At 43.4% G+C, this 71,410-nt stretch overlaps 4 protein-coding genes across 4 annotated transcripts; all 4 read right to left on the bottom strand.

Annotated features, from left to right (window-relative positions):
* Positions 1 to 11,841: 11,841 nt before the first annotated feature.
* Positions 11,842 to 16,434, bottom strand: LOC106887983 (synaptojanin-2-binding protein-like). The gene is made up of 3 exons (XM_014941864.1): positions 15,867 to 16,434; positions 14,293 to 14,388; positions 11,842 to 13,311 (listed from the first exon to the last, which is right to left on the bottom strand). The coding sequence occupies exons 1-3, from the start codon at positions 16,155 to 16,157 to the stop codon at positions 13,171 to 13,173; spliced, it is 528 nt and encodes a 175-aa protein (XP_014797350.1). The 5' UTR covers positions 16,158 to 16,434; the 3' UTR covers positions 11,842 to 13,170.
* A 1,805-nt stretch (positions 16,435 to 18,239) lies between these two features.
* On the bottom strand, positions 18,240 to 25,713 carry LOC106887985 (synaptojanin-2-binding protein-like). Its single transcript, XM_014941867.1, has 4 exons — positions 25,424 to 25,713; positions 21,442 to 21,578; positions 19,864 to 19,959; positions 18,240 to 18,404 (listed from the first exon to the last, which is right to left on the bottom strand). The coding sequence occupies exons 1-4, from the start codon at positions 25,494 to 25,496 to the stop codon at positions 18,264 to 18,266; spliced, it is 447 nt and encodes a 148-aa protein (XP_014797353.1). The 5' UTR covers positions 25,497 to 25,713; the 3' UTR covers positions 18,240 to 18,263.
* Positions 25,714 to 29,927: 4,214 nt separating this feature from the next.
* Positions 29,928 to 32,285, bottom strand: LOC106887902 (disintegrin and metalloproteinase domain-containing protein 20-like). Its single transcript, XM_014941669.1, has one exon. The coding sequence runs from the start codon at positions 32,283 to 32,285 to the stop codon at positions 30,087 to 30,089; it is 2,199 nt and encodes a 732-aa protein (XP_014797155.1). The 3' UTR covers positions 29,928 to 30,086.
* Positions 32,286 to 38,906: 6,621 nt separating this feature from the next.
* MED6 (mediator complex subunit 6) lies at positions 38,907 to 50,710 on the bottom strand. Its single transcript, XM_014942034.1, has 8 exons — positions 50,600 to 50,710; positions 46,058 to 46,217; positions 44,942 to 45,033; positions 42,580 to 42,662; positions 41,761 to 41,869; positions 41,184 to 41,299; positions 40,399 to 40,426; positions 38,907 to 39,845 (listed from the first exon to the last, which is right to left on the bottom strand). The coding sequence occupies exons 1-8, from the start codon at positions 50,619 to 50,621 to the stop codon at positions 39,715 to 39,717; spliced, it is 741 nt and encodes a 246-aa protein (XP_014797520.1). The 5' UTR covers positions 50,622 to 50,710; the 3' UTR covers positions 38,907 to 39,714.
* Positions 50,711 to 71,410: the final 20,700 nt, after the last annotated feature.

Consider the following 71,410-nt stretch of genomic DNA (forward strand, 5'->3'; position numbering starts at 1 on the left):
GAAGACTGCCAGCTGCTTGTTTGCCTCCAGCCTTCCTGTTGCCCTAACTGTTGCTGTTTGAAAGAGGGAAAGATAAAGACAAGGAAAGGAGAGGGCATTTTGTGGATAAAAGAACCTCATCTGCCAATATTCTTAAGTGATCTCCAATTCTGAACAAGATACAAGAGTGGAACAATGTGGAAATGGAAAGGAGCTGTTAGAACACCACTAATTACTTGGTTCTCTACAGAAATAAGATAACTACCTCTAAGGGATGCATGTATTACTCCCCCAACACCACAGGGTTGCTACAGCTTTATTAAATTGTCCCAGAAGACAAAGCACTACCTGTTGAGAACTATTCCACTTACTTCACTGGAATATTATTAGATCGCCCCTTCCTGAATCTTTCTGGGTGCTGCCATCTGTAAAGGGTTGGCTTTGACTGCTATACAATTTCAGAGCTTGTGGGAGTCACAAAAACCCAGTTGGTGACTTTTCGATGAGCTGAGCACCGACAGCTGCCCAGAAGAGTCCCGTAAAAAGAAACACAGTGCTTTACAGAGGGAGCCTTTTGGCTTGGCTCTCTTCCGACCTGCAAAACACCAGCAAAACCAACAGTGAGTTAGTGCAGCTTTCCTTTGGCATCTCAACCAAAAATCATACTATCTCTTAAGCTCAGCATCTGTTCCAGAGGACAGGAGTGTAGAAAATACTTCCAAAAAGGCACAGGGAGGAATCTGGAGAACAGTGAGCAGAAAGCTTCTTACTTTTCTTCCTGGTAAATTGAGAGAAGAGGAAAAACTGAAGTTCATGGAGGAGTGAAGCAACTAAGAGTCTATACCCAGAGCTCACCTGCAGGAGGAGGGACTGGAGCTCTCTCTCTGGAACAACCTTTGCATTCAGTGACACATTGCCAGCCACATCAGCACCTCGAAGCGTATCTCCACATGGGGAAGTTTAGCTGATGAAGCTTGATAATAAAGGTAAGAACCTATCATAATCATTACTTACTTAATAATACTTACTGAAATACTTACTGAAACTAGTAGAAAAAGTATAATACTTATTGAAATACTTACTGAAACTAGTAGAAAAAGTGGAACTTATTAAGATGCTATCTAAAAGAGCTTAGTAGTCTCCACTTGAAACATGAGCAGAGGTGAACTGCCCCAAACAAAGGCACTTCTGGGTCTGCCCGGGGACTCTAGAAAAGGGCTAATGTGTACATTGCTTTTAGTGAAGGGCTGCAAGCACACAGTTGCACGAGGGTGAGAGAGGAGTCAGGAGAAACACCACAGGAACCAGCACAGAGTAGGAGAAGAAAGCAAATAAACATGACAGAACAAGCAGAACCTGGCTTGGAGAACCCTTCAGCAAGGGAGTTTTGGGGTGAGATCTGGGTATCTCCTTGAAAGAGATAAGGAGAGAGCACAGACACTACCTGCTGTAGCAGACGAGAAAAGGACCTTGAATATTTTTGTAAATTGGAAGTTAATATCAAAGATTCCTAAATTTACCATCAATTTCTTTAGTATAAATAATCCAAATGGACTTGGAATGTGAGCAGCAAAGGATGAGGCCTAGATGTTGCAAGTGACTAGACAGACAGTAAAAACATGCAGGTTTATTAAGAGCACCGTCTCTTCCAGAGAACTGGAAAACAAGTTTGTTTTAGCTGATTTTATAAGGCTCAGATAGTAATCTGGGCAAGTTAGACCTTGCTTGTCTTCTTAATAAATCACCTGAATAGCTCCTCGAAAGCAGAATCCTAAAGACACCCCTGCAGGATTATGGTGGAAAGAAAAAGCGTCCTCCATTGTAATTCTTCAATTGTATCAGTAAAACAGTTGGCAGGAGAGAACTACAGACCACCTTCTATTTTTGGAAGGCATCTAGCAATGCTCCTTATGGTGCAGTAATGAACAATTATTGTTTGAGCTACAAGAAGTACAATTTGACCTTACTGATCTATGATTGAGGGTAGAAAAATGGCAATAGGCAAACAATTTTCCTCAATGACAAAAGGTCAACAAGCAGGATCCATCAACTTTCAACACTTGGATGTATTCTGTTTAAAATACAGGCTAGTGAACTGGAAGAGAAGACAAGCATTACAACAACAGTATCCCAAGTGATACCATTACATAGAAAAGCAAATTTCTCATTGCACTTGAGAGTGCACAGATCTTCATTGCTGCAGGGCTGCTGTGCTTTTCCCTAAGCTCCTAGAAGCATCTAGGGCAATATTTGCAAGAGCTGACCAGAGGCAGTTATCTGCGTGAAGGTCCCATCCATTTAGAGACAGGACAGGACTTCAACAGAAGCTCTGCAAATCAAAAAACAACAGGGATTTGGAGAAATCCTAGAAGAATACAGCTGGTGTCTATGAACTATTGGTTAGAGAGCTGTGGTCAAAAAACAACAGGGATTTGGAGAAAGACCAGAATTCTAGAATACAGCCAGTGTCTATGAACTATTGGTTAGAGAGCTGTGGCACTGTCCACTCAGGTAAGTTTTTCAAAGTCTCCACCCTGAACAAGCACTTGATCCAGCTATGTCTATTTGAATTTGGACCCAGTTCCCTAGTTTGGAGTTGTCCCTCCTACGGAAAAATTCATTATTATCATCCTGAAAGAAGCACAGTCAATGCACCCGCTCCTAAAAGGGGGGAACTGCATTTTGGACAGTGAAAGAAGTGAAAGTCAAGAAGAACACCCCCTCTCTTCGACACTGGTAACTCCACTGATGCGCAGATTTTCCTCCTGATGTGTGTAATAGACAATTCTAATGTGCCGCTTATTCTGGTTTGCAAAGCTGAAGATGTGCTGGGTAAAATATTAAAGCTCTCCATCCTTCTGCCCTCTTCATGCTCTTTTATGGTTATTTCAATAATCAACATGCATCCCTTTAGCCAAGGAAAAACAATACAGCCAGTCACAGATTCTGGCATAGATCATCTTGCTGGAGACCTTCTCCACGCAGCCATGTGTGCAAGCAGCTGTGAACAAGTAGCTCTAAGCGTCAGCTCTTGAACAGGCTGTGTTGTTAAAGCCTGGGCATAAACACACAGGCCCCCAAATGATAAGCTTAAACCACACTAACAACTGTTTGAGAAAGAGTTCCTTCATCAATAACAGCTATTAGCACATCCGAGTCTGACTCAACTCTTTCACCATCTGCGACAACATGTGATTTGCATTAATCCCTCATTTTCCTTGCACCACATTCTTCTTAGCATTCATGCTTCCCAACTTGCAGGAACATTTGTCTGACCCTTCCCCACAAAACAACAACCGTCAATACATATATTTAGATGAGCCAGTGACCATAATGAAGAACACCGCACTAATTTGATATTGCCATCTTGCAAACCAACAAATTGAGAACTGCTAATGAATCACTAATGCTCAGTGTTTCTATCTTCAACAGGCAGTGTTTGTACAGACGGGTCATTTCTGTGTGTACACAGTATTCCTTCCTTTTTTTCATTCCTACTCTTCCACACGCTTAAAAGTATGTTCAGATAGAGAAAGTGTATCAGATGCCCTCATGAAAAGTATGGGGGCTAAATCACACAAACACTATGCATCAGAAAGAATTTACCAGGAAAACTGTTACGTGACAGAAATGCACCATTACCGGTGGTTTCACAAAACAAGCATCCTACTTTTAACACCTTAGATTTAATCTGTACAGGAGAAATACAGAATACCTTTAAAAGTCAAGTCAAGCAATATAAATTCATCTCTGAATCAGACTCTCAAGAGGACAGCTTTGGGGCACACTCAGATTTCCCTTCTGCTAACCCATCCCTGTCCCACGGGTGATAATTACCTCTCTGCCTTTCAGTAAGGGCAAATAGAGATCTCTTCCCCACAGGGAAAAAACACTTTTCTCTCTCAGTTTGTCTATCTGATTAACATAATAAAGTTAAATTCAGAGAAAATGCATCAGCCTGTATTTAGCCTTAAGATTGTGGTTTCCATTTCAGGCTTGAAAAAGTTCTTGTATCCCTCCAGAGAGTGGAGGAGCCGGTGACAGACAGAAAACTTTCAGAATCAGGTGAAGAAAGGTCAGGTATTTTTTGCTGACAGGCCAGCAAAAAAAGCAATATATTTCAGGCACTGAAAAAAATCACTAGAAGGCCATAGCAAAGCAAAGTTTTAGACAACAGTTTCCAGTTTGGTGCTCTTAAAATAGATGAGCATTTGACAAGCAAGAGAGACAAATCTCTGCCATCCTCCTCCTCCTCCCACCCCCACTGCCAGGAGAAGCGTGGTGGGAACAGCAGCCTAACGTTACTTTTCTCCACGCAAGATGTTTATCCTCTGTAACCCCTGTTGTTAAGCTCTGAATCAGAAGTGGTTGCCCCTATTAAAGGGCAGCCTACAATCTCACCTCTAAAATGTTAAATATCATGACTGTCAGAACCTATTTCAGTCAGTTGAAGCTGCTGAGAGCAAATCGCTTTAACTTTAACCACCTGAAAACCAAGGGCATGTTGGCTTTGTGCAAAAAGTAAGGCTGTGTGTTTGGAAAGAAGGACCTGCTTCTTGAAGAATCAGCACAAATGCTCACAGGACACCAGCTGAGCCACACTCAAACAGTGCCACAGGGTGGCCCAGACCTCATCCTTTAGCTACAACTGATGAGTCCTCGAGGTTACCCAAACCCTTTCTCCATCCACATCCAGCCCACATCTCCATACCCCAGTGTTCACCTCGAGCACCACTGTACACATTCTGATGCCAACATTTAAAACAGCACTTAGAGACAGCAGTAACAGAGTACAGGGGTTTCACTGAAGCAGCATTTCAACCATGCTTTTTCTTCTTAACCACAGCCACAGAAGTCCATGTGCTGGATTGTGTTTGGTTTTGTTTTCCAGCTCCATACCACAGCTTCAGAACCGTGTGTTCTCATTCAGCTGATGAGTGCTCTTACATCCTCCATTTAGGATTTTTGCATTCATACACTACAAACAGATTCAGTAGCCAAAATGGGACATACCAGCAGTTGAAGAAGAAATTAATTAAAGCTTGCCAAGCAGGGAGAACTTGAATATGAAACGGGAAGACTTTTTCCTCCTCATCCTGGCATGTCTGAATGTTCACACAAGAACATCTGAAGTCCTGTTTCACACTCTCAGCGAAATGCAGTGGAGCCCATAAGCCACTGTGCTGTATAATCCTTTTCCTCCTCATCCCAGCATGTCTGAATGTTCACACAAGAACATCTGGACTTTTTCCTCCTCATCCTGGCATGTCTGAATGTTCACACAAGAACATCTGAAGTCCTGTTTCACCCTCTCAGCGAAATGCAGTGGAGCCCATAAGCCACTGTGCTGTATAATTTTGGTACAGACTCAAACATTCTCTTTTAATTACCACTAGAAGAAAGGTAACAGTTTGGTCAGATTCCCTGACAATGTCTATGCAACACTCCCTCAGTGGTTTATAGTTAACTGGCAAAGCTGGTACCACCGCTAGGGAAAAATTCAAGCAAATTAAGGAAAAGGACTGGTAAGACTGAAATTTCTTTGCAGAACTATGATCTTCAAGTGCCCAGCTGGCAGACAAACTGGCTTTTTGCGGCTCTCTTGCTGCAACTCAGCCACGTGGCGTGTGACATGAGCCCACATGGCTCGGCTGGGACTCAGAAGCCCCTCACTGCTGCAGGGGCTCAGATGAAGGGATCAAGGAGGTTGGTTTCTGCAGAGAAGCTGCCCGTGCAGAGGAGGGCACGTGTCCCACTGAAACCCACCCTGCTCTGCACCTTTTCTGGCCTTACTTCCTACCTGGCTTCCGCTCCCTTCCCATGCGACCCCAACATGGCAAAGCCAAGAATATGTGAATACTTCCCTTACATAAAAAAAATCCACGCAGTCATGGATTACTACTCACTTTTTAAAATTAAGTTTCTGAACCACATTCCCAAACTTTGGACTATACTGGCTATATTTAGAAAGAAGGAAGTGAAAGAAGCCCTAATATACAATATTACAATTCTTATATCCCCTTTACTTCCATGTTTTACAGGAAAAGGACTGGTAAGACTGAAATTTCTTTGCAAAACTATGATCTTCAAGTGCCCAGCTGGCAGACAAACTGGCTTTCTGCAGCTCTCTTGCTGCAGCTCAGCCACGTGGCATGTGACATGAGCCCACATGGCTCGGCTGGGACTCAGAAGCCCCTCACTGCTGCAGGGGCTCAGATGAAGGGATCAAGGAGGTTGGTTTCTGCAGAGAAGCTGCCCGTGCAGAGGAGGGCACGTGTCCCACTGAAACCCACCCTGCTCTGCACCTTTTCTGGCCTTACTTCCTACCTGGCTTCCGCTCCCTTCCCATGCGACCCCAACATGGCAAAGCCAAGAATATGTGAATACTTCCCTTACATAAAAAAAATCCACGCAGTCATGGATTACTACTCACTTTTTAAAATTAAGTTTCTGAACCACATTCCCAAACTTTGGACTATACTGGCTATATTTAGAAAGAAGGAAGTGAAAGAAGCCCTAATATACAATATTACAATTCTTATATCCCCTTTACTTCCATGTTTTACAGTTTCAATGATTTAGAAGTTTACTAAAACATGCTGAGAAGCAATGAATGCAAAAGACTATTTGGGATAACTGTGAACCCACTATTTCATGTGTTGCATGTCAACTCCCATACAGTTTATGTACCCAAGTGAGACAGCAAATATTTCACCAGTTAAGCAAGTAATTTCTTTCATACAGAGTCTCCAGTTCCATCTGGGAATCCCCATGCTAACAACTTTCACAACCAGATTGCTAGTATCTCAATCAGTCTAGATTTAAAAAACACCTTTAAGAACACAAGCATTTCCCTGCACTAATGAATGTTAAATAACCACAGAACCATCCAACTCACACTATTCCCCATTTAACAGCTTGATGTCCTTCAATTAATGTCAGCAATCTACCTTGAAAACTGTCTAGGAACTCTAAATTTTAATTGATTTGGTGAAACAGAGCTTGTTGTCTATTTGCATAAATGTTATTAACATCCAGAGTAGCCCTAATGGTTCACCAAGTGTTTATTACTAGTTAGACTGACGTAGGCAAAGCAGGTGGCTGTGTCAAAGATGAAAAAGCAGCACGGCTCACACACCTCACACTGCTACTTCTCCATTCCCAGAAAATGTTGTGTTTCAACCAGCTGGCCCCAGCTGTGTTCTCTGACTTCCCCCAGCCCAAGCTGCCCTGCTGGACCAGGTTCAGCTGCCATTGCTTTTAAATCTCATTTCCTTTTCTTTAGGAGCACGCTTCCCTCACACACTCACTATAAGAAGAAACAGGTTTTCTTCAGCCCTTCTTTCCTCATCCACTCTAAGTCTCTCCCAAATTTTTTTTCCCAGAGATGTTGTTAGCCACGGATATATAGGCAACCCTGCTCCCAAGCACAAGTACAGCTTTCCTTCCAAAACTCTGCTTGCCTTTGCTAAACTTTCTCTCTACTTTCTCTGGAAATACTCTGTCCCAGAAGAAGAACGGCATCCTTAGCATGAACTTCACTTCTGCTGCATTTTCCCAAGCAGTGGACACATGGTCATCTAGCTGGTGAGCCCTAAGATCTGCCCATCCTGCCCATCCAACCCACAGCAGGAGATGGGGTACAGGTCTAATGGGGACTGCCATGCTCTAACGACTGGAAATATCTTTTCTCTCAGCACCACCACTATCAGAAACTTGGAAAGGTGAGACAGACACATCACAAGGGCCAAAAGGGCAAGCCTGGAGCTGGAGTTCTCATGACATCAACACAGATCTTCAGAGGCATTCCAAAAACTGGAATCCAGCCAGTAGAATCTCATGCTGTAGACCCTGGACCATCCTGCTTAAAATACTGATACTCAGCAAGAGCTTCTAGCATCCACATAATCACAGAGTAAAGCTCTTAGGTCTTTCTTGGGCTCAGTTCAGAGCTGAGCAGAGCCTCTTACCGCTCTAACTGTACAGCCTCAGAGGCTACCTCAGAGGAGACCACTCTGGTGCTTGGTGTTCTTGTGATCTGTCCTCCAACACATGACAAGCCAGCCTGAACGAGGGCAGCCGCAGAACTAAGTGCCAACATTCATTTCCAAAGGGAAGAGAAAAGAAAAGGAATAAGAAACTATAAGAAACGATAGCTAGTTCAGAGCAACTAAGGGCACAGAGTTGAATTAACAAATAACAGCATCTGCTGACACAGAGAAAAAGCGGTGATTTTTCTATGACAATTGCTTTTGTCATGGCAAGAAGTGCAAGACAGGCACAAATGTTGGCTGCTGAGAGGTGGCAAAGAGGGACCAGAGGGAAGAGAACTTTACTGAAGGGAAACATGGCAGGAAGATTCAGACACAAAGACAAGCACGAAAGCTTGGTGAACGATCTCCAATCACTCACAAGCCACTCTGAATTACCCTGCATATTTAGCACAGTTACTCTTCTTTACTAAGAGTGCCAGCCTAGGAAAGTTGGGTTTGGCAGCCAGGTAAGAGACACACAGCTCGCTCTACAGCAAAGTTTGCCTGCCATCAGTTATAGCTGCCAACAGCAAAGACAAAAGCTTTCAGGTTTGACAAGGAAAGCTGTTTTGAGTCTGCACAACATTGCTCTTCATTTAAACCAGTGTACGTTCTCATCGTACATGGATCCTTCTTCAAGGAAGCTTTGAAAGGCCTGGAGTCCCCCTCAGCTGCACGTGGGGAGAGACAGAGCAGAGCTCCAGAGAGGACATGTATGAAGCATGGCAGCACGGATGCGGCACAAGCCTGCCTAAAGCTGGTCCTGAGGAAAACCCTGAGGACAAGGGTATAGTTAAGGCCCTCCTTACTTCACCACACAACCCCCAGCCTGGGGGGCACTGCCCCATTAATAAACTATCTGCTCTTCAACCTGAGTAGAGGAAAACGACTTCCAGAGTGAAACCCCACATCGCTAAATGAGGAAAGAGGAGGGGAGCTCACCTGGTCTGATTATTACCCTTCTATGAGCTTCTGCCAGCAAAAGAACAGATAAAGTTTACTGACCATTCAGATGTAATCTACTTAGTACTACGCAATACACTGATAGATGTATTCTTTAAAAAAAAAATAAAAAAATCAATGCTATACACTATCAAAACACATCCATTACAGAAAGAATGCAATAACTACGAGATACCAACAGTTACTGAAAAATCATAACAGCGGGGTGGACATTGCCTCTGTACCAAACTCCATTCAGTATTTTCACCAATGGTCTGGCAGAAGACAAAACCAGTACTACTAAAGACAGTAGATCAGTAAATAATGCAGCACACAAGGCAGAGAGTGTCAGTGTGTGCAGCCAATTCAATAGGAGATGCAGTCATTCAACAAAACACGAAGTCCGACACCTTCACCCACACCATGCAGGTCACATCTGGGTATGGATGAGGATTTATAAGTCAGAACACACAGGCACTTAACACTCGTTTCACATAGTGTCACACTGTGACAAAAAGAGATTAGTCTTTCCATCTACAAACTGGAATTAAGAGAATTTACCTCTCACGTAGCAATGTTTATTCTGTGGTCTAGCAAAGGAAGAAGGGGAAAGCCGTATACCACTTCTAAAGAGATCTGTAAAAGTTATTTAAGAAATGCCAGCTCTCAGGAGTTGGCTTAAATTGCTTTGCATGTGTCTACTTTCACGAAAAAAATTTATTTTGTAGATAAAAATGATACAAAAAACTCCTGGCATATGGCACTGGCATGCTCAATACTGAGACTCCACACATGGTTGGGGTGTCTGCATGTTACAAAGCAATACAGAAACACTGGAAAAGGTGGAGAAAGCCACAGAAACTACTCCAAGAGAGAAAGTATCTTACATTGAGAATCTTAAAGGGCTCAGCTGGCTTCATTTCTTAAAAATAATGAGACATAAGGCAATTACAACACACAAATCCCTTCACAGGGAGGGACTATCAGTTATTAGAGGCCTCTTTAATCTAGCACAGAACAACCTAACAAACCAGTTGTTGAAACCTAAAGGCAAACTGAAAGCAAGGCACCTTTCCCTCCCACACGCTCCTTTCTAGTTTGTTTTAATTAAAAAGTGCTAGAAGTAGTGCATCTTCCTATCTTCAGATCAAGTCTGGCTGCTCTTTCTCACTGTTATGCCCAAGTCAAATACATATTATTAGCACATACAATTCAGGAGACTGTGAGACACAAATGCCAAGAACATACAGGAAGTCAAACTAGATGAATTTGTCTTTAAACTATGAATATGAAAATCCAGGCTTCAGCAGGTCACTAAGTTCACAATACAGCTGAATCGGGAGGTTGGACTAGATGATCTTCAGAGGTCCCTTCCAACCCCATATCATTCTGTGATGCTGTGATTCTTAAAAAAACCCAAACATCTAAACTACAGTTACGATGCTTTTCATGTTTGTCTTCAGTATTTCAGCTTTTTTTCAAAACTCAAGAGATTTAAGTTGTAAGAAAAGCTAAGAACCTCTCTGATCGCTTGCATTTACAAACTGTCCTCGTTAGATGTTAATTCCATTCTTCCACAGTGACAGAAAATGTGTAAGGAGCATTCAGGGTAAAGATGAAACTCAAGGAAAGCTACAGAAATCACATGGTGGAAAAGACTTTGGGAAACACACAAAGTTTAGGTGAGACAGTTCAGCTGCTGAAAGAAAGTAATATGAGCTACAGCATATAGAAGAGTTTGGGGTTGAGGTATATTTTTCCATAAGGATTTTGTCAATAAATGGGACAACAGGTGACTGGGGATTGGGAAAGGGATGGTTTGGGACTCCTTGGGCACTGGTTTGAAGGCCGCAGACACAGAAAGGTGTTCCTGAGGGTTAGACTGAATGGTTTAAATCCTGAGTAAAAACTACTATTGAGACTTCTGGAAAAGCCACTGAGTTAATGCTGTGGTATTAAAATCATTCAGTAATTGTAAAAAGAAATCCAAAGGAACACTATGCACCAGAAGGGCCTTCTCTTGCCCAGTAAGCCACAACAATTATCTGGGCGTTGGATATTACCCTCTCCCCCTGCAATGAACTGCCTGCAACACAGATGGCAATCATGTCTCAACAGTATCAAAATCCCAAAGCTGAAAGGTGGGAAAAAAAAACCCACACTAAAACAAACAAACCAACCCAAAGGCTTTGCATTCTCTGCTCACTTCAGTGGGAAATGAGTAAAACTAACCACTCCTGCAAACCCTCATCCCCCCCACGTAATCCCCCTCACAGAAACTTGACTCAGGGAAGGGCTACCAAGAGGTTTGTCCCAGACAGACCTTCTTCTTACTGCCCGTGTCTTTAGTCTGATGGCTGTGATACAGCACTAACTCCTAATCACCCCTCTTAACACACGCGTGTGCTCCAGGTGGACACCACAGCCAAGTACTCAGAGCAGGTCACAGACAAGCAAGCTGGTTCCTGCTGCACCTCAAAGAGCCATCCCAACAGCAGCCCTTCTGCTAGCAAGCATAACTGGTTTGCAGGCCAAGGCAAGTTGCCGCACGCATTGGCCCAGGCCATCCAACACCAAGTGTACGTTCACCAAACCTCAAGACTTTTCCCAAAGTCTCCCAAGAGCATTCAGCAATATTCCTCTTTCTTTGCTCTTTCCCTTCGCCTCGAGCAGTTTATAGGCCAAAGCAAGATTTCATGTGGTCTAAGTGCTCTGAAACTCCAGGGTGATTTAGGAACGTCGTGTATAACAGCAGGCCATTTCTATCTCCAGCAGATGGCAGGAATATAGCCCTAAGCAAACACACAACAATTTCAAATATATCGACAATGTCCTGCTAGAATAATAAAGAATATAGATAAGCAAAGCACCAAGACACCAGTTTTTCTTTGTTTGAAAACATATATTGCATATGTGATTTCTTTTTTTTTTTTGGCATCATACAAACCATACCGTGCATTTTGCTTTTCTTTTACAAAAAACAACAAAACACATTGATTTCTTGGAGACAAGAGAAACAGGTACTACCCCCCAGAGCTCATGTCAGCTGGGGCATTTAAAACCATTCAAATCACAGTGATGAAACCCTGCTGGTAAATTCAGCAACACTCTTTCCAGAGCAAGGGTCTCTTCCTTTGGTTTTACTGGCTAAAGCTTACCCTGGCTTACACCTGCCAGTCTATCTCCTGACGATCACAAACCAGCAACAGCCAGGACAATCCCAGCCTGCTGTCCGCTTCTCCTTTTCAATCCTCGTAAGATTTTCTGACTGCACAGAAAACAGAAAACTTTCTGCCACAGAAAACTTTATCTATCTACTCCCCATGCAAAAAATAACCCCCAAAACAGATCTTTAACCTGAGAGATGCAGACTTCAATCCACTTGATGGATGGAGGGACTATTGCTTCATTACTAATTTAAAAACTCTTCTGCAACTTCAGCACCCCCAAACCTCTTGCCACTGCTTGTCCTTGTGATTCAATTGTCTGTCTGTCTCTCTCCGATACGGTAGCATTTTGTGGAAAGCTTTCCCTTACAACTCTGACCCAAGAACTGTGACAATCAAAGTCTTTGACTAGCAGCAGGCTATCTCGTGTCTTTCCAGAACTGGTAGAATACCTCACCAATACTGCATATTACCATTAAATCAGCAGCTACACTGATGATTTTACCTGTGAAACCACAGATTAGGTTTTATACATTTTTCTTAAGGCATTTATTTAGCAACAACCAACAAAAATTCAATGGAAAAAATAATATACCCTCTGCATTGCTTCTCTTTATTCATGGTTCAGACAGGGATCATTAGTTTCAAGACAAATTCAGTGGAAACAAGGTAAAGCCTCTAGTAAATGTTTTTGATTTAAAACTACTCCAACCCCCGCTCCCTTTAACCAAAAGTCACATCTTAAAACATGGAATAGATGAGTGTGTTTGAAAGTTCATGGTGCAAAATAGAGGGGGATGGCAAAACCTCCTCAGATTAGTCAAAAAAACCCAGCTATCCTACTCTATACATGAATAGTCATCTCCCCCTCCTCCTCTCCGCTTCCATCCACCCTGCAACAAAATCAATACATAAAGAACATCAGCAGCAGCTTTATGATAGGCAATGATCCTTTTCGACATCAGTCTGTGATAAGATCGTTGATTCTCTATCTTTAAATTACATCATAGCTGTGTAAAATACGCAGTGATATCCAAAACGTGAACTCTTCACATCCGCTGTCGATACCTCAGCAAGATCCAGACCGCTGCCGCAGCGAGCGCCAGGCCTGGCACCAGAAAGGCTGCTAGAGGAAGCCCACCTGATTCTCCATCGTCTCGATGACCCACGGGGCCATTCTGTGGCTGCAACTACAAGGGGAAAAAAAAAAAAAAGCATTTATTTGTGTCAGAGCCTACCACAGGAGAACCCCCAGTTCTATGTCACGACCAGGGGGTTCTGTAAAGGATGGGCAAGGGGGTTTCCCCAGGGGCCTGTAGACTCTGTGCATGGGAGGGTTAGAATGGTTTTGAACAGACTGAGCTTTACTGCAGGGTACCCAGTCCTTACTGGGCACCCTCATGTTTCTCTGCCACGTTGTAAGTGAGGGCTCTACCAGCTGGAGCAGGGTATGTCTCATACAGCAGAACCAATGACACACACACACAGAGTCATCCCTTGGTGCACTTCCCACCACACCATTTCCTAGTGTCTTTACCAGGAAAAGGGCATCACTAATTCTCTCCTTTTTTCTTATCTGCCCTGTACACTGGTCCAGAAGATTTACTCCTTTACTAAAGAAGTAGAAAAGGGGCCTCAATCCACCTCTCCTCACCAACATGCGGATCAGTATTTTGTCAACTTCAGTGCTAGCCAGAAATTACAACAGTGGATTAAGGATTCCGCTCTTTCTATATCCAAAATGGTGACAGGGTATTTAAACTATAGCAGCCCACATTTGTTTCTTTGTGGTGAGCTGCACACACACCTCAACACTAGCATGAGTGATGACCTCTCCAGTAAGATTTTGTACTCTGAAACAAAACTAGAGAACTTGAGATTCTGGCTTCACGGACAAACCCCTGAGAAAGGAGATCCAAGAGAAAACACACCATAGTCCACCAAAACAAAGGTGGACTTCTCCAAACTCACCTCTGCACTGATACTGTTACAAACTAGTAATGCATGGATGATTACAGCTGTGGTCAACTAGAGAAGGCCACAGTTCAAACAAAATCTTTATGTGCATAATTCACATGGTATTTTTCTGCTTCATGAGACAGAGAGCTATCCATCATAGAAACCAGTCTAACACGAGCGAGAAATAGCCCTAAGAAACAGGTAGAACATACCCTACGCTGAATTTTCAGAGACACGTCATAACCTGCATTCCTGAAGAGTTCCACAGCATCCTTGTGCCGCAAATCCTTCAAGTCTCTGCCATTGACCTAGCAAAAAAGGAAAAGGAGAACCAGTTGCTGAAGGGCGAAAGGAAAATCTTTAATGATGCAGGCTAACATAGGAAGGACAGGAGATAAAGGAGACAAAAATCTTCCTCCTTCACAAAACTCTGCATTTGGGGCACAATATTATAATCGGCAAGATTTTTATGTGTTGAGAAGTAACAAGAAACTCCAAGCCAAAACACATGAAAAAAAAAACTACCTAGAAGCAAAATCAGAATACAAGAAGACAGTTGTGTCAATAGCAGCTTCTTATGCTGTTGCTTTACTGGAAACAAATCAAAGGTGTAATTCTGACAGCTAATGAAAATAAAAGAGCAACTACAGCAAAATTACGAGTCTCTTTCCCATGTTGTTCCCTCTACTGGTCTACCTTTGAAGCCCTCCTGTTTGAAAGAGTGTTGTAAACATATATTTAAAAGCCTATTGATGCAACAAAACAAAAAAAGACTTGCATACATATTGGCATCCATTTGAATGTGTTAGGATTTTTCTTAATTTAAAATAATATCTCATGGCAGAAGGTTTTATAACGTACTTGATTTCATTCACAAACTGGTGATATTCAACATAATTTTAGTTTTTCATCCCTGTTACTCCTAATTGTATCCCCTGAGATCACATCTAGCACCTCCCTTCTCTGGGTATTTAGACTCCCCAAACACAAGTACATAAATATTAAACTGTCAAAAGAAGATAGGATAATATTCTCCATTTAACTTATGGTCATTTTCTGGATCAATAACAGGCTCCAACTAGTGCAAGGCACTCTATAGAGACTAAAAAGAGTACATGTGGAACATAATAAGCAAGTATAAAATAAAATTAAGCAGTATTAGTAGATCACGTTTCACACTAGGACAGGGTACTTCACTCATCACTTTGTGAAGTGTATTGTCTTATATGATTGCCAACTGTCTGAAGAACTGGCAGGACTGAACCTCAGTCACTTGAAAACATTATTCTAAAAGGAAAAGCCACCTGTATTATTCCTGATGAGCCGAAACGAAGAGTTTTATGGCCTCAAAGTTTTAAAGCCTAAAAATCCCCCTGAGCAAAAGGATCAGTAATCATGGACTACCAGTAAAAAAATGGAAACTTAAAGGTGGAAGACCTTTATTTACACACGTGTAAACGATGATCCATTGTGAGCAAGAGAAGGTCTGATGGATTCTAAAACCTTAGAGAGGCAAGTAACAGAGAAAATACAAACGCAGCACCAAGGACTGCTTCTGAGACAAATCAAGAAGGCAGAAGAGATGAGCCCATGTGTAGAGGCACTCATCTCCCTACTGCTCAAAGCTCTCCCCACACCCACAAGATAGCTCCTCCATGGAGTTCACTCAGCGTCACCTAATTCACATCCTTCTCTCTGTGCACCGCGATGGCAAACTTGCATCTCACATCACATCACTGATCATAGCATTTCAAGAACACACGGGGCGACAGAAGAGAGGCCTTACCGATAAAATTTTATCTCCTTCTTGTAATCGGCCATCAAGGTAAGCTGCCCCATCCTTTTTGATCCGGCTGACATAGATGCTGCTGTCATTGGAAATGTACTGCTGATCTGTCCCACCAACAATGTTGAAGCCCAGCCCTAAGGTAAGCCAGAGAGAGAAAGCCGATGAGAAAAAGCTCAAAGCTTCAGATGTTCTTGCTGTTGTCGGGGATTGTACCCTCCCACATTGTCCTGTTTTCTCCACCATACTAAAACTCACAGCGCACAAATCTGCATCATTCTTTCCAACCATCACTGTCTAGAGAAGTTATTATCATTAAACTGGTCTTGAAAACAGAGGAGAGACCTTGAACGCCTGAGGGTCCAAGATGCTTCATTCCATAAAGCATCCATGAGCCATTTTCAGGTGGGTGTTAGGGAATACTGAGGGACATCCCATCGTTTCTGAGATGCCAATTCAGCCCTCAGCAGGAATACACAACTTTAGCACAGGATGAAAGAAAAAGGAAAGCATTCTGCATTTCACGGGAGGCTATACTAAATCATTACCTTTGAGCAACAAGAAATCATGCTTGGCAAGCATTTCATGAGCTGTGAAACAGAGTTAAGAAAGGCGAGGAGCTTTACACACTGTCTAGAGATGAGGAAACAGGCAAGAGGAGCTGTGCTACCAGCTCGAGGGCACCTAGAGCTTAGAACATTCCCCTTCCACATCTAAGGAGCTGGAACTGGCGTCTAGTAAGATTAGCTTAGATGCAGCTACATTAAATTGTATGTAATCACTTTTTTCTGTTTCTGGAATCCAAAACACCACAGGAAATAAAGACAAAGTTCTGGGATTTGAAGTAAAACAAAAAGGAATGCATATATTAAACATACATTAAACGGAACTGATATCCACGTCACATTTTTGTTATGTTTTGTATTGCTCTTTAAAGTAAGCCTCAATTACAGATCTCTAGCTGGAACCAGCTGCTGGATTAAAGTGCAATTAAAGATTAAGACTCTTTGTTTCACTGAAATCCGCAAGAACAAATTGAATTCAAAATCTGGAAAACCACAGGTTATGAGAGCCAATTCCCCATTGCACATGCAGCTAAGTTTCTCTACAAATGACAGTATGTGACAAGGGATGGGAAAGATTCCCTAACAAGAAGCTTGCAATGAAAAAAGAAAGAAAAGCCAAGGAAAAAAACCCACAAATATACAAAGCAAATAAAGAAAAAAAAAAAAAAACCACCACTCTTATTTTTCTGACATAAACCAGTCATCCAAAACCTATTGTCAAGAACAGCTGAAGGCAAATTTTCCCCGAGTTCAGCCAGGCTGATTTATTTCTCTTCTCTTTCTTTCTCTCTAAGTTGGGACTAGAAACTTTGAGAGGGAGAGTTGCAAATGAAAGTAAAACCACTTTCTGGCTGCTGGGAAGCAGCAATTTAAATCAGTCATAGGAGATCAAAGGACATACAAGATGAGTCATGCTATTTTAGGTGTACAGCTCGGAAGTAAAGAAATATTAACAGCAATCTTGCCACACCTTTTTTTTTTTCTTTCTTTTTTTTTTTTTTTTAAATCCTCCTCTTCCTGGCAGCTTCAGACAAATGAGGAAGAAAATGGAAGCTGCAGCAGAGCGAAGAAACACTGACATTTCAGCTAGACTAATACCTATTCCAAGAAGAGACAGTTGTACACAATAACACATCCTTAAATGGGAATTAAAAAAAAAGTAAAATCCACAAACCTAAAAATTATTTGCCATGAAGCCAATAACCTGGGCACAGGGAGAATCAATGCTACAGAAAGCATGAGGTTTAACCAATATTTATTAAAAAGCCATAAAGAAGAAATCAGAGTTTCAGAGTACATTGATTCTCTCTCACATATATAAAAATCCCCAAATATATACATATATATCTCTATGAAAAAAGTACACATTTTTCAAGTTTCCACCCACGACTGGAAAAATAATCAAAAGTCACAGCTTTCAACAGCAGAGGCAACACGAGACAGGAGCAGATCTTCATGACAAAAAGAGGCAGCAGTTCATGCTAGACCAGGTTAAGTATTCACAGGGCTTTTTCACTGTGTCATTCCTTTCCAGCACTTAAACTTCCACTCTGGCTAAAAATATCTTCCCTATCATTCCTTAAGCTCTCTGCTATTCTTCCCTTCCAGCTCACGAGGCCACAGAAGGAGACACAGCACAACTGGAAGAAAAGGAGCAAGGGGAAGAAGAGAGAGCACATGGCACTAAACCCCTTGTCTACAAGGGGCCAGAAGTGGAACAGCAGAGCTTTAAAAGCAGATTCTGGGCTAAGCTTCTGGCCCTCCCTGAGGCTGCAGGCCTCCCTATGCCTCATTTACTAAAATACGCAGTGATATCCAAAACGTGAACTCTTCACATCCGCTGTCGATACCTCAGCAAGATCCAGACCGCTGCCGCAGCGAGCGCCAGGCCTGGCACCAGAAAGGCTGCTAGAGGAAGCCCACCTGATTCTCCATCGTCTCGATGACCCACGGGGCCATTCTGTGGCTGCAACTACAAAGGGAAAAAAAAAAAAAAGCATTTATTTGTGTCAGAGCCTACCACAGGAGAACCCCCAGTTCTATGTCACGACCAGGTGGTTCTGTAAAGGATGTGCAAGGTGGTTTCCCCAGGTGCCTGTAGACTCTGTGCATGGGAGGGTTAGAATGGCTTTGAACAGACTGAGCTTTACTGCAGGGTACCCAGTCCTTACTGGGCACCCTCATGTTTCTCTGCCACGTTTTAAGTGAGGGCTCTACCAGCTGGAGCAGGGTATGTCTCATACAGCAGAACCAATGACACACACACACACAGAGTCATCCCTTGGTGCACTTCCCACCACACCATTTCCTAGTGTCTTTACCAGGAAAAGGGCATCACTAATTCTCTTGTTTTTTCTTATCTGCCCTGTACACTGGTCCAGAAGATTTACTCCTTTACTAAAGGAGTAGAAAAGGGGCCTCAATCCACCTCTCCTCACCAACATGCGGATCAGTATTTTGTCAACTTCAGTGCTAGCCAGAAATGTTCAAATTACAACAGTGGATTAAGGATTCCGCTCTTTCTATATCCAAAATGGTGACAGGGTATTTAAACTATAGCAGCCCACATTTGTTCCTTTGTGGTGAGCTGCGCACACAGCTCAAAACTAGCATGACGACCTCTCCAGTAAGATTTTGTCCTCCAAAACAAAACTAGAGAACTTGAGATGCTGGCTTCACGGACAAACCCCTGAGAAAGGAGATCCAAGAGAAAACACACCATAGTCCACCAAAACAAAGGTGGACTTCTCCAAACTCACCTCTGCACTGATACTGTTACAAACTAGTAATGCATGGATGATTACAGCTGTGGTCAACTAGAGAAGGCCACAGTTCAAACAAAATCTTTATGTGCATAATTCACATGGTATTTTTCTGCTTCATGAGACAGAGAGCTATCCATCATAGAAACCAGTCTAACACGAGCGAGAAATAGCCCTAAGAAACAGGTAGAACATACCCTACGCTGAATTTTCAGAGACACGTCATAACCTGCATTCCTGAAGAGTTCCACAGCATCCTTGTGCCGCAAATCCTTCAAGTCTCTGCCATTGACCTAGCAAAAAAGGAAAAGGAGAACCAGTTGCTGAAGGGCGAAAGGAAAATCTTTAATGATGCAGGCTAACATAGGAAGGACAGGAGATAAAGGAGACAAAAATCTTCCTCCTTCACAAGTGAGCGAGAAACAGCCCTGAGAAACAGCCCTAAGAAACAGGTAGAACATACCCTACACTGTTACAAACTAGTAATGCATGGATGATTACAGCTGTGGTCAACTAGAGAAGGCCACAGTTCAAACAAAACCTTTATATGCATAATTCACACGGTATTTTTCTGCTTCATGAGACAGAGAGCTATCCATCATAGAAACCAGTCTAACGTGAGCGAGAAACAGCCCTGAGAAACAGCCCTAAGAAACAGGTAGAACATACCCTACGCTGAATTTTCAGAGACACGTCATAGCCTGCATTCCTGAAGAGTTCCACAGCATCCTTGTGCCGCAAATCCTTCAAGTCTCTGCCATTGACCTAGCAAAAAGGAAAAGGAGAACCAGTTGCTGAAGGACAAAAGGCAAATCTTTAATGATGTAGGCTAACATAGGAAGGACAGGAGATAAAGGAGACAAAAATCTTCCTCTTTCATAAAACTCTGCATTTGGGGCACGATATTATAATCGGCAAGATTTTTATATGTTGAGAAGTAAGAAGAACTCCAAGCCAAAACACATAGGTACTGAAAAAAAAACTACCTAGAAGCAAAATCAGAATACAAGAAGACAGTTGTGTCAATAGCAGCTTCTTATGCTGTTGCTTTACTGGAAACAAATCAAAGGTGTAATTCTGACAGCTAATGAAAATAAAAGAGCAACTACAGCAAAATTACGAGTCTCTTTCCCATGTTGTTCCCTCTACTGGTCTACCTTTGAAGCCCTCCTGTTTGAAAGAGTGTTGTAAACATATATTTAAAAGCCTATTGATGCAACAAAACAAAAAAAGACTTGCATGCATATTGTCATCCATTTGAATGTGTTAGGATTTTTCTTAATTTAAAATAATATCTCATGGCAGAAGGTTTTATAACGTACTTGATTTCATTCACAAACTGGTGATATTCAACATAATTTTAGTTTTTCATCCCTGTTACTCCTAATTGTATCCCCTGAGATCACACCTAGCACCTCCCTTCTCTGGATATTTAGACTTCCCAAACACAAGTACATAAATATTAAACTGTCAAAAGAAGATAGGATAATATTCTCCATTTAACTTATGATCATTTTCTGGATCAATAACAGGCTCCAACTAGTGCAAGGCACTCTATAGAGACTAAAAAGAGTACATGTGGAACATAATAAGCAAGTATAAAATAAAATTAAGCAGTATTAGTAGATCACGTTTCACACTAGGACAGGGTACTTCACTCATCACTTTGTGAAGCGTATTGTCTTATATGATTGCCAACTGTCTGAAGAACTGGCAGGACTGAACCTCAGTCACTTGAAAACATTATTCTAAAAGGAAAAGCCACCTGTATTATTCCTGATGAGCCAAAACGAAGAGTTTTACAGCCTCAAAGTTTTAAAGCCTAAAAATACCCCTGAGCAAAAGGATCAGTAATCATGGACTACCAGTAAAAAAATGGAAACTTAAAGGTGGAAGACCTTTATTTACACACGTGTAAACGATGATCCATTGTGAGCAAGAGAAGGTCTGATGGATTCTAAAACCTTAGAGAGGCAAGTAACAGAGAAAATACAAACGCAGCACCAAGGACTGCTTCTGAGACAAATCAAGAAGGCAGAAGAGATGAGCCCACGTGTAGAGGCACTCATCTCCCTACTGCTCAAAGCTCTCCCCACACCCACAAGATAGCTCCTCCATGGAGTTTGCTCAGCGTCACCTAATTCACATCCTTCTCTCTGTGCACCGCGATGGCAAACTTGCATCTCACATCACATCACTGATCATAGCATTTCAAGAACACACGGGGCGACAGAAGAGAGGCCTTACCGATAAAATTTTATCTCCTTCTTGTAATCGGCCATCAAGGTAAGCTGCCCCATCCTTTTTGATCCGGCTGACATAGATGCTGCTGTCATTGGAAATGTACTGCTGATCTGTCCCACCAACAATGTTGAAGCCCAGCCCTAAGGTAAGCCAGAGAGAGAAAGCCGATGAGAAAAAGCTCAAAGCTTCAGATGTTCTTGCTGTTGTCGGGGATTGTACCCTCCCACATTGTCCTGTTTTCTCCACCATACTAAAACTCACAGCGCACAAATCTGCATCATTCTTTCCAACCATCACTGTCTAGAGAAGTTATTATCATTAAACTGGTCTTGAAAACAGAGGAGAGACCTTGAACGCCTGAGGGTCCAAGATGCTTCATTCCATAAAGCATCCATGAGCCATTTTCAGGTGGGTGTTAGGGAATACTGAGGGACATCCCATCGTTTCTGAGATGCCAATTCAGCCCTCAGCAGGAATACACAACTTTAGCACAGGATGAAAGAAAAAGGAAAGCATTCTGCATTTCACGGGAGGCTATACTAAATCATTACCTTTGAGCAACAAGAAATCATGCTTGGCAAGCATTTCATGAGCTGTGAAACAGAGTTAAGAAAGGCGAGGAGCTTTACACACTGTCTAGAGATGAGGAAACAGGCAAGAGGAGCTGTGCTACCAGCTCGAGGGCACCTAGAGCTTAGAACATTCCCCTTCCACATCTAAGGAGCTGGAACTGGCGTCTAGTAAGATTAGCTTAGATGCAGCTACATTAAATTGTATGTAATCACTTTTTTCTGTTTCTGGAATCCAAAACACCACAGGAAATAAAGACAAAGTTCTGGGATTTGAAGTAAAACAAAAAGGAATGCATATATTAAACATACATTAAACGGAACTGATATCCACGTCACATTTTTGTTATGTTTTGTATTGCTCTTTAAAGTAAGCCTCAATTACAGATCTCTAGCTGGAACCAGCTGCTGGATTAAAGTGCAATTAAAGATTAAGACTCTTTGTTTCACTGAAATCCGCAAGAACAAATTGAATTCAAAATCTGGAAAACCACAGGTTATGAGAGCCAATTCCCCATTGCACATGCAGCTAAGTTTCTCTACAAATGACAGTATGTGACAAGGGATGGGAAAGATTCCCTAACAAGAAGCTTGCAATGAAAAAAGAAAGAAAAGCCAAGGAAAAAAACCCACAAATATACAAAGCAAATAAAGAAAAAAAAAAAAAAACCACCACTCTTATTTTTCTGACATAAACCAGTCATCCAAAACCTATTGTCAAGAACAGCTGAAGGCAAATTTTCCCCGAGTTCAGCCAGGCTGATTTATTTCTCTTCTCTTTCTTTCTCTCTAAGTTGGGACTAGAAACTTTGAGAGGGAGAGTTGCAAATGAAAGTAAAACCACTTTCTGGCTGCTGGGAAGCAGCAATTTAAATCAGTCATAGGAGATCAAAGGACATACAAGATGAGTCATGCTATTTTAGGTGTACAGCTCGGAAGTAAAGAAATATTAACAGCAATCTTGCCACACCTTTTTTTTTTTCTTTCTTTTTTTTTTTTTTTTAAATCCTCCTCTTCCTGGCAGCTTCAGACAAATGAGGAAGAAAATGGAAGCTGCAGCAGAGCGAAGAAACACTGACATTTCAGCTAGACTAATACCTATTCCAAGAAGAGACAGTTGTACACAATAACACATCCTTAAATGGGAATTAAAAAAAAAGTAAAATCCACAAACCTAAAAATTATTTGCCATGAAGCCAATAACCTGGGCACAGGGAGAATCAATGCTACAGAAAGCATGAGGTTTAACCAATATTTATTAAAAAGCCATAAAGAAGAAATCAGAGTTTCAGAGTACATTGATTCTCTCTCACATATATAAAAATCCCCAAATATATACATATATATCTCTATGAAAAAAGTACACATTTTTCAAGTTTCCACCCACGACTGGAAAAATAATCAAAAGTCACAGCTTTCAACAGCAGAGGCAACACGAGACAGGAGCAGATCTTCATGACAAAAAGAGGCAGCAGTTCATGCTAGACCAGGTTAAGTATTCACAGGGCTTTTTCACTGTGTCATTCCTTTCCAGCACTTAAACTTCCACTCTGGCTAAAAATATCTTCCCTATCATTCCTTAAGCTCTCTGCTATTCTTCCCTTCCAGCTCACGAGGCCACAGAAGGAGACACAGCACAACTGGAAGAAAAGGAGCAAGGGGAAGAAGAGAGAGCACATGGCACTAAACCCCTTGTCTACAAGGGGCCAGAAGTGGAACAGCAGAGCTTTAAAAGCAGATTCTGGGCTAAGCTTCTGGCCCTCCCTGAGGCTGCAGGCCTCCCTATGCCTCATTTACCCCCCTGAAACACAAAAGTCCCTCAAAAAGACATAAAAAAACCCCTTATGATTGGCAGGATTAGGAAAAGAGAGATTGAATAATACTGCAAATTGAACCAATTAAGTTATTTCTTTTTCCATAAAACCCGATTTTTCTGCCTCATTTCAGCCTAGTACCTCATCAGGAAATTTGAAAGAGAGACATGAGCACTGTTTTTCCACTGTAAACACGTTCACCTCCTCAGCAAATTTTTGCCAGAGATGTTCAGCATCAGACCTGTTCTAAAAAGTTGCAGTCAGAACTCCGATTAGAGAGATTATGGGATTATACTACGCTTTACAGATAACAGCGTTTTGTTCCTTCCACAGAAATTAATAATAACTGAGATGGTAAATGCATCAAGGTCACAGGGGGCTGTAGGACCTCCAAATCAAGTGACATGGTTAGAAACCTAACTCTAAAAACACACAGCCCATTTTAATGGCGGGACAAATGCTGCTTGGGGTAATCAGACCTGAATTGCCGTGGCCACATCCAAGACCTCTCAACTCTGCCCTTCGACATCCCCTTCCACCTCCCTCAAGATTTCAGGTTCCCAAATCTATGGAAACAGCTTTCCCATCAGAGTCAGTTTCGTTTAGCAAATAGCTTTCCCTGACAAGAGTGTCTTCGTTAGCTCTAGCTTGTGGCCGTGCACGCAGGGCTAATGCAGCTTTCAGACTGGTGGCCACTCCGGTGAGCAGGGGAGGCAAAGGGCTGCCTGCTGGGCTCATCCTTTGGGGTGTGATCGCTGGCACGGGGCGTCAGGACCAACCCCAGCCCGGCAGGAGAACTACCTTCACCCTAGAGAAAGGAAAATGGCACATACACCAACGACGTGGGTGCTGGGGGTCCCCAAGGGGCCCATGGAGCCAAAGGCCGGCCAGCAGCCGCACCCAGCGGTTGTGCTGACAGAAGGGCTGCCACATTTTGTCTCACACTCATTTTAATTAAAGAGAAGGCCTCGCACACCAAAGTACGGCTCTGGTTCCAAAACCTCCCTGGAGCCTGTGGTTCTTTGGAGCCAGGATTTTGCTCCAGAGCCATACGCTTGGTGCTAACTGGCTGCGCTTCTGGAATGGCATCCTAAATCCTGGAAAAATGGGAGGGCAGCCAGGCATCCCCAGGCTTCCCCAAAAGCACGGGCTGCTGCTGTGACAGGAAAATCACAGCCAAAAAATGTCCCACCGACTGCCCTGCTCCCTCTCCCTTCCTACCCCACACCGCTGACAGGATGCTGTCGGGTACAGGTACACGCTCCTGTTTTTCCGAAATGCCCCCTAATTTTGGGGTATCCAGCCCGGCCCTCACTGGAAAGCAACAGGAGGTGCAGCGGGGACGGCAGCTCCCGCAGAAAGCCGGAGGCGAGCCGTTCCACCCGAGACACCGGCCCCCTTCCCACCGGCCCGCCGTGGCCATACCCGGGAGCGGGGACCGTCCTCACCGCCGGGACCCCCCCGCTCTCCCCCGGCCAGTCCCCGCCACCGCTCCGGCCTCCCCTCCCCGCCCCGCCGGCGGCCGCGCAGGCCTCGGGACGGCTGCCCCGGCCCGGGTGGCGCCGAGGGCCCGGCGAGGGGCGGCCGCCGCTCCCGCCTCACCTGAGGGCCTGCGGGTGAGGCTGATGACCTCCTCGGAGAAGCCGCCGCCGCCGCCCGCCACGCTGCCGTTCATGCTGCGGCCTGAAGGTGAAGTCGGGGCTCCCGGGGCAGCCGGTTTCGTTTCCTCGGCCGCCGCCGGAGGGCCGCGCCGCGGAGCGCTGGGAGTTGTAGTCCGAGGCCGACCGGGGACGGAGCCCCGCCGCCAGCCGGCCCGGGGGAGGCGGGCGAGGCCACGCTCGGGGAGGAGCGCCGGGGCCCGGCACCGGCCTCTACCCGCCGGGCCCGGCCCTCGCAGCCGGTCGTGCCGGGAGGGCTCCGGAGAGCGGCACCTCTCCTTGAAGCGGCGGCGGCCCGCGGGACGGGGCTGTCTGCTCCCTCCGGTCCCCGAGCCCCCTTGCGATGGGCTGCCAACCGCCGGGCCTCCTGCCCAGCGACCTCCTGCCCACCGGCACCTTCCTTGCCCCCTGCAGCATCCTCGCCTGGCCTGGAGGTGGGTTTCTCACCAGGGTTAAGGAGCAGGCTGTAGTTTTCCAGGGCGGGAACAGCAGAGAAACGTGGAGATGTGGGACCCGCTGCCGGCCCTTTTCACTGGCCACACGGCCAAGTGAATGGGATGGGCAGAAGCCCAAGGCAGGCGGGTACCAGAGAGCATCCACACCAACCCCTAGTCCTGCTCCAACACAACACAGTGCTAGTCTTAGATGGAACTGCCACCCTGACCACCACCATCAGGAAACAATAAATACTTATAACTATGTCCCGCAGAAGGAGTTCAGTTTGAGGATTTGGGAAATCTCCTCAAAACCCTACAGAGCTCTACAGCTAATTACCTAGCAATAAAAGGCAAAATAGTTCCACTTTCTGTCTAACAGAGGATCCACTTGGACCCAGGATTCCTGTACCTCAGGGAGTTCTTGAGCCAATAGATTATCGGGAAAAAGATAGCAAAGGAAAATTTATCCCTATTTATTTCCTCATTAAACTTTGTCCTCATGCTATGGTGCTGCAATATAGACAATGACAACAGAGAGCAGGACCTAGTGCAATTTAATCACCTAACTGCTTGGCACTACTGGGACACTCATGTCAACAGCCTGCTGGAATTTTTCTGATGAAAATGAGGATCAGGTGCTCTGGTCCTTAGTGTTACACCACCGATTTGTCTGTTCAGTATCACACTACACATAACAAGTATTTTTGACTGCATTCATTCCAGGATTATCTGCACTTTTAGATTCCTGAATTTAACAGAAGAGGCAGCCTAGGTGCTTTATCTCGGGATTAGAGGAAGAATGTGCCACAAGTCTTAATGCTACAACATTAATGCCTCACACTCAATTATTGAGTGTTGACCACCTGCCTCATAGGCGGGAGGCAGGCATTCAAGGTCCAATTACACCTGCAATGACAAGCAAAACCAAGAATTGTCTATCACAAGAGGACTTCTTAAACCATTAAGCCCAGCATTCACACCTGTTTCAGTCCCGTTTCCACAGTTACGATGTACTGGATATCTACACTTAATTTTTGCCAATGGTTAAGAACACCGAGAGCAAAACCTGTACAATGGCTATCAACTATTTTTTCCTCCAAATTCCAGTTTTACTAATACCATACTTGGCAGCACACTCCTTGAGGATACACACTGTTCCTTAGCAGCAGTTTTAATGTACTTTAGAGATGACAGTTTTGGCTTAGGACAAAACCAATTTTATCTTTATCTGAGATAACTGCAATATTAAGAGTGTTTTTAAAAAAGTCTTGTTTGGCCATGAAGATATTTCAAACCAGGAACATAGGTAAATCATTTTTATCTACTCCCAGGCATCTCCAGGCTTCACCCACCACACGTTAACAGCTACCTAAGATTTCATACCTTGCTACTCTGGCACAAACCATTCCACAGGTCTTCACAGCCAGACACTTCCCTCCAGCACCATTTCACATGCTAGACTGACCAACATCTCTTGGGAGGTGGTACAGCAGCATTTGCAGGCTGTCTCCTCCATGTTCAACTGACATACATTTGCCAAGTTCTGGCATCCATTTAAAATGTTAAAAGAGGCAATTAAAACTAAGAGGAAAAAAGAAAAGTGGGGGGGGGGCGGGGAAGAGGGAAAGATTATGACTGAACTTAAGACTTGCGCTTTCATATCACAACAGGAGTAGTGGGACATTTCTCACAAACCACCAGAAACATCAAGTTATTTGTTGCTATGGTGAAATCAGAAATAACAATGTTGTCAAGGGGAGTCAGATATTTTAGAAAATGTGGACTAGGTTTGTTGAGACGCACGTTTGTCTTGCTCATACAGCCTAAACAGAAATAGAAGTGTACAGAAATATTCCTAACCAAAGCTTGCTGAAAGCCTCCTCCCAATTAATAGCCATGGTATTTTAGATCAATCTTCAAGCACAGAGAAAAATGGAAACTACAGCAGTTTATCACTTTGTCTCTTCCAAAACTGCATGTGCAAGTAAGCTTTCTAGCCTAAATTGTGCTTTCTATCTCTTCTGTATGCATGTCTGTAAATAAGAACATTATGACTGTTAAGTGTTTCTCTGAACTCAGCGTAGATCTATACTCAGCAACTTATGGTATACTATTAACCAACAACAGCAGGCCATCAAGGTGGCACCCGGAGACTCCTGCCACTGATGTTTATGTATTTAAAAAGCAAAATAAAAAAAAGTCTGCCAGTACTTAACAAGCTGGGCACAGTGAGCTGGAAGGTGCTGGGTGTAGCAGTTGTGTTACTTTTCTCTCCCATCTTTCACCTAATCCGCATCTCCTTTGTTTGTCACATATTCCTTGCTTCTCACACCTGAATGAAGACTGTTACCTCTCTGAGGAAAAAGGTATCACCCACATCCCCCTGCTCTGAAATAGGTCTCTGGTTGTAAGGAATAAATTTGGGGTGTTATTCAAGGGGCAGTCATCTTGTCTTTTGACATAAACGCAGGATTAATTTTTCTTCATCTAATCTTGATGCAACATGAATGGTTTTGATAACAAGCGTAGCCTGCAACAACCAACCTGGTATCTCATTTCCCCAGAGAAATACAGATAACAACTTAAGGACCCATTTGCCTTAGACAAAAAGCCATGAAGAACTGTGAATCACATCCCTCGTATTTCATATCCAATAGTAATGTAACCAGCCCTTTTTGGATGCAGAACACAATCATTTTATTTTTTTTAAAGGGTATAGGAATATGTGTGTTCTGAAACCTTAAATGTCATACTTGGGAGGCTACAAGAGTCTACCATCATCATTTGTAGAATCACCAACATCTTTCTTCTCAAATGTTGCAAATATTGGGGTACTTACCTTGCCTTCACAGAATGTTTGGTAGAAATATGGTCTTGGCTTTCCAAACACAAATAATTCTTTTGGCAGCAGACCAGAACATTAGAGCCCTTCATCCAGAAACATCAGTCCTTTAAAATAAAGTGTTCACTATAAATCTAGACTACAGACTCCTCTTTATAGCGATCTATTTGAAAAAAATCTAGTCACTGCTATAATAATAATTGAAAGAAAAAAAACCCCACAACGACATATTAATGATATTTCCACATCCCTTGTGCTTTCCCATAAGTTGAGATGCATTTTATCTCCTGTTAAAAATTGAAACATACAATGTTTCTGTGTGGCACTCCATAGAGCTGCAAGGACACATTCAGCAATAGCTTAAGAAGCAAACACATAGTAAACCAAGAGAAAGCCCCCGAGATAACTAAATAAAACATCTATCAAATATTGCAGGAATTCTGTGGGAGGGTGACTGGCAGAATAATTCCAAATATTATAGAGATTCAGTTAACTTGTGCAACCTCACACACAGCTCCTCTTAGCGACAATAAAACACATAGCACTTCTCAGAAGAACTCGGCATCCAAGGCACTGGAAAGTTTCCAGAAAAGAAAGACAATTTGTTCTTGTGAAACATCAGGTTTGGTGTCTTGATGTGTACTTGATGGTTCAGAAACATAATGCTTACTGGCACGATCTGGAAAAGACTTCTCTACTGTCTCACAAAATGAAGACCCCGTTCCCTGTGATGCACCCCTGTCCCACAGTACTTCTCCCTGGAAACAGTCAGAAGAGCTTACACCACAGACACCTGCGTCTCACTGCAATACCCATTTCTTGCCTGCCTGCCTGTCACAGACGGGAATGAAATGAAGACTGCAAAAACAATTTTTTTCTCTATATTATTTTTAATGAATGACAGAAGCAAGACGTGCACAAACATTTCTACCCCTGAACTGGAGAAAGCATCAGATGAAGGAGTAAACGGAAGCAAAGAATTTATTTACCTATTTTAAGAAGTTTACATTTGCGAACTATTGCTACGAAGCATAAAAGCTATACCTACAGTTTGCCTAACTAAGACCTCAAGGTGCAAAGGAAAAAAAAAAAAAAAAAAAAAAACAGCATGCCTTTCTGCCTGCATTTATTAACTTAAAATAAACACTGCTAACATTTACTCTGTATCACGTGAGATTAGAACTATTCAGACTGTGTCAAATTATTCTGATGAGTTATCAACTGGCTCTGCTCAAAGGAGATTTCCCCAGGAGCATCCAAAGCTATCACTTGTTGGTCTTCCACAAGTGCTTTGTGGTGGATTTTGACTCACCAGCAGATGTTCTTCTTTAGGAACTGCTGGAGTTTCTGGTATTTAAAATTTGGGGCTCTCTCATCCTAAACCATTCCACTATTTTCTGTTTATGATATATGATCATGGTTACTCCAACAACACAGAGAAAAATAATACAAAAAATACTAAGTGCTCTTACTCCTGCTTTTGTTCTCCAAAACTCCCTGGGTGGAGGGGGTCCACTGTCAATGCTCCCCCCAAATCCTTTCCCTTCACAATATGGAGGAGCCCAGCCATACCTGCAGTGACAATTCTTACGACTGTTACACACTCCTCTGTTATGACACATTGTCAGGTTACAGTCATAGTTCAGCAGTGATACGCTGATACATGTCCTGTTGATACAAAGCTTGTCACTACCGCATGGCGTGCCGTCTTCCACAGCCCCCTTGTCAGCTATTGGCATCCCTATGTGATAGTCAAGACCCCAACACATTTTATCTCTAACAGGGGTTTGGACTAGACTTTCGTGGTTCTGCAAGAGAGGCAATTTGTTTATGTTTTCACACTGGATTCTACCACATAAGACATCCTCAATACTGCATTTTGTAAAATGGATATTATTACGAATACCACAATTCCCAAACCGGTCACCTCGCATATTCACTGCTTTGAAGCAATCTAAACGAGCCACCTTCGCTTTTTTGCCAAAGAGATTCTTGCACTGTTTACTGAGAGAAGAACATTTTCCTCGATAGCAATAAGCACCATCTTTGCAAGGAGTTCCATCTTGCATGTAGATATCTGGCGGGCACAAAGGGGAACTCCCACTGCAATACTCTGGCAGGTCACAGGTGCCAGTACTTGCTCTGCAGAGCTTTCCTGCTGGAAGGAACCGACATCTCTTGCAGCATTTTCCAGAAGCACAGACGGAAGCTGCAGTTAATGTACAGTTCGGGTGACAACAGGGATCCTTTCTGCAGCTTGATGCTGAACCACAGTCACATTGCTCTCCACCTTCTACTATCTTATTCCCACAGTATTCACGCCTCGTGGTGTAGAAAGCGCCGGGTTTTGGTGGTTGGCGAAGGCAGTTTGCGCCTTGCCCCAGCATATCAAAGTAGTATTGGTAACTGCATTCACTGAACGCATCGGTGTCAACACTAGTTTCATACATAATGCATTTCTTCCGTCTGCATTTACAGCCTGGCTTATCATGATGCATCCCAAGATTATGGCCCAACTCATGGACAAACGTGAGAACAAAGGCGGACAACTTCCTATTAGTGAAAGAAGTGACTGCTGATGACCAGTGGCTATCACAGACGGACCCTAGAAACGCCAATCCCAGGCTTCTTCCAAAGCCCTGAAACGCAAATAAGTGTGCGGTATCATGGCGCATCCGTGGAAACAGGTTTGACTTCCGCCACTTGTTGAAATCGTCAAGTGCCTTGTTGATAGAATTAGTAATGTTTATATGGTTGCTTTTGGTCCAGATTTCCAACCCCACAAGAAACAGCCGCAGGGAAAGCTGTTCGTACAGAGAGTCTGCAATGTTGATGATTTCTATGACTTGCCTCAAGACTTCGGATTCGTTACGGCCCGTCTTCACAAACCGCACGTTGTCCACGACCACTGCTATCTTCATATACCTGATGTGTGTCCACCAGCCCTCTACCATCTCCTCTTCCTCCTCCTCCACCGCTTGGGGGGCCTTAAACCAGGGCAGCAAAGCCTTTTGGTGCTGCAGCTCCTCTGGGGTCAGCCCACAGGTGGAGCCCAGAGGGTTGCTGGCCTCCTCCATGCGGTAGAGGATGTGCCGGAAGGCCGGATCATTGGGGATGGGCTCAATCTCGTAGGTGCCATTCTCCACCCAGACCACGCCGTGGAGGCCCCTGCCGCAGGTGCTGAGGGCCACCAGGGAGCCCGGGCTCCCCTGCACCTCACCCTGGTAGAAGCAGTTGTCCTGCACGACAGGGTGCTCCTCCCAGCGGGCTCCATCCTTGCCGTAGGTGACCAAGGTGAAGGGGCGGGAGACCAGGCCATGCCGGGGCCGCAGGAGCAGCACCCGTGGCCGCCCCTCCACCTCCAGCCAGTAGGAGACAGTCGGGGAGGTGGTGCCGGCCCGGGGGCTCAACTGCCGCGGCACTGTCACCCAGCTGGCACCGACACGTAGGTCCCCAGACAGGTCCTCCGGGGTGATGGGACAATTCACCAGGCCCAGCAGCACCAGCAGCCATAGTAGTGCCCCCATGGCCGCTGCCCCACGACCCGCTCTGTGAAGAAGGGATGGAGTCTGCACAGGCCCTGCCTGGGGGGGACCACCCTCAGGCCTCCAACCGCCCCTCAGCAGGGAGGCAGCAGCTCTCCAAGGGCTCCAACCGCCACTTGGCCAGGGAGGGCCGCGGCTCTCCAAGGGCCTCCAACTGACGCTTGGCCAGGGAGGCAGCAGCTCTCCAAGGGCTCCAACTGACCCTCTGCCGGGGAGGGCCGCGGCTCTCCAAGGGCTCCAACCGACCCTCAGTGGGGAGGCAGCAGCTCTCCAAGGGCTCCAACCGACCCTTGGCCAGGGAGGGCTACAGCTCTCCAAGGGCTTCCAACCGACTCTCGGCCAGGGAGGGCTACAGCTCTCCAAGGGCCTCCAACCAACCCTCTGCCGGGGAGGGAGCAGCTCTCCAAGGGCTCCAACTGACCCTTGGCTGGGGAGGGCTACAGCTCTCCAAAGGCCTCCAACCACCACTCGGCCAGGGAGGAGCAGCAGTAAATTAGCCTGCTACAAACACTTTCCCGGCTTTTTATAATCTTCATTTCCAAATTAATAGGCGTTTCTCCTTCTGAGCAGACACAGCAAGGAAGAGCCCCAGCTCAGTTTCACACCCCTTGTCACAGACGTTTGCGCTGAGCAAAGGGATCATTTTGTTAGACCACAGGGGAAAAAAAAAATAATCTGTTTTAATAGCTCAACGGCTGGCTTTTGCTTTGTTCACTTTTTAAATTAAAGGATAACTTGTGAGCGGAGATCAGAAACAGACTATTTCAGCTCAAAAGAATATTTGGAAAAGCTCAGGGTCTGAAACAAAGCACAGAAATACTCATCTCCTAGCTGGTTACTAGACACAGCACTCTTTGGTGCACTGTCTTAGCACGTGCCTTACTTTAACTACTCCAGCTATACACACACACTCCCCGAAAAAAAGGTAAAACCAGAGAGAAATTCACTTCCACTACATTCAATACTGAGGCAAACTAACCGCATAAAGTATAAAAGCATAAAGCCTATCTACACCACAGCTGCTGCGTACCTACAGCAATGTGCCTTAATTATACACATCACTGATGCAACAGCTGTTTTCCCACATCATGGTCTTTCTAAAGGTTTGTGCTTGCAGACCACTGGTCTGCGAGCTTACAGGGACATCCACCACTCGGCTGCCATCCCTGTTCTAGCTCCATCAGGCTTCAGACAAAAATCTGAATTGTGGTAAGACAGGACGTCCAGTGCAGCACACTGTTTTTTTGGCACATAGTGCTGGGATTTGACATAGCCACAGCTGTTACCTTTTAGGAATTCTTCACAACTTTCTTTTCAAGACTGATAGCATATCTGGGATAAAGTCCATGCTGCTACGGCCCTTATCTTTCTCAGCTGCAGGAGGTGCACCCTCCCACCACCCCATCCCCATCTCAGGGATCTTGTCTTTTGGCACCAACTTCTGGGTGCTGACCTGCACCCTGGCACAGTTTAGCAGTTTTGCATTCCAGGGATGTGAACTAGCAGCACCACTTCCATTTCAAACTGCCCACGACAGGCACTGCCCCTCAGGAGGCTGAGCAGCGAGAGAACTGCTTAGAGCCTCCCTCAGCTGCTCCAAGCCCCAGGGTCCCAAATGGGCTGGTACCTTGAGCTGGGCACACGGTAGCCCTAACCAACAGCCGTGGAGGTTACCAACAGTTGTTCAGATTCTGTGATTTCACACCTTACTCATTCATTGCAAGTGTGGCCAACATTAGTAGCGTGTATCTTGTAACAGATTACCTCAGATTTAAGGAACAAAAAAAGGAGGACACCTGCTTCTACTAGGAGCAGCCTAGGTTTCCGTCTAGAAAGATCCTACTAGATATCCATAATTAATATTGTTTTAAATATACTACTGCTTTACCTAAAAGTTAACAAACTCATGACATGTGTTAGCCTTAGTTTTATTTTCATTTTAGTTTTAATTTTAGAATTCTACAAACTGTTTTCTGTGAAATCTTTTATGTGTAGTTAGTTGTTGAATAATTGTCCACCGCTTTTCAAGTAGCAGTTTTGCATTCCAGGGATGTGAACTACGTCAAATTATGTCCTTGAAATAAATACAACGTGACCACAGTAACTGTAAGAGAAAAATCCTGTCGCATAGTCTTTGTGTGCAGTGTCTGTAGCTGTGTGACCACTCCTGAAGTTGTAGAAAAGGCCCACCTAAAGCACTCTGCCAACTTGCTAGAGACATGCTTTACCCCTGCAAAAATTGCCTACTACTTTCTTTTCCTTTTACTATAAACACAACTACATTTTTAGGACTAGAAAGTACTCTGGTTCCATTGTTGAACTCAACAGCAGGTTATTCTCGAGGGGAAGTGTCAGCATAAGTTCGCGACACTGTGCTGAGCACCCAAGCAAGCCCTTCAGCATCCAGATTACGTAAAAAGGGATGATGCTGTTGTGTTCAGGTTACCAAAACCTTGCACTTCTATACTCTCATCAGGTAAAGATCAAAGGCAAGGGACGGGAAGATTCCCCATTATATGATGATGAACACTTTGGAAGAAAAAACAACTGACCTTATAGTAGAGAAGGGGAAAAGTATCGCAGCAATCCATAGCTACTTCAACTGCAGAAACATTTGTTTGGCGGGTGTAACTGGCTTTCTCAGAATTCATCAGTGGTTTTCAATTATTTTTTTCCATCTTGTAGCCTGCTAAAATTTCCAGTGAAGGTACAAGCTCCTATGGAATTGAATCTTACCAGCAAGAGGTTTACTTTTCTCACTTACCTTTAGGAACCTTTAGGAATCAGTTACAAAACCCCAGCAGCCTTGTGGACCACAGGTTGAAATCCACTGTCCTGGCAGAAAGAAACGAAGCCTTCTGATTGCTGAGAGATCGATAATTCATTGAAACTCACACACTGGGAAAACTTCTCCGCACCCATCCATCTATGATGCACATTAGGCTACAGAAAGACACTTGTCATGTAAATGAGCATTTGTTTGTTCTGTGCATGATTACAGCATCAAAGCAACACTTTATCAAAAATTCACCTTTGTCTCCAAGAAATAAGAAAAACTGTCTTGAACCTTGAATGCCTAGTTATCATAATTTGCTTTGCCATTCATAAAATATTAAAAAAATCCGGAAAAGGTGTATCACATTAGCTTTTGTTGAGAAGCCATCTGTTGGTTCAGTGAAGCCACAATCTATTTGCATAACATCTTCACTATTTTTTCCTCACAGGAAACCTCCACGTCTCAAAATAAAGTTAATCTCTCCCCTTTGCCTTGTCCCTCCTATTGCCTATACCCTTCTATCCTTGCTCCAAATACAGCTTGCTTTGGCAAACTACACGTACTGACTGTCCAAATGGCATCTACCTTTCTTTGCTAGGAAAAGGTTACCAAAATATGAAGTATGGGGGCAGAGTAGCAAAGAAGAATGGGCGAGAATGACACAGAGCCTGGTCAGACCTTCCTTGAAGAGCAGAAAAAAACCCCAGTATTTCTACTGCATCTTAACTTTACGTGGTGAATTGAGGTAGCCCCTCTTCCTACAATCTGGCTGGATTTTTGCATGTATGTGTATATATGAACATGTGCCTACATGTATGCATATCTGTTCATGTGAATATACATTTATATGTACTTTCAGGCTCTCAGGAGAATGCTTCTATTAGAGTTCTAGGTCATTTTTAGCTCCTGCTACCCCATGGTTTAGGCTAAGAAAAGTCCTTTTAAAGTCTGAAAGGTTACTATGTAAGAGCAAAGGTAGACCAAGCTCCCCTGTACAACCAAATCTCTCCTTTATGCAAAAGAAAGTGACACACAGGGCAAATTTCAGAACTGCTTGCTTATTTCTCTTTCATCTATAGGCTTTACAAATATTGAAAGTCCTTTGAAGGACTTCAGTGCTCAGGCTCCAAACCAAGAGACAGTGCATAAATACAGGAAGAAAAAGGCTTAGATTCTCATACACTGGAAAACATTACTGACTAGAAGATAGCTGCCTAACAGCTTTTTGGCAATAAATTACTTGGAATTTAACAGTAATATCTGTCATAATGTCACTTAAGTAAATTAATATCAAAGCTCACTGAACTGATAAAATTATTTCAGAATATCTTGTCAGCAAATAACAGGATCAGAAGATACTTCAGTCCCTCATTTCGCAAACCTTCAGCATTCCAGGACAGCTACTAAAAAATTGACACACTTGTGGGTAAAATCCCTTACAGCTTTATATTATAATTCTCTGAGGAAGACATCATTCCACTGGAAGAGGCTTATCACCTTCAAATGCACTGTTTCATGCACAGAAGCCATCTTCTATCCTCTCCATAGCTTAGATGCTGGCACTTTAACTCAGACAGAAAAAGGATGGACTTCTGGTCTGATCAACGCCCTCTGACACCAGCCAATACCAGATGTTTCTACAGAAACCAAAGATGCTGCTTGACTCAGACGGGATCAGAGCAGAAGTCCATCCTTTTTAACGCCCTCTGACACCAGCCAATACCAGATGTTTCTACAGAAACCAAAGATGCTGCTGAGAGATGCAGATGTGGGGACAGTCCACCCCTTCAAGTTTCACCTTCATCTCAGAATCAGCTCAAATTCTGAGCATGGAGTATAATGATTCATTCTAAATCTAACTCTAATTCAGCTTCATTAACTTGTCCCTCTATTCCTATACCACAACACCAAGCGAGTTCTCTACTTTCCTACATGCTTCACAGTACTTGGTTTTATAAAGACTCAGTATTTGTCTTTTCTTTCCTAAGAAACTAAAGTCTTAGTCCTCCCAGTGGAGGACTAAAATTATCACAGGATAATTTTTCTCCTACTCATTTTATTGCCATTCTTCAAACCCCTCTATTTTAGGAGAATTCTTTTTCAGGCACTGAGCTGTACAATACATTTTATTTCAGGTGAAGTCCAGCAATTGACAAAATACTTTCCTCATACTATGTGTGCTACCATCCACTTTTGACCTGAACTGCATTTGCCTTCAGCACTAAGATATCTTTCTTCTGTTAGTAATACTAATCTTTCCTTGGTGTACAAGTAGCTAAGTTTTCTCCCTGAAAAAAAACCCACCAAACCTCGATCCCCATTACAATGCAGTCTAGTTATCTTTCTTGCTTAAGTTTTTCCAAACGACAAACAGGTGCTTAGTAATATGAAAAACTATAGAGAAATTCAGATAATTTAATGGTCATTTCCAAAGAATTTATTTTGAACATCAAAAAATCCAGCAAGGACTCTTGAGATTCCTCACCACTCCTGCGTCATTTCTGGAGATCCTCCTTTCCACCATGGGAGGTGGATGAGATGATGGCTTTGGTGCTTCTTGAGCTCCTTGTTTTCAGGGGAATTTCTTTAACACAAGAAAATATCAACACCCTTTTGTTCTAAGTGTATTCACACTACCTTGTAATCATTCAATGCTGAATAATTAGCCCTGTCTGGTTTTGAGCATCCTAGAGTAACTGCTTTCTATATCTTCATTTGATTTAAGAGTTCACACTAGCTTATTACCTACTTCTATCAACTTCTGGAGAAATACTGGTTCAAACTTGACCCACATGGTATGAAATGAAGCTAATACACACTTAAGTACACTGATACATCAATTTTAGGTGTTTATCTGCATCAACAAGAAGCAGCTATTGGTCTATCTACATCTTTAACAGTGCAGCTTTGGATCACAGCACAATAATTACATGGGTCTTTCCATCATTCAACAGCTACCCAGAGCTGTTTATTAGTTAATGAGACAGGAAAAGTCTCTTATAACCTCAAAATAATTTGACACAGCTATTTAAGTACGTCTTAGTCTTCCTTCCTATCCACATTTTGTCTGCTATGTATAGACCTTTTCCTTGCTTACTACAGTTTACTACAAGCAGCAAACTATTTCAAGCACCGTTACTTCAACGAAAAAACAAACCCAAACCAATAGTTATTTCTTTGCAATGGATAACTTCAACTTTTACTGCAAAAAAATGGTTTGTGTAACGTGTGAGCTGATGCAGGCAGGACGCAGGAACAACCACAAAACCACAGACTATAGGCAAAGAACAAATTTAACCTCAATACCTCATGGATCGGAGAATCTCTGAAGCAGCACCCAGGCAGAGGCAGGCAAGCAAGGGACACAGGCACCGTGGAGAAAGAGAGAGTCCTTATTAGCAAGAGAGTGAGAGAGCTCACACTTGCTGTTCTGGCCTGTATTTCAAGGATTCAAGCAGGCAGAGCTTTCTGCTGTGCTTTGATCTCTTCAACAGCAGGGCAAGAATCTCGGTTATGTTCGATAAGATGCCCCCGAGCCCATCCCAGGCCTGTGTTCTCTAAGTGCAGATGTTCTACTTGTTGAGCACACAAAACTAAACCATTAGTGTGATATATGTGTTTTCCAGCACCCCACATGCGAGTCACTTGAGCGTGTTTACAGTCCTCCTCGCCCATTTTCTGTTACTTTCCCACTTGTAAGCAGCATGCTTAAATAGCAAAGTGTATCGCTGTCAATGACATTTCTCTTCCACTGCCCTACCTCCTCAGACATAAAAGGCAGATGACCAACCAAGGTTATCAGATGCAGCAAGAAACTGCTAGAAGCACAGAGGAAGAGATGCAGTTGATGTATTTGAGTTACAGCAAAAGAAAAAAGGAGAAATATAAACAGCTACACTGAGTGTGCAACAGCAAGACATTTTAGCCTGTTTTATGCCATCATAAATCTCGCTCACAGAACATTAGCTTTTATAATAAAAGACCAGCTTAGCCATTAAGTAAAATGAGTGCCCAAGAACATCTAGAAACTTTTTGACACCTAATTGCATGGATTTGAGTCTCCAGTTATCAAATCTCTTATCTGTACCCCAAGAATATTAAAGGCACAGCAATTTATATCAGGCAGCCTAAATCCTTTAGATGAACTTTTCTTCTTCAAAATAGCACACAATATATTCTGATATCCAACCAAAAAACCGTTGCCAACACATATGGCGTATTTGCCACTAACAAATTAAGCATTTAAGAAAGGTATTGCAGCAGCCAGGATTTTTATTTGCCAAGAATTAAGGGGTTTTTTTATATAAAAGTTTTTCTTTTTACATAGGAAACCTAGACACAAGGGATGCAAAAGTTTGCAAAGATTTCAGGAGGCTGCAAAATATGTCCACGTGAAAACCATTCCCAGAAGGCAACATTCACAATAAGATGAAGACTGAAAACACCTTTTTTGAGGCAGCTAACGTCCTGACATTAATATCTGCATGACAGGCTTCTAGGGGAAAAAGCTGTTACAGGGACTTCAGTCCCTGAATTATCAGTCTCAGCTGAAGAACTTAAATATAGAAAAAAAGGGAGCAAAAATCTCCTGTTTTCCACGCACTGACTAATCCAGATGTGTAACAATAACTTCCTTCACTGGAGTCTTGTCCGTTTTTCAGGTGGTCCTTTAGTACCAGTGCTCTGTTGAGCATTCTTTGCAGTCTCTTTTTCCTCTGGCTTGACAGCTTCAGGGACTGGTTCTGGTTCCTTCTTGATTTGATCCACTTAAAAAATAACAGCAAAATAAAGTTAAACCTCCAATTCTTATTCCTAAAATACCGTTCAGAGTACTTAAAAAATATTGTTGATGTCAAAGGGGCAATATTCATTTCAAAGGTAAAAGAATAACCAGGGACTAAATTCAAAACCTATACAAGGTTGTTTCAAGGTTGCTTATGATCAACTCAAAGCCTTGGCATGCTTTCTTGAGCTTGTATCACCATGCAAAAATCACTACAATGCTGGACTGACTACACTGTTCCCTCATTAACCCTTTTACCCTCCTCCGCCTTTCAGAGACCATTTCCTGCATTTGGACCTTCTGGCAACCTTTAGGCAATACAGTTCTTCAGACAGAAGGAACAAGAGTAAAACACACCCTGTTTTCACTTTCACTCTGGCTGCCACAGAGAGCTCTTCCCTAGTACTTTGCACAATCAGGCAATGCCAGAATTCCTAACCACCTCAGCAGAAGCAGCAAGGGGCTTAAATGGCAACTGGAAGACACTGCTACGTAGAGCCTATTTTTTAAGTTTTGTGAAAATATTAGAGTTTTACCTGGGACAGGCTTTTCTCCAGGCTTTTGCTGTAGAGGAGGAAGAAAAATGAAAATAAGACATCAGTGGAACAAAAGTCATAATTTTTAACCCTTCCTGCTATTCACTCAGGAATACAAACCAAGCAATGCACCTTTATACATTACAGTTGAGGGCAAAAGAGATCACTAAATACTCTTTAACAAAATACAAATAACATTTTATAACATCCAGTTTTTCCTCTGACAACTGAAAAGCATAACAGCAAAAAATACAGGGTTAGCCAGTCTTTTCCACATCTGAGGAGTAAACAGTTCTGTGAGATGCTGTAAACATAATTTCCTTTTCTCCCAAGCAGAAGACCTGGTGGAACAAATGGCTACTAGAGACGATTAGATGTAATGACAACAACTTCACAGAATGCCAAGAATTTCCATGTGAATTAATGAGCTTCCAGAACAATACAGTAACTAAAACAAAACAGCTGTGGTGGCTTGATTGAGCTCACAAAGCAGGAAACTGGAAGCAGCAGCAAAATCTGATAGGTCAAGAACAGACCCTCTGTGATTAGATAAGGAATCTGTATAATAAGCTTCTCCCTCATAGTTTTGCCAACATCTTAATGACTCCTGCAATTACAAAGGGGAATCCTACACTCCAAACAGAGCCTTCAATTTCAAATTTATTATCAAATCCATGTTAGCATTGCAGAAAATTCCCATTCAGTTTCAACTGTTCAAGTAACTTATGAGTCCCTTAAGTTCCACGTAAGTTACAGTAATACTTACAAGCTTTTATGTGTCATACCTGAACAAATTTGGGTGGAAACTTTTGTCTCAGGTCTAAGAGCAAAGCATCTACCCGTTGCCTTTGGAAAATAGAACTTGGTTCTTCTTTCTTCTTGGCTTTTGGTTTAGCTTTCTCTACAAGTCAAAGAAAAGTAAGAGAAAGCCATATTAAAAGTTCTATTCTCTTAGCAGCTCTTTGTTGTATAACAAGTTGGCATTCCTCTCTCCTCTGAACTTCACCTACATTTCCCTTTGACATCAGGGTTGGGTTTTTTGTGGAAGACAGATCAAGGACAATTATTCCCTTCTGACAATCTGGTGTGGCTTCTGAAAATGTACTTAGGTCTCCAGGGGGCTGAACAGTTGCCCACTTTGTTGACACACAACTCACTATTGTCATCTCCCACCTATGCTTCGATGTTCATCCCCACCAGCACAGAAGAGCAAGATTCCTTCAACCGACAGGGAGCACTAACCTACCCTTTGACAGACAGACACTTAACCTCACCTCTACACCACCACTGTGCATTGCCTCGAGCTTTTGCCTACATTATCTTTACTCTCCAAAAGTATGCAGGAGCAACTAGGAATCATACCTCGTTCCTCTTGATCTTTGAAATGCCACCAGTAGCCCTTGGATGGGTGATACCGACAGTAGGACATCGCTTCTTCAAAGGCAGACTGAATTCCATGAACTGCAGTGAGCTTTCAGGACAAGAAGACAAGGCAGCATTCAGAATTTAAGAAGAAAGTACAGTATAAATTTTTGAAAGCAGGGATTTTAAAACTAGTATTCTATATTCATTTTTCTTCTTGGAAGGGAACTTGGGACATCTATTTTTAGACCAAGAATGTAATCTCTTTAACAGGCTCTTACAAGCCCTTTTCTGAAGTGCTTTTCTAAAATGACAGGGGAAAATTTACAAAAGCAGTAGTTTACTGGAACAGAAGAAATCAAAACAAACCTGAGTATACTATTTGAAAAGAAGTAATACATCAACTTAAAAAACATAAGCCTCATTTAAAGGGAAATATTACATTACCTTAACATTAACATTCCAAAGCAAGCTTCACTGTATTTGTATTTAATTACTATTTCACATGGATTTGTCATTTAATTTTTCTTTTGATTATTTGAATCTCATGCTGTTCCGCTAATTGTGTAGCTTCAGTTACTCTGATTATTCATCCTCAAACAATGGATCCTACTTTTTGGACCATACTGCGCTCTCCCAGGATCTCTCATTTCCTTGTGGGATGCACACCATACTAACCAGTGGGGTTTGTTTTAAGTTACTGTATGCGACACAAGACCTTTCCTCAAAACAGTGAAGGAGGCATTTAAAGAGCCTGGGGAACGACCAAAAGTAAAAGCAGATGCAAAGTGGTATACATCAAATGCACAGAACACTTACAACTCTGGAGTTAATGACAGACCCTAAGTCAGGTGCCTGATAAATCACTCCAGCGATAATGTAGTAGTCAGCCAACGGAATAACTGTGGGGAGAAAAAAGAAAAAGCAGGATCAATTTAAAACTCTGGCTGAAGACTGTGTATTTATTGCTGAATTTCTATAGTAACAGCAGAAATTGCAGTATTCATCTCATCACCAGATTTTATCTTTTTAACTTTTTCCTTCAAGGTACTTTATCTGCACCTTAGCCACAGACTGATAAGGGGAAAAAAGAACCGGGTCTGCTTTACAGACAGAAAAGCAATAGTTTTAAGTCCCACCCAAACAAATTGCTGTTCCTCTGCACTGCAACAGTAATGAACATAACAATTGCCTCCCTAATACTCTGCCAAACACTCTAGCAGTGCTACCAGCTTCACACTGCTAAGGATCTTACCTGCACACACACTTGTTCCAGTTCCTCCATCTGTATTAACACATTCTGTCTGAACCTTTTGTACTGAGCAGACCCTACTCATCCAGTACTTGCAATTTATGCAGCTTGGATACCTGCCTAAATTAAGAGACCAAGACAGCTGGATGCATATTGCAGACAGTACACACTTCCCCTCAAAAGAAAGAGGATTCTCAATATTTTCTTAGAATTGGAGCAGGACAGAGAACAGCAGAGAACACCACTATCTACCACAGCAGCCTACTTCTCTAGACAGGTAAATCTCCCTAATCATTGATCTAAACATTTTTCCCAATATCATTCCCAATAGGCAAAAACTGGGCTTAAATAATTTAAAATATAAATACACTTTTTTTCAGATCACACAGAAGTCATATGACAGGTCTGCAGCAATTCTACCCGAGTACTCAACACTAGCTGTGAATTCATTAAATTTTAGTTTTCTATCCCCATTCTCGTGTCTCAAATACATTAATATTGGTACCATGATAAAAAGAAACACATGGGTAACATTTGAGCTAGGGAACTGTGTGACTCAATCAAGGTACCGAGCACAAACTGTACAGTCACAAGGGGAAAAATGTCACCAACAAGTCCCAGTTCCATTTCGCCAAACATACATTGGCATCACAGCAAGAGTCAGAACACACAGACTGTGGAAGCCTCAATGCTACACTTGATCTAAAAAGTGTCAAACCAGGAAATTAAGGGCTGCATGATATTTTCACATTCACCTTTTGAAAGCTAGATTCAAACCCTTCATTAAAGAAACAAGTCGAAAAAAATCTATTAAAGAAAGAATCATGTATGTTCTTTTTCAGTATGGAACTGCAATATATGGAGGCCATTACCTGATAAAAGCAAATAAGAAGCATTGCTAAAAAAGGCAAAGTCCTGTACAAGCCCAAAATGCATATACAGAGCCTAAGTCATAAAAAAACCCAAACACATTAATAACTAGCATTAACCCTGCCTTTCTTTTCCGTAAAGCTTACTCTGAAATAACCTAAATTATTTTATATATATGTGCAGTAAACACAGAAGACAGTCCAATAACTACTGAGAAGTGGTTACTTTTTTAACTAATCACACACAAACAAATTTAAGGTTAAAAAAGAATAATGAAGCCGGTTGCAGGCAAATGGAAAAAAAAAAAACAAACCCAAAGTATTTAATTTAAAACTTTGAAAGGTCATCATGACACTATAAAAAGGAGTGGTGCTGTTGCGTCAAGATTCCCCCACCATTCCAAAATACTCAGTTCTCAGAGGAATAACCAAAACAACAAGTAATTGCGGTATCTCATAGTTATTTTTCACATGGGTCATAATCTTCTACTCTTCTACTGACAAGATTCAGCAGTGCAACCGATCCACAGTTGAAGGTGGAAATGCTGCAGAATAAGAGAGTGACATGACAGAAACAGAAATATGAATGATCCCTCTCCCTAACTAATGGAAATCATGGTTCTCCAAAATTAATAAATAAATCACATACTGGCCACTTCAGATGATTGGCTCTAATTAAACTAAGCTCATTGGCCCCAAGCAAGGGTATCATTAGCCTTACATTCAAATAATTAAAATGAAAACTCTTGCATGGCCTCACAGATAAATATGATATGGCATGAATGCTGTTATCAGCTTCCCATGACAAAACACACCACAGAGCAGCTGTTTCTCACTGCACTCTTCACATTTCACCACAAGATGGCAATCCCTGCTATAAGCACATTAGAGGTCACTTTGCAAGACAAAATACCTCCACCCCACCACCAAGCCTCATACCCTTTTATTTAGGTGAAGGCAGAGAAGGGAAACCAAAAGTGCTTAAACACAAATTAGGAACAGAAAAAAAGCAAGTAACTGATGTGCCTTCCCAATAGTGACAAGGACTGAGTGACCTTACCTTGTGTTGGAGACTGCCTTTGCTGCTTTCGGATAATGAAGAGAATGGGCTCCTGAGCATGAAGAAGGATGTACTCCACGCCAACCATCTGGCTGAAAATGAAGCAACCAGGATAAGTATCTTCCTCAAAATGAGATCTGTAGGATGTAAAGAGCTACCAAAGGGCCTCAAAGTACAGGGATAAAGTTCTGATGTTTTAGAAGCTCTTCCATATAATGTGCAGTAAATAAAGGCATAGAATTTCCTGAACTGGCTAACAAAACCTAGCAGTGTATTCAAAGGGAGTTACAACAACCTGACACAACATCTAAGTAGAACATGTTAGCAAACAAACAAATAGCAAGAAAGATAACAATCTATCATCACAGAGATATCATATAAACACAAAAACAAAAGACCAGTGTATGATGTGATCATCAGGGTGTCTGATGAGAAAGCCTCTCTGCAACCACGTCTGAGCACAAGTGACTTTACCAGTGAACTTTAAGCTCAGTTTGCACACTCCCTGTCACACTGTGGAGCCTTTAAATAGTTCTCAAACATCTCACTTGTGCTCGGTGTAGCAGATGGGGAGCTGCAAAGAAAGTTAACTTGCACATGCTGCAATCTCATTACACCACCATCTGTGATCAGTTTATTTACAACACTCACTACTTTTATTATCTGTACTAAAAAGCCAGCTCTTTGGAGGAATTATGTACTGATTATGGCACATAGCCAGCAGGATATGGAAACACAAACTATTTATGAACTCAGAGTACCCCCTAACATAAACCCTATTCACCAGAGAAAAACATGTAACTCCATTACCAGTACTTGGGTTCTGTTGAGCTGGGAGGATGAGAGAAGGCAGCTTTTCTAATTGCAACAAGCATCTAAAACGTGATTTACTGGAATCTCAGAACATACATAATATCCTTCATGCTTAACTCCTCCTTGAAATGGCCTAAGAGGAAGTAGAAGACATCCAAAAGAAAAAACCAGGCTCTCTGGCAAACAGTGGGACTAAAAAGCAGAGAACAGGAGGTTTCCAGCATGCTTCCATTCAACCATCAAAGCCTCTGGATGGAGGGACAAAGGGCACTGCACAGGAAACAGTTCCAAATTACTACTTACTTCAAATGGTCCAAGGTCATCCGCTGCATTTTGACAACTTCATTGTTACATGTTCGGTCATAGAACGGGTTACTTCGCTCTGAGAAATAGTCCAACACACTCCCATTGTTTAATATTGGAATCCAGGAGCTGTCAACCCAGGAAATTCCCAAGAGGTTATCTGGGAAGAGAAATCTACACTGAGTACCCAAGAAGCCAGAAACACTACAAATACCTCCAGGAGTAAATTAAAAGCCACCAGTTAATGATTATAGCAGGGGAAGAAGGTGGAACAGCCTCATGCAAACCAGTTCTAATTAAAAATGTTTCAGAGAGTTCAAATAATAATTGATATCCTTTAACCTTCTGCAGTTCTGTTATAGGCACAAAATAGAAATACAGCCTTTTTTATTATTGCACTTTTCTCTCCTTGACCAGTAGCTGCTGGCACACCTCTATGTCTCAAGAACATGAACAGGGTCCGTGTGCACACATGTGAGCGCTCTGTTGGTGGGAGTTAATTAGCTCTGATGATGTATATAATATTATCATAGTACATCTAGTCAGTAGTATTACATACAGTTTATTTTATGAACCACAGCATTAGCCGAGTAGAAAGGCAAGCTAAAGCATGGCTCCTTTTGAAAGCCAGGTCTCTGGTAAGTAAGTTGAATTTACTAAACTAAGTTAGAATTAGCTACTGGGTATGGGGGGGGTGAGGGAGAGGGTGCAAGGGAAGTGATACACCCCACACTAAATCTGAGCCCGGTTATGTTTAAAACAGTTTATTTCTTACAGAAGTAGTTTCCAAGATGTAAACTATGATGCTGAAAAAAATAGGTAAAAGACTACAGAGATCTATTAACTAAACTAAGAGTTTTCTTTTGCTAAAGCCAATGAGTAAACTACTGAGTGAAACAAAATAGTAGCATTGGCAATATCTCTAAGAGTTCTGTTATTAAAATGCATACCATTATGATATTACAGCAGCTGATATTGTTATGTTTCAAGGAGTACAATTTTTGATGGGGGCGAAATCTATAATAAACAACAAAAAAACCCCAAAACAGCAGACAAAGATACTGTCTTTGGGCAGATGTTTCCCAGTACTCTTGAACAAGAGATTCTATCCCTGACTCTACGATTAATCTGCCAAATTGCCTGCAAACTACTTATTTCATAACTCAGTGGATATTACAGAAATCTCACTACAGAGTATTAACAATTATATGAAAAACCAAGTTTTTTAAATGAAATGTATGCTGTAATCTGCAAATCATTATATGCCAGCTAAACTTCTACAGATTTGGGGGACATCTGAATTAAAATCCCTGGATTTTATTATCAAACTGCAGCAAAATTATGTTCCTCAAGCAGATCATAGAAACCAGTGTCAAGAATTGGTTTCATGGTCAATAAATCTGTTAACGTTGAATATCCATGAGGCACCTGGAAGAGCCCCCTGAAATTCATCCATTTTAAATGGTAGCAGCAGCAAATACAATTTTCAAGACACAAGAAAGCAGGAAACAAAGGCGTGCACATGCACTGTTTAGAATCAAAAAATATAAGTGATGGGATGTCACTGAAGAATGAAGAACTGAACCATTCCGTTACATTTGCACATTATATACATACCCAGAACTCCCACTCATCATTCCACTGTGAATATTTTACTTCTGTGACAACTCTGCACGCTCAAGGATGACTGGATCAGTTCCAAAAATGTCACCCGATATAATAACTGTTCCTCAGAGAAGCTGCTTGTAGTAAAGTAACACTGGCTGCCCAGCAAACCAGGAAAAATGCAGCATAAATAGTCACGCGCAAATCATTTTGCCTTGTTAATCTCAGAATTGCCAGCCTGACTCTTCCACAGAACTGGGGGGAGGGAGGGAGGACGGGACATCTAGAGATATTAATATTATTTCACATACACTATTCTCTTTCCTCATTATAAAAATGGAAATCTCAGAAACACAGCATTGATTATCCATTATTAAGCAATTAAGTTGCAGTAGCACCGATTATGCTAAATTCCTTTCAAAACCAAAAGACAAGCTTTCCTGCCCAACATGCATTCTTGCCGTAAATTCTCGTATTACATTTCAAATACTAACTTTTGTTGCTTGTATGATTAAGAGTAACTACATTTCTCGAGAAGAATGTCAGGCAAGCTTCATATATATTTTTATATATATATATATATCTCTACAGTGCTCTATATAGACTGATAAATGTATCGTAAAATGGACTATAAAGTTGGGCTGTAAAGCTCAATTGTCCATAGCTGCTTAGTGCCAATATTTATAATTACCTTTATAACTAGCAAGACTGTTCTCTTAAGCTATTCTTGGAAAAAAGGGGAGGATGAACAAAACCAACCATGAACCTGACATGCCACTTATTCCCACTAAGAAGGGAGCACTTCTGCTTATTTGGGGTATGAGAAAGAAAGGATGGTGTTCCTGCTTCCCTGTTCCTTTCAGAAATAGGACATCTTGTTCAAAGCATATTTTGCGGAATTTGCATCACAAATGCAAAAGTAAAGTGCTTGTGACAATACTGCCAGTCTGCCATGAATGTTAAGACCATTTGGGAGACAAGTCAGCAAACCATGGCAAAAAACCAGAGGACAGCAATTCACACAGTGTGCCGTACCTGGCCTTGCCAGCTGTATAGCCCAACACTAGGCTTTGACAAACCAAGAGGAACAGTAAAATAGTTTGATATCTTAAAAATAGAAGTATGCTTCAAACTCAACTGAATACATTGAGCCATATTAGATACAAGATTTTGAGGGAGGTTAAATGATCTGGATTAAGTCATAAGGTTCTCACACCAACTAATAACTTAATACAGCACAGCACCCCTGCCATTAACTGGGCACACAGCTCCTTGCTGTGATCTGAAACAAGGCAGTCAGAAAACCAAACAGGACCACAGACATCATAAAGTAAGAATTTGAAGAGGAAAAAAAAAAAAAAGGAGAAAACTTCTGTGGCATTATCAAAAGCAACCCCTCATGAGCTTTCCCTAAATACCTGCTCTTGGTCATTCTCTGGGACTCTACCACACAGGCTTTCAATGTGATTCCACACAGAGACTTTTACAGAGAAAAACAGTTTCCTTTCTCATGCCCCTCAACCCCCTCTGCCTCTCTCAAAGCTCAAACTCTTCACAGTAATTTGACCTGTATTTCGTTTACAATGTAAATCTTCTTTAATACTTCATTCAAGTATCATCTCTTGTTCTTCAAAACGTTCTTTCTATTCACAGCCCTGAATTCTCACTCTTTCTTGTTCTTGGTTACTGCAGGTTTCTTTCTGGCTTCTCTAACACCTGGCCTGCCTCACCACATCCACCCAAAGCACTGTTAAGATTACCAGCCCAACTTTGGTCTCATGCAAATCCCACACGTGCCAGTGTCTCCCACTTTCCTCCACAGCTCAGAGCTAAAATTCTCTTTAAGTCAACTCTTTAAGCTCTTTAGCATAAGCTGTTCCCTTATGTTACCATCTCACCCCAGGACCTCCATATTCCACGTGAAAAGGCAGTGACGTACCAAAAAGGAGGTTAGGTTTTCGCAGGTGGCCCTGAACACACACTACAAGCCTGTCTCATGTCCAAGAAAACTGATTTTTGGACAGTTTTTCTTCCCAATTCTTTCTCATGACACAGCTGCATTAGCAATGCTACGGAACTCTCTCGCACAGAGTTTTCAAAGACATACACACCAACTTAGAATCACAGAATGACAGGGGACTGGAATGGACCTCTGGAGATCATCTAGTCCAACCCCCCCGCCAAAGCAGGTCCACCTAGAGCAGGTTGCACAGGAACTTCTCCAGGCAGGTTTTGAATGTCTCCAGAGATGGAGACTCCACCACCTCTCTGGGCAGCCTGTTCCAGGGCTCTGCCACCCTCAAAGTAAGAAGTTCCTCGTCATGTTTGGTAGCACTTCTTATGTTCAAGTTTGTGCCCATTTCCTCTTGTCCTATCCCTTGGCACCACTGAAAAAAGAGCAGCCCCTTCCTCTTGACAGCCTCCCTTTAAGTATTTACAGGCATTGATAAGATCCCCCCTCAGTCTTCTCTTCTCCAGACTAAAAAGACCCAAGTCCCTTAGCCTTTCATCATGCGAGAGATGCTCCAGGCCCCTCCCCATCTTTGTATCCCTCTGCTGTCCCCTCTCCAGCAGTTCCCTGCCCTTCTTGAACTGGGGAGCCCAGAACCGGACACAGTACTCCAAGCAGAACCATTCCCCCTACAGAGCGCTAATAAAGGAAGCATCTCTATAACCCTCGCACCTTTGGCCACACCTCATCGTCCAGTTACTTGGGACGCTCCCTGGACCGACCGCTATTAGCACAGCCACCTCCAGCCGAGACGATGGCCGTCAGACCGACCTCCTCCTCCTCCACCCCCTCATGGACGGAGCTCACCCCTTCGCGCCCGCCCAGCCGGACACGGAGTCGGCCTCCCCCCAAAAGCCTGGAGCCGCCCCGCCCTCCCGGGCCGCCAACGAGGGAGCCCCGAGCGCCCACGGCCGGAGCGGCCCTACCTCGGATGTCCACAGCCGCCATGGCCGCGCCGCGCACTTCCGCCCGGCGGGGGAGGCGGCGAGGAGCGGAAACGGGGTAGAGCGGCGCCGGCAAACGAGACGGGAGACCAGAGCGGCACCACCCCCGGCGGGCGGGGCGGGGCCTCCGGGGGAGGGGCGGGGCCACCCGGGGAGAAGGCGGTCCTGGGCCAGCCCTGCCATGGGATAGGATGGGATGGGATGGGATGGGATGGGATGGGATGGGATGGGATGGGATGGGAGGATGTCCCTTGTCCCAACACGAAGCCACTGCCCAGGGAACGACGGGTTGTGCTGCCCCAGCCTCCCACCACAACCGCCAGGTGACCTGTGCTGGTCACCCACAAATCAGTGTTGCACAACCAGAACACTGGCACTAATGATGAAAGCGAAATGCATTTTTTTTAAATGCTAATTCTGAGCTGTTGGTTCCAAAACAGAGATACGGAGGTTTTACCATTGTTTTCATTTGTTCCTAAGTCTTATGAGGAGAGGCTGAAGCAGCTGGGGTTGTTCAGTCTGAAGAAGAGGAGGCTGAGGGGAGATCTTACCGCACTCTATAACTACCTATACCTCTCTATACCGCACTCTATAACGAAGGGGGGGTGTAGAGAGATGGGGGGTCGGTCTCTTCTCCCAAGTCACAGGAGACAGGACAAGGGGAAATGGCCTCAAGTTGCACCAGGGGAGGTTTAGATTGGATATTAGGAAACATTTCTTCACAGAAAGGGTTATCCAGCATTGGAATAGGATGCCCAGGGAAGTGGTTGAGGCACCATCCCTGGAAATGTTCAAAAGATGGGTTGACATGGTCCTCAAGAATATGGTTTAGTGATTTTTTTTATTGCTTATTTCTTACTTATTTTCTTGTCAGGGTTAGGTTGATGGTTGGACTAGATGATCTTTAAGGTCCCTTCCAACCTAGACGATTCTATGATTCATCTTGTCTTGGCCCTCTGATAGCTGCCAGTCACTTTCAAAGTGAAAGAGACACGGGTTGCAGGTTCCTGCTGAGCATCGCACCCATCTTGGTGGACCTGGCTGGAGGTGCCCTGAGTTAGATGACGTGTGGGGATACAGGATGGTTGAGATCATACCATCAGAACACTGTCCTGAGGTTTGGTTCTTGGTATTTTGACTAAGTGGTATCACTAGTCATTTATAGGGTGAAGAACAACATTCTGTGGGTGTCAGAAAATATAAACACTGAAGATTTACAGCCTTTTTACCTAGACTGACAACCGCAATCCCCCAACCTGTTGTACGGAGCTCCCAATACCCCCATGTCCCACTGGTGCAGCTCCATACACCCATCTCGCCCGAGCCCTTGGTGGGGGGCTGCAGAAGTCAGCTGTACCCTCGCTGGGAGCAGAGGGGCTGTGGAGAGAGCCTGGAGGTTATCACCTCGCTGATGGCATGTCTGGGTGATAACTGGTGATGGAATTTCTTCCTCTTCTGTTAGAGAGACATGCAGAGCGTATATCAAGTAAAGGAAAGGGATATAATTATTGTATGAGGGCAATTACAAAGTTAGGACAAACCAGAGCTGACACTGCTTATTTGCTCTTCATTCCGACCTCTTGTACTGATGCATTAGGAGACAGACTTTAATTGCATAACCACATACTCTTCTTTTTTTTTTCCCTCCAGGAATCCCTTCCCGTTCAATACGTTAGAGTCAGTGTACAGCTCACAGATACACCGGGTTTGTCTTCTGTGAAGGAGAGCTGCCTGCAGAACGTGTTTCAGATACACGTTTCAGATATTAAAAGATGTCAAGGTATCAAGTGAAGGTTACAGAAAGTGACAAGATCAAACAGTTAAGGCAGAAGAATGCTGCTTTGGAGAATTGGACTGTAATTCTTGACAGTGATATAGATATACATTATATTAGTGAAGTTTTTTCAACCTAACAGGGTTTCACAACTGCCCAGTAATTTCAGTCCCTCATTCGTTGCAGACTGACACCAGGGAGCTGATCTATAGATGTGCTGAGCCCTCGCTGCAAATGGAGTTAAGTGGCCATGTTTTGTGTGTTTTATGATTCTCTGTACTCCAAGAAGTTGAGCTCTCTGAAATCCCTCTCTGGTTACGCACCCAAAATAAAATTTTTGTAATCTCTGTGCCTCAAAAAGCGGGGGTGATAATAAGTTCTTTAACTCAGAGTGGTTTGTGAAAATAAATTTGATAATATCTGCAAAAATATAATGATGGTGGGTAGTATCATAAGGAAAATAACAATCCCTGCTTCAGAACAGGATTTGCTTAGTGTGCAAAAAATAAGTAAACAAGATTGAACAGCAGAAGAAAACAAAGTATTGAATAGGTGAGCACCATCCATTCTTAATGCTGAGTACCAAAGGAAGGCATGAAAAATGACACTTGATAGTCTTTAATGGCACAACTACGTTAAAAATCAAAGCTAACCTTAATTTTTCAATTTTCTTATTTCTGAGTGCTTGTCTTTGCTACCCCATAATATTCTGTATAACATGCCTTTCCACCAGATAATTCACATGTGCACACACTGCAGATCTCCATTCGTTAGGTAACTGCTACTTGTTAGCAGTTTCTGCCTTTGCCAAACACACTTCATTTCCAATATGACTATGATAGGTTGCCATTTGAAACCAAATATTTAAATATCCCCATCATGCACTCCTGGGGAGCAGAAATGCCATCAGACATAACAGCCGCCCTTTCGGAGCATCTCTGATGGCCCGTCATGTTCTATATCTGTGCAAACCACTTTTCTTCAGTAGCAAATGGGAACTCAACCTCCACTTAAATTATTCATGTTGTCCATCTTTCCTGCTGACTCTGCACCTCTCCTCAGCAAGTATGTCTTCAGATGAGTGAGGGGCTGAAAAGCAAAGACTCCTGGATGGGAAATAATGGGGTTTGATGGCTCACAATACATCTTCAATTACACGGTGAGACTACCCGAAGCACTGCTGGAAAGAATTGTTCATCTGGTAACATATTCACCTTCTACTGCAGCATAAAAGTCGAGGGCTTTTTTCACTCGGCTTCCTCTAAAGGCAGAGACCTAATGAGTATTGCGGTTCTGTCCTCATTAGCAGGAGGTGTGGATTACAGATGAAGAGCTAACAAAAGCTATAATGTTAAATGAGGAATATGTGCACACTGCTTTTAATGTCACCTTAAGCGATGAATATTTAGATTTATTCATACTATTTGTGTGTTTTAAAAATGCATAAAATACTAGGATAAAAACTGGCACCTTTTCATGCCCCAGTGTTTGGATGTCATTTAGCATCAGCCTCTGCCCAGTGGAATTATTTTTATGTATTGCTCTGATCAGAGTTAATGAGGAATCTCATCCTACTGTGCCACCCTCTGATGGGCACTACACATGCATAACCCAAAAGCAAGCCCCTAATTTACAATATTCGTTGTCTCCAGTGGATGCAGAAATGGTAGAGCTGAGCACTCCAGTCACGTTATGGGTACAGTGGGGACATTAGCAAGGACTCCCTTTATAGTCTCAAATAAACACAGCTAAATTGAGAGGACTATCTCTACAAATGGGAGGAAATTCATCTCTGTGCACATCTCTAGCAGTCCACGGAGATGGAACAAATCCGCTAGCTACACGCCATCAGGTGAAAAGCACTGTGCATGTATCCTTGTCATTATACCCTGGGCAGTTTCAAAAACATATGAGAGGCTGCTGAACAAGGAGATCATCACAGAGCCTTGGATTCTGCCAACCTGCGTTTGAACTCACAGTTTAACAATAGCAAGCTCCAGGTCCCATTCAGTGTTCTGGGCAAATCCAGTTCTGCAGTGAACCGCAAGGGACATTTATATTCCTATGCTAATGCAAAATTTCTGGGCTTGAATTACTTACAAAATGAGCAATTTACTACTGGTTTTATAGTAAACAGGAATGGGAAAATATTCATTTAAGTGCCTATCTTCTGGTTTTGGGGAAAGACATCAAAAAATGAATAAACCAGTGACAAAAAAATCAATGGGAAATGCAAGGAAAATGCTGAAATCACAAAATTTTAAAGGGGGCAAAGGTTTGAGTGGGTTGCTATGAGTTCATTCCCCCTTATTTTGTGTTAACATTTTTGCTGGTGAAGTTTCCTTCTTTCCACCCTGCAAACAATGACATTACCAGTACCTTCAGATGGCACTACACATGCAATCATTCACAGAATAGCTTCCAGTAGGGCTCAAAAGCCATCATTGAATAGCGCTTTAGAAACCCATAGTATGGCCAAATTGCAAAATTCTGGTTTTCAAATCCTTAATCAGGCACTTTTGCTGACTTCAAAGTCTGTTAATTTCTCCTTTCGTTCCGTGCATCTGCCTGTACTTTTCCTTTTCCTGAGATGCTGTTTTCTGCACAGCTTTTATAAATACTGCTAATCACACCCATTGACTATAGAAGAAAATAGCCAGGCTTGTGTGCTCTCTTTTTTTCTCCTGGAAAAATGCCACAGGGAAGATCTAACTAAAGTGGCTGCAATGATGGCTGCAGCTGGTGCCCTCTTCAAAACTGGGTCCCCCCTTGTTGCTTTCAGCTCTGGGCTGCAAAAAGCAGAGAAGCTGGGGGACAGTGAGAAGAGTGATGCTCCTGGGATCCTCAAAGCATTTGAACACACTTCATGGGGCTTTATTACAGTCACCTGTTTGAAGGGATGGGGGAAAAAAAAAAAGCAAAACCTTGCTAACAGTCTAAAAGCTTCCTGAAAACAATTAATCTCCCAACAAACCCCCAAAGGCTATCTGTCAAGCAGTTAATAAAGACAAAATGTCAGGATGCCACATGGCTGCTAATAACTGCAGGCAGGAGGTGACATGAGCTCCCAAGCAAAGAAGCAGCAGCTATGTCATCTCGTGCGTGGTCACGCATTAAAGCCATCACACAGAAGCTGGGGCTGCTGGCTTTTGTGTTTCTGCAGACATCTCTGATCTGAGCACCTCTGCTGCTGCGTTGGCATTACCAATGCAAAAGCCCACAACAGAGGAGGATGCAACAAGTCCAATCTGCAGGTGTTGGATCACCCAGAGGGGACTGGTGGGAGAAGCAGAAGCTGCCCCATGTCCCAGGAGGGGTCAGATGAAGATGGATGTCCAGGAAGAGTCAGATGGAGCTGTCAGATAACCCCAGAGCGTGGCCTCCATCCCACACGGCTCTACTCGCCTGCATTTGTTTGTGGGACTGGGAGACAACTGGTGTTTTATTTCCACCCAGTTTCCAAAGGGCTCCAGCAGAGCCCTGGCCCCGTTTGCTGCCCACAGGCAGGCAGTGAGTGCCCACTGACAGACAAAGCTGGCCCAGGAGAGGGAAGGGAAGAAAAGCAAAGCAATCTCTTCCCCACGCATCCTCTGTATTACACACGCCTGGGAATCTAATGGTTCCAGCCTCCGGACCACACCACAGACTTAGCATTTGTAGAACACCTCTCAGTAAGTTGAATGTCATCGTTTTATTGTGCATTATAAACCCTAATATGGTCAAATTGCAAAGTCCTTGATATTTATGCCCTTAGTCAGGCACTTGGCTGATCTGCAAGAAGGTTTTAATAAAATAAGTGCCCTTCTAGTTTGATGAATGAAATCAGGATTTGCTTTCCTAGTTTACTGCATTTTCTATTAAAAAGCAGGGCTTTGGTCTGGCAGTGAGCCCTCTGCTCCCCCGGGGGAGGATGCAAAACACGCAGGGGCTGACCAGATCAGGAAGTGAAAGGAAACGCTTGATTTCTGTGTTTCAAGATTGGAGAGACCTGCAAAATCCAAGAAGCAGTATCAGTGGCATAACGTGACTGAAACCTCCAGTAACCTTTCTGCTTGAACAACCCCATACCTTATGATCCTTAAAATAGAATCATAGAATCATAGAATGGTCCAGGCCGGAAGAGACCTCCAAATGGGTTTATTTCATTTCAGTGAGCCTTATAATCCTTAAAATAGAATCATAGAATGGTCCAGGCCGGAAGAGACCTCCAAATGGGTTTATTTCATTTCAGTGAAGAATTTTCATCTCTGCTCTGTCTATTTAGGCACATACCTTTTTTTTCCTGCACTTTCTGTCTACTTAAAACAGACTTCCTCACCTACTATGAAATCTTAGTGTGCCCACTCCATCACTGTCTCAGGTGCATATTTGACCAGGGAGGTCCTTGACTGGATCCCTTCTTCCCTGTTCTCCTTTCACATTATCTTTTCTTAATGGTGGTTGCCTGGTAACCCTAACACTTCTGCTTCCTTCCCAGGAATTTTACATGTTTGCCCCCAACAGGTAGTGATAAAAAAAGCATTCTTTCCATCCTGACTGCTATGTCCCTTCTTCACCTATGCCTCCACACGATGTAATGTTGAAGGCCAACAAGTCACCCAAGCACTGACCCCGGGCTAGCCATCTCTGCACAGCCAGGGCTGCCCATCCCCAGGCCCAGAGACAAAGAATTAACGCTAACGACTGAGTCAACAAAAGGTGGGGAACTCCGTGCATTTGCTGGACCTGTGAAAAATGAGCTACAGCCAAGTGTTCCTTCTTTTCTGGGTAACACCGCATTATTGAAGGTTATTTGCAAGGTAATTGGACACTCTTTTGGGCAGAGGAAAGTTCCGGTTTGGTACAGGTGGCATGAGTTAACATGGGGGGCCTTTCAGCTCAACAGCCACTCGGGGGTTTTGCCTGCTTAGTCTGCACAAGGTGTTTTCAGAGAGGGGGTTTACTCAGTCACTGCAAGTGTGGCTGAGAAGACACGGGTTCCTCTTCCTTTTCATTCAGAAGCCACTGCAGAGAGCACCATTATAGGATTCACCTTGTTGCCCTGCAGCCTCTGAGCTACAAGGTTCTCTACAAGGTAGGAAACCACTAGTGAATCAGTGCTCAGCATGGGCTCTGGGAACTAATACAGGTGCGTAAGTCTGCTCAAATAGTTCCAGATTACAATTTGCAGAGGAATCCCATTCTCGGGAGCATCCATCCTTTCTCCTGCAGGAGCAGCAAAATTCTTTTGAGTATCTCATCTTTGGCTTCAGTATAGCCCCAAAGAAGCAAGGCTGATCCTTTGGGTGTCAGAAAAATATCAGACCATCGTGCTGGATCTCTCCACCCTCACAGACTGAGATTAGCCTTGCTATGGCACTTCACAGAAACCTAAAGAGGCTGTAGTTGTGACCCACTCCCCTCTCCCCAGTGTTTTAAATATCCCCTTTGTTGAACAGGAAAAATTCAGGATAGCAAGGCAGGAGATACACAAATATAGCTGATCTACTGGAGCGAAGCCAAAACAGGAAAGGTAGGCCTGTGTTTCTATAGTACTTAGCACAGTGGGGCTCCACTGGGACGCAGAAGCTATCATGATCCAGTGATAAATAATGATAATAGGAACATCAGGAAATGAATACAGACAAGCTAGATGTCCTACAAATCTGTCAAAAATTAGCATTTACCATCAGCAATACACCACATGACTGACCTTCATAGCTTGATTCAATGCCACGAAGCGTAGACTGTTGTCTGAGAGAAGAGAAGGTAAAGCAGAGCAATGAGCACCCTCCATCAATAGGGCTGTTTCTCCTGGACAGACCTTCCCCAGTATGGGGCAAACCAGCAGCAACGTGATTAACTCACATACTGAGCACTGCATCTGCAAAAAAAAAATTGCATCTGTAAGAAACTGCATTTCTGCCCAGCAGAAAATAATCAGCCTGGGATCCATAGTGACAAAGGACACGATGAGCCTTACCAAGCTATACGGTCTTGTTCAACCAGCCCCAAAATGTATCATTAACCCTTACTTAGTCTCTGCTGCTTTATCAAATCTCTCAATCAAGTTAATTTATTTTTTTTTTAATCCAAGTTATAACAAGATTTGGATTTAAGGAAGTTTGTGGAAAGTGAGTTTCCTTGCCTTTGTAAATCCATTGTCAGAGCTGTGGCAAAAGCAATAAGCTTGCAACTTAAGCTCCACACTGACTGGAGTATCTTTTCCATCTACAGTATCCTTCTATGCAACCCAGGATGGTTGTTCCTTCCTAAAAGGGAACGGTGAGCGGAGAGGAACGTTTTATGGCTTCTGACTTACCAGCCCTTCAGACAAATCCCTGGACTCCAGCCTGAGCAGAATAACTGGTCATTTCAAACTATCTCAGGTGAGTATCAAGGATACAGAAGCTGTAGCCTGAATTTTTGTATTGCTCGTGGGTTTTCTACTTCCTCACCCAGAGGCTTTTACGGCAGATCAAACATCTCCTCTGCCTTTGAACATTTACAAAAGTGGACGTGGAAAGCTGCATTCATCACACATTTCTCTCTCTGTATGACTGTCATTTGTTAAAACTTGTATGCCTACCTACATTTTATAGTCATTATTTACCACATTTAAAAATCTCTTTCAGTCTGCCTATGGGAAAAATATAGAATACATTAAATACTGTAAATCCTTGAGTTTCATCCCAAAGATCTCAGACCCTTCAGGTCAGGAGACATGGACATTTCCATTTGTGAATACTACATTTCTGAAGCCTGACCACCTTTCACTGCTGACAGTGGAAGTGACTATATACAGCATTTGTTTTCCAGATACTAACTGCGTCTCCCATACCAGTTTTCAATGCAACAGCTTGCCTCAAGACATCCAGAATCTAGTCCTTCCTAGGGCTGTTTTTCTTATTTCTGTAACCCTGAGACCTCAGTCGACTGAGCAGATAAATACTGGATTTATGAGTGCAAGGGTATGTCAGAATATCACCTCTCAAACTGAAGAAGAAAATCATCTATGAAGCTACAAAGTTGTTGCTGCCTATCTGGTCTGTCCACACAAATCAACCTTTTCATAAAATATTTGCTGCGGTGTAAGAGTGACCTGCTTGCCTTCAATCTACAGAAGACTGTGTGTTACACAGTGATCTGATTTGTGGTATAAGCATGACAATAAGTGATGCTGTATCATCTCCTGTATCCTCAATACAGCTCAAATATCTCATTTCAGCATCCACCCTAATTTTAAAGTACTCTTAACGCATATGGTAAATATTTAGAAGCAAGTTTCTAAGTACTTTGTCCATGCCTGTCATCTCTTCATTCCTTCACTCACTAGTAAAATGCTAAAACCACACGATACATTGATAAGGTGGCTTCATACCTACACTGATACTGGCCCTAAGCACCAACCCCCTGTAAGATGCAGCTGGGAATCCCCATCCCAGCAGGTGGTGCTGCGGGACACATCAGAGGGGCTGGGTCTGCTGGGAGAACTGGGAGAGACCCAGGGGAGAGAGAGGTGGGAAGGTAATCCGGATGCAATGCACAAAGGTGTTGGACTGTAACCTTGGGCCCCTGTCACCTGCCCTGGATCACACTCCCAAAGGTTAATGCCCTATCGTGATGCAGGTGTCAGTCTCTGACAGCAGCAGCTTCCAGAGCTCTGTGCTGCTCAGGAGCATGTGGCCACCCATTCTGTGTCATCAGCTGATGGGTCTGTGGCAGTGTCTCCTCATGGGTACCTACCTACAGAGGGCATCACCTACGAATAATCTGGTTAAACCATGTGGTTTGCACAGAGGCCTTCATATTTAGAAACCTAAGAGATATATGTGAGTTACTGGAGGAAGAACTCTTAAACACAAAGAAAAAAGAACCATCGATAAACTAAACCGAATACTAAATGGGTTAGCAAGTAAAAACAGGAGAACAATTGTGACATACCCCATTACTCCCAGCAGACCGGCCCCATTCCCACCATCCCCAAAGCCTCCCAATACAGAAGGAGTGATCTTGCTAATAAGGTCAAGCACAGCTTATTCTTCTGACTGCTCTGCATTTTTCAGTACTGGTATTTCTAAGCCTAGCACTGTGATGAGAACAGTCAAATAACTGTGCAGCTCCATAAAGGAAAGCAACAGCCCAGTGAGGGGTTTTTCTATGCTGCTCCTCATGAGCAAACCGTCCTTAATTGAAAACCAGTGGACTAAGAATTAAATGAAATCTGGATAGTGAAGTCAGTTGGTAATTGACAGGGGATGCAATCAGTGAAGCAAACAGAGGTCTGGTCAATGAGTAATTTCATAAATCTATATTAATACAGATCTTTTCAGTTTAGAGGAAAATTGTCCATTTTCCTTCTGTTCCGCCAGTGTAGATTTGGTTAATATAAATTATAAGAACAACGAGGGCAAGACAAGCCTGGTTTCAGATTATTCCTCATACACTGCACCTGACCTGGGCATGAGAAAATCCTAGAGAGCTGCAAAGTCTGTTATCTACTGTAGATTTGGCAGGTTTGCCGACAAGCTCTCAGAAAGTCTGTCCCATAGGCTCACGCACTTCACTGGTATATGCCCAGACCTCTGAATTTATGCAACAGGGATTTTGCAAATCCATCTTTTGTAGAATGGGTGTCTCACTGACTTTAGCCAGACCAGATCAAGCCTATGACTTTTTGCCCCTGTTCAGAAAATGAGTTTTCTCCTTAACCACCTTTCTCTACTTTGCCCATCTCGGTAAGTTTGGTTACTTATTTGGGTTTATTATTTTGGTTACTTTTTTTATTGGTCGATACCCACAGCTTCGGAGTCTTGACTACAATCCACCTCTGGCACAACCTGGAAAACAATCAATATGTGGCATTTCACAGACCTGTCTGAAGAAAACAGTGAGTCAGGGCCCAGCCCAATTCTACTTACCATTCCTGTCACAGGGATTACTAAAAAAAGGCTGGCCAGTTTAAAATTAATTTAGGATTAAATTGGCTTCTTGAGAGAATCTGGATAGCAAAAGCTACCTGTAGGGTGATGACAGATAAAAGGGTTTTGCATATTTTGCCTGTTTATGGCTCAAGATGGATTTTTCACTGCCACTGACATTGAGCTTTGCTTCCTCACTCCTGTGCTGCTGTGGCCTCTCTTTGTCCTTGCTCTAGAAATCCTGATTTGTACAGGTTTTCCAGCCCCCAGCTCCATCTTCAAACGTTCATTGCTTCCTCACTGAAGTGCAAAGGCACTGATTTTATTGTAGTATTTTCCATTTTCTTCCTCATCCATGACATCCTGTTACTTGATCTTTTCCTTTGTCCTCTCCATCTTTGTTCTTTCATATTCTCCCTACTTCTGATTTCAAAGCTCCTGTTCTGCTCCTTCTGTGGAGCATGAAACCAATGCTCTCTAGACCGCTGATTCTCCATTTTTCAAATCCCTGCCAGAAGATATTTTCTCCTTTCCCTATCTGGTATTTAACTGCTATCTGCCTTGAAAGCACACAGTATTTTAATAAAACATTGGATTGGAATAAAAAATTACTTCCAGCCTTCATATCCAACATTAATTAGGACTATATCTCTGCTTTTAGTAAACCCTATATATTGTATATACTGAAGTTTTTAAAGAAGACATTAAGGAGGAGGAAACACATTATTCATGTATCAAGACAGGAAGCTCATAGCTGCAGTCCAAGACAAAGGAATTCCCAGCTTCAGAAGCTCAAAGCATCAAGTTCCTACAGTTATCTGACAGCATGTGCTATATTTTTTAATTAATTTCATGCTCTGATCCTCTAAGAAAAGTGCAACGTAGGGAAAAAGGATGATGAATATAACTTACAGTGGCCCTCTGCTTTGAGAAATTTGTAAGCACTGCACTGAAACTACACAACTTCTACAAACTTGTACAACTCCAGAGCAAAATTGCCCACATTTTAGACAGCCTTTGCAATGCCCCCTAATCTAGAAATAGCACAAATAAATAGAGAGTAATGCTGAAAATGATACCTTACAATGGCACCCGATTATTTAGAACCAAGGCCTTTGGATTGTATTCCCATTGCTGCCAGTTTAGCTAAGGACTCTAATTCCTTTGTGTGTATGTACAAGTACATATATAGGTATGCAGGACTTACATTTTTGCATTCAAAAAGGACATTTCATCAAAAATCTTCACATATGTCAATGATACTTGGGAGCCAAGCCACCAGGCCAAGGATCATTTCACTGTCTCACAAAATGCAGAAGTCAATCACAGAAAAGGCACAGAAAATGCCCAAGGCAGGCAGCAACATGGCAAAATCTCAAAGCACTAGAGGAATCTCAAATGCCAAGACAGCAACCAAAATCTCCTCAATACCAGGAAGCCTTCCCTTCCTGAGCTGCTAGGACACTCCTGCTCAGGGCTAAAAAATTATTGTGACAGCTGTGCACTGACAAGTAGGGCCATAAAGGCTGCTCTTCGGACTTTCCTCGGGGCAATCCTGCTACTACAGGCTGTGCCCAACAGCTTATGGGGAAAGCAAAACCTTTTAAAACGCTGTAACAATGCAGCAACAGTGTGTTGTAGGCACCACTAAACATGTTTCTGCAGTGAAATCCTCAGTAAGCTTTGATTAAATAGTGGTAGTGCTAATCTCTACATGCTGACACTTGGGACCTTACCCTTGCAATATCACGTGGCCCCTCTAAATGAGTTTTAAAGGCTTTCATAGACCAAGGTCCATTAGAACGTCTCTTCTCTTTGCAAGATGAAGCAATGATGTTTCCTCACTTACGGTTCACTTAAGCTCCCGGTATACACAGAGTTATACTGATACCACAGTGTACTGGCCACCTTCCATCACTGCAGCATCCTGGGAGATGAGGTCTGCCCTGGAAAGCTGCCTGGATGGGGAACAGAACCGTTTTGGCAACAAAAGAAGAAAGCCAAGAACTCACATGTGAACTGCAGGCCTGATGCTACCAGGATCACGCACAGATGGTAACCCCTCTGACCACGCTGCCTGGGGCTTTGCGCTCACCAGGCCTCACAAATTTGTTTCTAGCAAATCTGGGATTGCGTGTCCTCAGGAAAACCCCGCACGCTGCAGGATGACAAATGTCAGGGATGCTGCAAGAAGCATTCCTCTTGCAGAGCTTTCCTCCCTTTTTCTGCTTCCTTGTGAGCAGATCACCCCCACGCACGTGGCAAATGACCTTAAAGATCTCCAGTTCCCACTGCAGCTTTCACTCAAGTGGTTTCACTCAAGCACTGCTTTAGAAACAAGAATCCCCATGCTCAGAAATGGATCCGTCTCTAGGATGAAGCGAGCCATCTGCTTAGCTGTGCACTGCAGCACCCTCAGCACGTTAGGAGAGAGAGAAAAGCAAGCAGAATAACTATATCCAACTGGAAAAGCAAGCGGGAATGCATTTACGCTGAAATTTGACCCAGGCCCTGCAGCTTACACTTCAAACTCAATAACAGCACGGGCGTGTTAAAGGTCAGGAGCATAAAACACCTTCATCTCACCTCTCTTCCGAAGACAGCAAAGCCAACTGAGCTGCAGGGCCTGCCACTCTGCCGACAGAGTGGTTAAGTACTCTCTTAGGGGAGAGTACCATTTACTGCATCATCAGCCACACTTCCTGAAATAGCCTGTTTCTCCTTGGAGGCCACTCATCTGATCACCGTCTACAACTTGCAGGGGCTTTTCACACCAGGCAGGAAAAGAGTAGAAACTTTCCTTTTGACATCAGCCCAGCCCATCAGGTACATCCAGCACTGCAAGAGCCCTCCCAGAAGCTGCTGGGGTTTGGTACCCATCAGGCACAACAAGGAGGTAGACACTGAATCGCCACCGTAGCCAAGATTGCCCCGTGACGTAAGAGAATAAAAACGGATGCCACGTGTGAGACAACTCTTGTAAGCCCTGGTTTTCAAAGACATCGCCAAATCAGGAACTTTCCAGACAGCTCCACTCGTTGTGAGATCTTAACTCCTTCGCACGTCACTGGAGCAGATATTAAAAAGGCAGGCGCTTCTCTAGCAGGTCTGCTTCCTCTGTAAAATTAGCGCTCACAGTTTTCCTCTTGCAGTTCAGCTGTAAGAGGGGTTGGGAATAGCTGTGCCTCGCACTATCTGGCTGTCGCACAAAGCAAGCAATTAGAAGCACAAGCGTCCCCATTTGCTCCCACGCTTCATTTTTAATCTCATAAACAGAGATTGAGCCACAAAACTGGGAGAGGGAGAGGGTTTTTTCAAGCTTCGGGGTAGTTTGATGCACAGTTTGATATGTGTCTGTATGCTACCATGGAAGAATGCAGCTGAATGACAGTCACAGCAATACTTGTGAGTTCAACCCAGTGGTGTTGGTCTTAGTTACATAGGTAATGGGCAAGTAACAATAAATATGTATTTATCCTGGAGTGCAGTTGCGATCACAGCTTGATCCTGAAGGTGTAAGCATGGCATAAAGACTAGGTAACAGTCCTAATGTGGATCCATAAACTAGGCTGGCTTTTACTGCTGGTGGTCACTGGATGGGGTTTGTCTCCTGAGTGCCAGCAATTCAAGATTTATAGGGATTTCACTGAATTTCACTGAATTTCACTGAATTTCTAGAGTTGGAAGGGACCATAGAGATCATCTAGTCCAACTCCCCTGCTGAAGCAGGATTGCCTAGAGCTAGAGCATGTTACTCAGGACTGCATCCAGGCGGGTTTTGAAAATCTCCAAAGAAGGGGACTCCACAACCTCCCTGGGCAGCCTGTTCCAGGGTTCCGTCACCCTCACCGTGAAGAAGTTTCTCCTCATATTTGAGTGGAACCTCTTATGTTCCAACTTGTGCCCGTTGCCCCTCGTCCTCTCGGTGGGAACCACTGAAAAGAGTCTGGCTCCCTCCTCCTTCAACCCTCCCTTGAGATACTTGTAGGCGTTGATAAGGTCTCCCCTCAGCCTTCTCTTCTCCAGACTAAAGAGTCCCAGCTCTCTCAGTCTCTCCTCATAAGGGAGATGCTCCAATCCTTGAATCATCTTTGTAGCCCTACGCTGGACTCTTTCTAGTAGTTCCCTGTCCCTCTTGAACTGGGGAGCCCAGAACTGGACACAGTACTCCAGTTGTGGCCTCACCAGTGCAGAGTAGAGGGGGAGAATGACTTCCCTTGACCTGCTGGCTACACTCTTCCCTATACAACCCAAGATACCATTGGCCTTCCTGGCCGCAAGAGCACACTGTTTACTCATTGCCATTTTACTGTCCACCAGGACCCCTAGATCTTTCTCTTCAGTAGTTGCCTCTAGCGGGTCCACCCCTAACCTGTATTGGTGCCTGACATTCTTCTTCCCCAGGTGCAGGACCCTACACTTTTCCCTGTTGAACCTCATGAGGTTCTTCTTTGCCCAGCCCTCCAGCCTGTCCAAGTCTCGCTGGATGGCAGCACAGCCCTCCGGGGTGTCAGCCACTCCTCCCAGTTTGGTATCATCAGCAAACTTGCTGAGGATACACTCTGTCCCCTCGTCCAGGTCACTGATGAATATATTAAACAGCACGGGTCCAAGTATTGACCCCTGGGGGACTCCACTGGTTACAGGCTTCCAACTTGAACCTGCTCCATTAATAATTACCCTTTGGGTCCTGTCACACAGCCAGTTCTCAATCCACCTCACTGTCCCCTCATCCAGCCCATACTGCCTCAGTTTCCCAATGAGGATGTTATGGGAGACAGTGTCAAAAGCCTTGCTGAAGTCAAGGTAGATGACATCTGCTGCCCTCCCCTCATCCAACCAACCGGTTATGGCATCATAGAAGGCTATCAGATTGGTCATACATGATTTACCCTTGGTAAACCCGTGTTGCCCACTTCCAATAACCCCCCACTCTTCAACTTGTTTGGAGATGACATCTAGTATGAGTCTCTCCATCACCTTCCCAGGGACAGAGGTGAGACTAACTGGTCTGTAGTTCCCAGGGTCCTCCTTCTTGCCCTTTTTGAAGACTGGAGTGATGTTGGCCTTCCTCCAGTCCTCAGGCACCTCTCCTGTTCTCCACGACTTCTCAAAGATGATCGAGAGTGGTCCAGCGATAACGTCTGCCAGCTCCCTCAGCACTCGTGGGTGCAACCCATCAGGCCCCATGGACTTATGAATGTCCAGTTTGGCCAAGTGGTCCCGAACCTGGCCCTCCTCTACTAGAGGAAAAATTTCCTCTCTCCATACCATCCCCCTTGCCTCTAAGGCCACAGATTCATGAGGGGCAGTCCTAACAGTGAAGACTGAAGAAAAGAAGGCATTCAGCAACTCTGCTTTCTCCGTGTCTTCCACTACTAGGGTGCCCACCTCATCCATCAGTGGGCCCACATTATCCCTCACCTTTCTCTTGCTGTTAACATACTGAAAAAACCCCTTTTTGTTATTGTTAATATTGGTGGCCAAGCTGAGCTCCACTTGAGCCTTGGCCCTTCTAATTTTCCCCCTGCATATCCTCACCGCTTCATGGTATTTCTCCTTATCTGCCAGGCCCTTTTTCCAAAGATTATAAGCCTTCTTTTTGTTCCTGAGTTCCAGCCGAAGCTCTCTATTTAGCCAGGCTGGTCTTCTTCCCTTCCTGCTTGATTTTAGGGACTTGGGAATAGCTTTATCTTGCGCCTTTAAGAGTGCCTCCTTGAAGAATGACCAGCTTTCCTGGGCACCCTTGCCCTCGAGGACCATCTCCCAAGGGACACCCCCAATCATGCTCCTGATTGTAGGATTCTATTTATGATGTTCAGTAATTCAATTTCCAGTTACGTTCCCATACTGTCTGATTAGACTCAAAGTCAAGTGACCTCCTCCGCGCTCATGTACAGGTCTGAACACCAAGCATCACCTGGTCCACCTCTTGGAGTTAAGTAATCTTCTCTAACCTTGAACTGCCTGCCATGTACCCGGGCAGTAAGAGGATGCCAGATATGAGCAGCCCTGCAGTAACTACCTCTGCAAAACCTCTTATTCCCCACCAATGCTGCACAATATGCGGTCTTTCAGCGTTACAGAAACGAGTGTCTTCACCTTCATGAAAGGTCAGAGCAGGCACCCTGCCAGTTGTGGCTGAGCAGCTGATGCAGAGTAACTCAAGCCCATACTGCTGTGGCACAGCATTACGTGGTTCTGCAGGTCTCCCTGGGGCAGTAGTAACTGGGGCGATGGAAGTGAGGGTCTGCTTCCTTAGGGTCTCAGTAAAAGCATTGTTCTTCAGTCAGATCTAGGTCACTGCCAACTCAAAAACCTCACACCGTGCTCTTTCGCCTGGTGTAGATGTGCCTTCAGAATTAGGACAGCCATAGATGCTGGTAGATAAGATAGAGGAAAAATGAGGGCTGAAAGATAGGAGTGTCAACTTTGCAATTCTCAGTACCTGCCTGATAAGAGAGATGTGGGTAGGTTTTTTTCCCAAATCTACTCTTTTCACACACAACAGAGGAATCAACCTTGCCACTTTTCAGTTCAGCCTGAGTAAAAAGCAAGAGCTTTCCCAGAACACTGGAGTTCACTTGAAAGATTATAGCTGCAGCCCGAAGATGGGCTATCAACAACTGATTTTAAGAGATTAGAAGTGCTTCTAAAACTTTGTTGGCAACATTCCCTTCCAGTTCTGAGAATCGCAGCACTCATTTTTAATTAAAGTGGAAAAGAAACACTGGGTATGATGATAATGGTTTTGATTTGGCCCATCCTGGCTCCTTTAGCCTCCATGGCTAAGCCTCTTAGTTAGCAATTTGCCATCGTCTTTATGAAAAAGAAAGAAAGAATCCAGTATGTTGAAAACAGAATTTGGAACAGTCATTTTAATTCTGAACAGCTGTTCTGTTTAGCCATCTACCTCTTAATATTCTTTATCAGCAAACATTTCCGTGACAAAGACACTGCTCATATACATGCCCAAGGAATGGCTTGTCACAGAGACGCTCTTATTTGCCTGCAAACGTTTCTTCCTTGATTGTATACTATCCCTGGAAATTCATTGTACTCCTGATTAACCATTCTCGACCAGGCAATCAGCAGGCATCAAACGGCCCAGCAGGATCAAATGACCGATCACACAGCGCAGGCTGTGGAAGAAAACACATGCACAATACTGTCCACGTGAAGTGTGCTGTATTTGACAAACACTTGTAAACAAAGCATCTCTTGTGCTAAAAGAAATTGTTGACTGCAACAAATTATATGGAAGAGATCAAAGGAATTTTTACTAAGGAGGCAACCTTTTGTTGCATATGATTTTCTCTCCTCTTTTCCTTGGATAGAACTACGTAAGAAAATCTCCCAAGCAAAGGACTTCACAGGCTTCTCTGCTTTTGTTTTCTCAGGTCTTTCAAAAGCTCTATCCCTTGTTTTCCTTGTTCTTGGACTAAAGGCTATGGTGCAGAGCTGTACATACGATTTGGAAATAAATAATGGATGATTGACTAAGCTGGTGACAGACTGCAGCAGCAGCAGCTGTGTATGCTGGAAGCTCACTGCAGCTTGGGAATTCCTTTTTCCAGGAGAACGGAGGCAGTGAGGGATGTCTTCTCCCATTCACAAGGGCTTGACACCATTTTCATCACCATCTGGTTTTGGCCCATTTGGAAAGGGGCGAGGCTTCTGGTTTGCCCCGATAACTGTTCATAAAGGACTTGATAAAACAATTCTCACGTGGCCAACAGTCCCATCAACACCAATGAAAGCACAAGGAGAGCTGGACTGGGGCCTTACAGTCTGGTTTGTCCCTATAACTGTTCATAAAGGACTTGATAAAACAATTCTCACATGGCCAACAGTCCCATCAACACCAATGAAAGCACAAGGAGAGCTGGGGCCTTACAGCCTATACCGATTTCCAAATTGATATCTGGTTTTGAATGTATACTGGGGCCTTACAGCCTATACCGTTTTCCAAATTGATATCTGGTTTTGAATGTATATGGACTTGAGTTCTCATGGCTGCCATTAAAGCTTCAATTTGTAAGAAATCTCACCCAACAGCATAAATGTAACAGTAAATTCACATTCAGCTACAAAAATGCACCACCAGAGCCCAGGTACCCAGGCTCCTTAGCTCTCCTCAGAAACCTTTCCAGTTTCCTTATAGCACTGTCCTGAAACGTGAGGATTCTGTCCTACATCTGTCTGTAAATTAATCATCCCGTTGGGCAGACGCAAACAATCACAGCTAGAGGAAGGTCTGGAGGTCTCACAGATATGTGTCCCCTGTCTTTCTCGATATTTACAGTTTCACCCTAGAACACATCTCCCCACTGTGAACAGGGCTCCACAGAGAGAATTTTTCTTCAGGTAAGCTGTGAGCAGGAAATTATGGTTTAGTGAGTCACAGATCCTAAAATATCCCTATGAAGCATGTGACCGCTGCATAATAATAATAGTAATAATTGAGCAACGCAAGTGTACGCTTTTGGAACGTGCTCGGGAAATCTCGGTGTGGAGGAGGAGAGACAGGCACACCCAGGCAGTTTTAGACACTCACAGCACCTAGGGGCATCCAGACAGACAGGAACGCCCCAGCCATTACAGAATGAGGAAGATAAGCACGTTCTGCTTCTACGGACAAAATCCCTCACCGGTTTGACAAAAGACAGGCAGGACAGCTAATACTGACCAATACCATGACCTCATCTCATGGCATAGAGATAATGACTGCAAACTGCCTTCATTTTATCCGAATGTATGCCTTATTTCACAATCCAGTGTATCCATATAATATATAAACCTACTCTTTCTGATGCTTTCAGGCTCCTGTCAGGTTTTCAAGTTGAGTATCATTAGAGGTGTTTACCATCTGCAAGGTTGTAGGGGGAGTCTAGTGGGCCTTGGGCTGCTGAACTCTAGATCTGGACATCAGATCATACGTTAAACGAAATGTGAGGCATCTCTCCAAGTACAAATCTTGTCTGACTTGGAAAGGTGATAGCTTCTCATGTTTTCCCTCAAGCACCACGTTCCCCTTGAAAAAGAGACAAACAAAAGCAGTCCCTTGCAAGAACAGTCAATGCAGTAACCCTATGGCTGACATTGTGATGTTTCCTAAATATTTTAGTGAAGGCAACACATAACTTAGCTCCTCTCTAAGAGGAAGGAGGTGATGGGCTAAACTGACCTTTACCAGTCATTCTGCACAAATCTTATGGCAGCTTTAAATTGGCTGGCTGAGAGATCCAGCTCTCAGCTGAGGGATACTGTTTGGTATCAACACAGAGTCTAAGTTGGCCAACAAACAGCAATCATTCAGACACTTCTGTTATGGTCTATTTCGGGATTTACACAGTTGTGACATTCCTCTTCGTATTCACCAGCAATCTGTCAGGAAGAGAGCTTGGACATTTCTGGAAGAACTTCAAGATGGAAAACTCGTTTAAGTGCTTAGGCAACATTCAGTACTAAGTCAGAGTTTGGTATATTCAGTATAGTTCATCATGCGAGGAGCACCCAGGTTTGTCAGTATTTTGTGACCTTTTCTGACCACATCTGCACCCAGATTGGCAGTGACCACTGCCAGACTCTTCTGTAAGAAAACTTCAGCATTGCATAGTTTGTTTCAGGCATCCACTGTTGACCAGTAACCAAAGGAAGAAACCTCATTGAGGGGGAGAGAAGAAAATGTCATCCATGTCTTGGTGCCCCCTATATTGTGCATGTCCATGGGCGCAGGCAAACTCTGAAAGAGGGAAGGAACATCAACCCCCAATGTCACTTTGCTGCACCACCCACCAAGAAACCAGTTCCTTCTTCGATTGCTTCTGCAGCTGCTCACATCTAAGGAATTAAACCTCTGTGGCAGTCTCCTTTCCTCTGGCAAAGTCAGTGTTCCAGCACAGGAGACATACATTGTCCTTGCGAATCCTCCTCAACAGCAATCAATAATGGTACAACAAAACCTCTGAGGTTACTTAAACTTGCTTTGTGCAATATGACTAGCAGACAGATTAAAAAATGACCCAGCAGGAATTTTTCTTCCTTAATTTTTAGGTTCCACACATTAATTCCACTCTAGCTACTGTGACTAATACCCACCACCATCACACCCGCCCC

This window comes from Calidris pugnax, unplaced genomic scaffold (assembly GCF_001431845.1).
Source record: "Calidris pugnax isolate Ruff unplaced genomic scaffold, ASM143184v1 scaffold56, whole genome shotgun sequence".
Taxonomy (NCBI): domain Eukaryota; kingdom Metazoa; phylum Chordata; class Aves; order Charadriiformes; family Scolopacidae; genus Calidris; species Calidris pugnax.

What these genes read in the sequence shown, in the direction of transcription:
- LOC106887983 (XM_014941864.1), bottom strand. Translation starts at nt 16,157, where the DNA reads ATGGTTGGAAAGAATGATGCAGATTTGTGCGCTGTGAGTTTTAGTATG. An exon ending in AAGGAGATAAAATTTTATCG is followed by an intron (nt 14,389 to 15,866) that starts GTAAGGCCTCTC and finishes CTTTTTTGCTAG; the next exon opens with GTCAATGGCAGAGACTTGAA. An exon ending in CTCTGAAAATTCAGCGTAGG is followed by an intron (nt 13,312 to 14,292) that starts GTATGTTCTACC and finishes TTCCCCTTGTAG; the next exon opens with TTGCAGCCACAGAATGGCCC.
- LOC106887985 (XM_014941867.1), bottom strand. Translation starts at nt 25,496, where the DNA reads ATGAACGGCAGCGTGGCGGGCGGCGGCGGCGGCTTCTCCGAGGAGGTC. An exon ending in CCTCACCCGCAGGCCCTCAG is followed by an intron (nt 21,579 to 25,423) that starts GTGAGGCGGGAG and finishes GGCTTACCTTAG; the next exon opens with GGCTGGGCTTCAACATTGTT. An exon ending in CTCTGAAAATTCAGCGTAGG is followed by an intron (nt 18,405 to 19,863) that starts GTATGTTCTACC and finishes TTCCCTTTGTAG; the next exon opens with TTGCAGCCACAGAATGGCCC.
- LOC106887902 (XM_014941669.1), bottom strand. Translation starts at nt 32,285, where the DNA reads ATGGGGGCACTACTATGGCTGCTGGTGCTGCTGGGCCTGGTGAATTGT.
- MED6 (XM_014942034.1), bottom strand. Translation starts at nt 50,621, where the DNA reads ATGGCGGCTGTGGACATCCGAG. An exon ending in GGCGGCTGTGGACATCCGAG is followed by an intron (nt 46,218 to 50,599) that starts GTAGGGCCGCTC and finishes TTCTCTTCCCAG; the next exon opens with ATAACCTCTTGGGAATTTCC. An exon ending in CAAAGATCAAGAGGAACGAG is followed by an intron (nt 41,300 to 41,760) that starts GTATGATTCCTA and finishes TTTGACTTGTAG; the next exon opens with AGAAAGCTAAACCAAAAGCC.